At 49.5% G+C, this 72089-nt stretch overlaps 1 protein-coding gene across 1 annotated transcript; it reads left to right on the forward strand.

The window, feature by feature from the left end:
• Positions 1-4972: 4972 nt before the first annotated feature.
• Positions 4973-41409, forward strand: LOC139229035 (cyclic AMP-responsive element-binding protein 3-like protein 3). The gene is made up of 10 exons (XM_070860696.1): positions 4973-4993; positions 13457-13612; positions 15603-15882; positions 24606-24724; positions 27478-27591; positions 30873-30979; positions 34239-34307; positions 37398-37482; positions 38169-38265; positions 41048-41409. Exons 1-10 carry the CDS (start codon positions 4973-4975, stop codon positions 41407-41409), a joined length of 1410 nt encoding a protein of 469 aa, XP_070716797.1.
• The last annotated feature ends 30680 nt before the right edge of the window (positions 41410-72089 follow it).

The raw sequence follows: 72089 nt of genomic DNA on the forward strand, positions 1-72089 counted from the left end.
CCCTTCCTGCTTTCACGCCATACCCCTTGATCCCCCGAGTAGTAAGGACTTCATCTAACTCCCTTTTGAATATATTTAGTGAATTGGCCTCAACTACTTTCTGTGGTAGAGAATTCCACAGGTTCACCACTCTCTGGGTGAAGAAGTTTCTCCTTATCTCGGTCCTAAATGGCTTACCCCTTATCCTTAGACTGTGACCTCTGGTTCTGGACTTCCCCAACATTGGGAACATTCTTCCTGCATCCAACCTGTCCAAACCCGTCAGAATTTTAAACGTTTCTATGAGGTCCCCTCTCACTCTTCTGAACTCCAGTGAATACAAGCCCAGTTGATCCAGTCTTTCTTGATAGGTCAGTCCCACCATCCCGGGAATCAGTCTGGTGAATCTTCGCTGCACTCCCTCAATAGCAAGAATGTCCTTCCTCAAGTTAGGAGACCAAAACTGTACACAATATTCCAGGTGTGGCCTCACCAAGGCCCTGTACAACTGTAGCAACACCTCCCTGCCCCTGTACTCAAATCCCCTCGCTATGAAGGCCAACATGCCATTTGCTTTCTTAACCGCCTGCTGTACCTGCATGCCAACCTTCAATGACTGATGTACCATGACACCCAGGTCTCGTTGCACCTTCCCTTTTCCTAATCTGTCACCATTCAGATAATAGTCTGTCTCTCTGTTTTTACCACCAAAGTGGATAACCTCACATTTATCCACATTATACTTCATCTGCCACGCATTTGCCCACTCACCTAACCTATCCAGTCACTCTGCAGCCTCATAGCATCCTCCTCGCAGCTCACACTGCCACCCAACTTAGTGTCATCCGCAAATTTGGAGATACTACATTTAATCCCCTCGTCTAAATCATTAATGTACAATGTAAACAACTGGGGATAACCGGGTTTTGAGCGTCCTTTTCATTAGCAGCTCTGCGGGTGGAACCCCTGAGAGCGAGTGTGGTCGGGATCTGTAGGTCAACAGGAAGCATGATAAGCATCTTTGTAGGGAACCCCCTTGGATTCTCTGAGCATGATCCTCGCTCCACAGAGGAAATTGCATTGCCATCGCCCCATTTCCAGTTCATGACAGCAAGCCAACTCCTCCCCAGTAGTGCGGGACCATCCCCCAGGACAATACCCAGAGTGGCAACCTGTTCTCCGAATCTTTGTGGGTCATGACTACCGTGGCGCTGCCTAGCACCGGAATGATCTCCTTTGTGTATGCCGTAGCTGTGCGTCAATCAGCGATAATTTTGGCCTCCTGGCCTTGGACGCCCACAACTTTTCGAACTGTTTGATATCCATCAGGGACTGGCTGGCCCCCGTGTCTAGCTCCATTGATACTGGGATGCCATTGAGGAGCACTTTCATCATTATCGGTGGCGTCCTGATGTATGAACTGTATACGTGCTCCACATGAACTCGCTGAACTTCAGCTTCCAGTGATTTCCCCCAGCGTTCATTTCTGCAATTTCTGCAGGTATTTTGCTCATCTCTGCAAACTCCGGCTGAGTGTGTGCCTCCACGCCTCCAGCCGGAGCTGCTGTTTGAAACAAAAGGTCCCTTGCCAGTCGATCGTCCCTGACTGCCTCAGTTATTGTCCTTGAGTGCGCCATTAACAGGTGTTGATGGCCCCATTACTGGCCGCATTGTCCCTTGCAATGACGTGAATCGCCGTTCAGCTAGCCATTGTCTCTGTCGAACTCCCCCTCTGGGTTCGACTACATGTTGGGGCATGCCCGATTGCCCTTGTCTGCCTGAAGAACTGTGTGCTGCTTTAACAATGTTGAATCTCTGTCCCAACCATTCCTTAACACAGTGCCTCTCGTCTGTTCTGCTAGTAGCCATGCTCGAGTGGTTTAAATCCCATTTCTCATTGTCATTGATACGTCCTTACTATACAGTATAAATGCACACGAGGCCCATGCTTGAGAGAAGGTCAGTCTGTGACCTGTCCTTTATTCCTTAGCACTCAAGTGCAGGAAGTGGGTGGAGCGTCCCCTTTTATATCTGAAGGTCCAGGTTAGGAGTGTCTCACCACCTAGTGGTCATTGTTCTCACAGTGTACAACTTAGGTCAGTTTATACATGGGTTACATTGCTGGTTGAATACATGACACTCTCAGCGACAAGACTTGAGATGCTCAGCGCCCTCCAGGATGCTCTTCCTCCACTTTGGGCGGTGAACATCACGTGACTGGCTAAGCCACTCACAACTCAACAACTCTACAACTATTTTGTAGAAAAACAGTTAAATCAAATACCCCTGATTGAAGTGGGGGGGGGGCGGGGTTGGGGGAGGGGGGGGGGGGTCACACCAAACAAGTGCCTCCTTGTTTTTTTTTAGGGCACTAAAAACACAAATTATACAAGTGCCCCCTGGCTAAAAGGGGGGGGGGGGTAATATTTCCGCCCAGTTTCGAACCAAGGACTTTTCGCATGTGAGGCGAACGTGATACCCACTACACTACGGGAACGCTGTTAGAATTCAGCTTGGTGCACACATTTCAATTTCTAACTCCCTAATACAGCCGTTACAATTTTCAGTTTTGTTGCTTTGGTGGAGGACGTTAGTAAATTTTTGTTCTGATGAAGTGTACACGCCTGAAACACCGTAACCTGTCTGTCCTTTTTACAGCTACTGACTGACCCATTGTACATTCCCAGCAATATTTTAGATTTTACAACACTCGCAGTTTTTTTTTCCTTTTTATTTTTCACATAAATACTATGGCTACAAGAGCAAGTCAGAGGCTAGGTATTCTGCAGCTAGTGACCCACCTCCTGACTCCAATATTTTTGGATATTAAGGGAACCAATGGAAATGGGGATAGTGCAGGGAAGTGGAGTTGAGGTAGAAGATCAGCCATGATCTTATTGAATGGTGGAGCAGGCTCGAGGGGCCGAATGGCCTATTCTTGCTCCTATGTCTTATGTTCTTATGTCCCACCACCTATAAGGCACAAGACAGGAGTGCCATGGAATACCGATATAAAAACTGAAAATGACGGAAATACTCAGCAGGTCAGGCTGCATCTGTGGCGAGAGAAACAGAGTTAATGTTTCAGGTCGATAACAACAGAACTGGAGACGTAACACAGGTTTAAAGCAAGTACAGTGGCATGGAAAGTGGTGAGTGGAGGAAAGAATGAAGGGAAGGCCTGTGATACTCTCCACTTGCCTGGATGAGTTGCAGCTCCAACAACACTCAAGAAACTCGACACCATCCAGGACAAAGCAGCCAGCTTGATTGGCACCCCTCCACCACCTTCAACACTCACTCCCTCCACCAATGACGCACCGTGGCTGCAGTGTGTACCATCTACAAGATGCACGACAGCAACTCGCCAAAGTTTCTTCGACAGCACCTCCCAACCCCACGACCTCTTTACCATCTCGAAGGACAAGGACAGCAAGTGCATGGGAACACTGCAACCCCCAAGATCCACCCCAAGTTACGCACGATCCTGACTTGGAAATATATCACCGTTCCTTCATCATCACTCTGTCAGAATCCTGGCACCCCCCCCCCCCCCTAACAGCACTGTGGGAGCACCTTCACCACACGGACTGCAGCGGTTCAAGAAGGCGGCTCACCACCACCTTCTCAAGGGATGGGCAATAAATGCTGGCCTTGCCAGCGGCGGCCACATCCCAGGAATAAATAAAAAAAGGGCAAATGTTGACTGGGTTACACTGGCTGACTGGAGCCTCTTTCAGAGCCAAGCCTGCTAAAAAAAAAAAATCAGGCTTTGAAAATGCATGATCTGGGTTTTTCTCTGGTTTTTCGTCTCTCAGAGGAGATTACATGGATGAGGTGGGGGCGGAGGCAGTATTTCGTCGTGATGCTCCAAGAATGTGGGACAAACTTGATGGACCAAATGGTCTTTTCCTGTCTTCATTTTTGTACGTTGATGTGATCTTGGTGGTGGTATTGGATTTGCTTCAGGCATTAGAGAGGAAGTGATTGTCAGCTCAACCAGGAGCTGCAGGACCTCAGATTGCACAGTTCCTTTTGGTCGCAAGGGTAGGCCGACAAAGTCTAAACTTACACATGGCGTCAGGTGGAGACCAGTGGGTGAAAACTGGGCCTTACTTGTTTCGCGTAGCCCCGGTTGGCCTGTGGGTCAATGTGTGAGGGCTGCGTGATATCGAGCATGTTATTGATCCTCAGCCTGCGTTGAATTAACCAATGTCACCATTGGCTTCCGGTGACCCCTGAAAGAAATAGCCCATTTGTGTGGGCACTGGGTGAGGCTCGGATCAGGCTCGGGTGCAATAATCCCCATGGTCAAATAGCCCACCAACATTGGCTCATAATGGCCACCTGGGTGGGATAACGGCGGCACCAATTGCCTCCTGTAAAATTGTACCTCGGAGGGAGCTGCTTTGAGAGGAAAATGGCGCCTGAGTGAAGGCTAAAGAAGAGCGAGTACATTATAATCATAACTCCATCAGTAAATGAGAGCAGTCAGTAAACAAGCTAATAAAATATGTCTGTGTGCTGCAATAGTGATACAATATTGGAGTGGTTAATAAAGCATGCTTGTTCTTTGGTGAGTTGGGATCATGGTTTAAAGTTCAGCCCATATTAAGGGAGTTGTACTTTGGTTTAAGGGGCAGTAAAAGCTCAGCTGAAGAACCCCCTTTTCTCCTCCCCCAGTTATTGGCTGACCAGCAGTTCTGGCATGCCACCCTAGCTCTCGGTGCCTGCTACGTGCGATTCTAATGTCAATCACTGCCTTTCCCTGCTTGTTGGCCCAGCTCATAGCCAGTCCGCAGCCAATCACAGGAACAGCTGCTGTCGCAACACCCGAGCCGATTTTTTTTGCCGAGTTGGACTTCAACTTAGTCACAGGTCAAATCAAAGAGCGAGAGAGGGCGCGCCGGTGAGTGGCTGGGAGCGAGAAGCTTCCGAAATACGGGAAAACAGAAGCGCGCTCTTTTCTAGCTCGATACCGGAGGTTCAGACAATGGCGCTGGTCGCGGGGAAGGTACGTTCATTTTAATTTCAATCATTTTTCAAATAAATAAACACATCTTCGCATTTACTTATCAGCTCTGTTCAAACACAGAGCTCTAAAACGGGACAAAGTTCAGACAGAGATTGAAGCAAAGAACTCACGGTGACTGAGACCTTTGTGGATGTTCCGATAACGGGCCCTTTTTCATTTTCAAAAATACAGACTTGCATTTATATAACGCCTTTCACAACCTCAGGACGTCCCAAAGCGTTTAACAGCCAATTAGGTACTTCTGAGGTTTAGTCACTGTTGTAACGTAGGAAAGCTGGCAGCCAATTTGCGTACAACAAATCTCACAAACAGCAATGCGATAATGACCAGGTTTTAGCTATGTTGGTTGAGGGATAAATATTGGCCAGGGTACCGGGGAGAACACGCTTGCTCTTCTTCGAAATAATGCCGTGGATTCTTTGATGTCCACCTGAGAGGGCAGATAGTGCCTCGGTTTAACGTCTCATCCGAAAGGCAGCACCTCTGACAGAGCAGCACTCCCTCAGTCGGCCTGGATTTGTGTGCTCAAGTCTCTGGACTGGGGCTTGAACCCACAACCTCTGACTGGGAGATGAGACTGCTACAACTGAGCCATGGCTGACCCTTTAACTTACTGCGGTTCTGCAATGTGAATACGGCAAAAAGGATCCTGGTTTCTTTCCTGAAAAATATAAATGTGGAAGTGAGAGTCCTGATGTAACCATGCCCCCTCCGGCTGGAACGGCATAGGTGGATGGTTAAAATGGCAGGCGGGCGCTATATAAGGCTTTCCTGGCACATTCGCGCCAGCTGCCATTTGAACTGCAATGTTTCTGGTTGCAGGGATGGTGCCCACCATAGTCCGATGGGGGGCCCCAGAAACATTTAATTTTCAGGTTTAATTGTGGGCCAAGTGGAGCAGGAGCGCTCCTCCACAACGAATCCTTGAGCCTCCCTCCCGCTCCCCCACCCCCGAGCCCAGGCTTCCCTCCCACCTCAGTTTAACGTCTCATCCGAAAGATAGCACCTCTGATAGTGCAGCGCTCCCTCAGTACTCCCTCAGTGTTCCCCATGACTGCGATGCCCTCCAGACCATTCCCGTGGGTGTCCAGTGATAGCGCCCTGCTGGGAGAAATCCCACTCCTGCCACACGCTGGTTGTGAATCCCGCCTGGGTGGGGGGGGGGGGGAGCGTGAGGCTCAGGCAGAAGTCAGCCCTCTGACCTGACACTGAGGCCCAGGAATTAAAATAGCCCTGGTGTCAGGCCGGCACTGTTCTGAGCTCGCCCTGACTCCTGAACGCTGCTCCCCACCCTCCCCACTCCCCCCTCGCCACACAACTCAAATAAGGGCTTGAGAGCAGCAAGAGCTGGGAAAAATAATATAACCAGTGTTCTGAAAGTCTGTGATTCTGAGAGTTGTTAAAAATAGATAATATGCAGTTCTTGAACAAACATCTTAACAACACTTAATGGAGCACGTAATAGACTTTTGGACTTGGCGTTCTTCCAGATCGATGCTGTGATTACATTAGCTTTTGATGCCCCAGATCCAAGGGGATTCTGGCTCTGCCTTGGCACTGCCAGAAACAGAACTCATATTCCTACTCACATATGTAAAATTATTAGAAGGCAAGGCAGATTAAAATGCATTATTATGATGTCACGTTTCCAGGCAAATTGGGACAAGACCAATGCTTGCTTTCCTCATGCTGGGTTTAGTGAAGCTGTCAGAAAAAAGCTTGAGTCTTTCTTCAAGCCAATCACTTCTTCTCTCTCTAACGCCCATATTCCACCCAACACCCGACTAGAGGAAAGAGCTGTGTTTATGTAGTACCTTATCACACCTCTCTCAAACATCTCAAAGTGCTTCACATGTCATCCATTTCTTTCAAGCTCATGGACTATTGTTATGTAGGCTGAAGAAGCAACCATTTTGCACACAGCAAGATCCCACATGTGGCAATTAAACGAATGAGCAGTTAGCCTGCTTTTGGTGGTGTTGATTGAGGGAGGAATGTTGTAGGACACCAGGACAACTCCTAATCCTCTTCGAAAAGTGTCAATGCCGCCCCCGTATCTGGAGAAGCTCTCTTCGAACCTGTCTGACACTCCTCAAGATATCTGAAAAAACTAGTTTTCTGATTAGGTGATCCTGGCTCTTCTCCAACACCTCTCTGTCCCATTTCTTGTTCTTCTCTAACTCATTGCTCCTCTGAACTGACCCCACCAACCTCCCTTAACCTTTGGTATTTGGGATATAGTATCTGAGTAATTTGAGACATGAGGTGTGGTGAGTGTAGTGAGCTTGGGAGGAACAGGTGAGTTTGGACCTGTGGTTACCAAAGCTCTCCCAAAGTCTGTTGTAGACTCGTTGATAGAGATTGATCATTGTGATTGGTCAACAACTCCATTATCGTTGTACCTTGCAACTACCAGGATGAGTGAAGGTGAACTAGATGGTCCTTGGTCTTTTCTGTCTAGCAATTCTGATGTTCCTATCTAACCTGGAAGTGGTAAGCCTTGCTTTCCTCCCCACATTATGTTCCATTGCAAGACCATCAGCAGGCCGGGGCCATTAGAGGGAGCAGCGTGTGCTGCTGCAGGAGGGCAATGGCTGCGAAGCCAGGTCGCTGATTGCAGTGCGGGCAGGCACAGCAGGAGGGGCGAAGGAGCAGCGAGTGATCGTGGAGCGATGTGATCGGGGCCCAGAAGAGGCGAGGGCCCAGGGGCAGCACGGGCCAGCCCACACTGCGATATGTGCGTGCACTGGGTCCATGCAGCAGAGCAGGTCTCCAGTCGCCTTGGGTAATCCTTGCCACTGGACCAAGACCTAGCTCTGTCAAGCCCGTGTGGTGGCTGGTGTGCAACGGCCATCACACGTTAAAAAAATCCACGCACAGGCATCTTCCACCCTTGAGGATGTAGTTTGGGATCTGGAATATTAGGTACTTCATTGAAACACCCGTGAACTCATCCCTTTTTGGCGCGGAAGCAAGTCATCCTCGATTCGAGGGACCGCCTATGATGTTCCATTGCCAAGGCTGCCTTTTACAACCACTAGGATACGAGGATACCACTTGCCTGCCTCACCCCCTACCTCCTCTCCAGCACCTTGAGGCTTCACTTTTCAAATGCTCTCTGTTCATTGGCCTCTCCCCTCCATGAATCGCAGCTGGTTGAGAATACTGCTGCCTCTCCCGCACACAGTCTCCCACCCTTCAAACACGTGGTGTTGTCCAGATCTGTCTGTTCCCTGTACCTCAAAGGATGGACTATGCGTTTCCCGTCCTTGTGTGCAACTCCCTCCAGGGCCCTGCCCCACCCTAACCCTGTGACCCCCCCCCTGTCACTGTGTGTCAGTGGTCAGGGATAGGAGGGTGTGACTGCCAGTCAGGAAGATATGCAGACCCAGGATGTAGTGATGGAGGAGCATCGGCCCTCAGTTGTTGAGTATATTCAAGACAGAGATCGGTAGATTCTTAAATATTAAGGGAATCAAGGGATATGGGGATATGTGGAGTTGAGGTAGAAGATCAGCCATGATCTTACTGAATGGCGGAGCAGGCTCGAGGGGCCGAATGGCCTACTCCTGCTCCTAATTTTTGTGTTATGTTCTCTGCCTGCACCCCTCTCTCCTCAGACATCAATTCACTCCTTGTTCCCTCTGTTTCAGCATCAGATGTTGTTCCTTCTGCCGCTGGAACTCCATCTCAAACTCTCTCCATCTTGCCGCCTCCCTTGCTTAAGCTCTTTGATCATTCTTCAGCCCTCCCCAGCTCCATTCACTTCTCTTCTTTTTCTTATCTGGTCCCTGTCCACCTTTCTGTTGTGAGGAGCGCAGTGGAAACATAATTTCTTGGTAACTTTCTTCTTGGTAACTTGCTTACCTGTGGCTCAGTGGAGAGCAGCCTAGCCTCTGAGTCAGAAGGTCGCGGGCTCAAGTCCAGAGACGTGAGCACATAAATCCAGGCACACAGCCCAGTGCAGTGCTGAGGGAACGCTGCACTGTTGGAGGTGCTGTCCATGAGACGTTAAACCCAGGCCCCATCTGCGTTCTCAGGTGGACGTAAAAGATCTCATGGCCATATTTCGAAGAAGAGCAGGGAGTCCTCCCGTGGTGTCCCGGTCAATATTTATCCTTCAACCAACACCTAAAAACCGATGATCTGGTCATTATCACTTTGCTGTTTGTAAGACTTTGCAGTGGTACCACGTTTCCTACATCAGCGGCTGCACTTCAAGCGTACTTCGTTGGCTGTGGAGCGCTTTGTGACATCCTGAGGTGGTGAAAGGCACTAGAGAAATGCAGGTTTTTTGTTTTAGCTCCAAATAACCCGTTCTATCCGTTGTTCCTCCTCCCTGATTCCTCACGGTGCAGGAATCGAGACTCGCCACACTGATTCCGACTCTAACCATCGCTTTCCCAAGACCTTAAAACCGGTAACCTCTCTCTGTCTTCCTTTTCAAATCCCAAGATTGTCATCAGAATGCTACGAGTAGCTTGGAGCAGTGTGTGATATCAGTGTTCTGCACTGGCACGTGCAGCAAAGCTGGTCTCCAGTCATCTTGGTTAATTCTTGCCACTGGACCAAGACCTAGCTCTGTCAAGCCCGTGTGGTGGCTGGTGTGCAACGGCCACCACACGTTAAAAAAATCCACGCAAGCGTGTAGTTCGGGATCCGGAATATTAGGTCCTTCATTGAAACACCTGTGAACTCATCCTTTTTATGTGGAAGCAAGTCATCCTCGATACAAGGGGCCGCCTATGATAATGATGCATTGGCACGGTATGCAGGCATTTTCTGTAATTCTACAATGAAATGGCAGTCCAGCAGTTGTAAAATGAAAGATAACCTGACTTTCAGGAACCAGTTGAATACGAATTTGGCATTGAAGACTTTTTAACTCCATAGATGTTTTTCATCTATACAATCTTTATTTAATGTTCTATTCAGATTTGTTTCTCAGTATCCGTAACTTTTCTCTAATTTACATATGGCCAAAATGAACCATTTTATGACTGGAATGATAATGATGAAATATATATTTTACAAGTATTGTACAATCTATATTATAAAATTTGCATATAACGTGCCAACAACATTTAGTGCAACGCACTTTCTGCCATGTTTCTCTGCAATGTTCAGTTCTCTTAATCATATTTATTCTAATGATCCACAAATTTATTCAAATCTATGCAAGTTGTTTCTACATACCTCTGATTGGCTAATTTTAACATGTGATTGATTTGCAGCTCTGATTCTCCCATCCCTGACGCTCTCAACATTTTAATTTTCCATCAAATTTATTTATAATACTTAATATAATCACAGTGCGATAACATTTCTATCATAAAAATAGCCACAATAAGAAAATCCGTCTAAATTATATTAAAAACGGTATTCACATTAAATCAAAATATATATTCTCTACAAAATGTTATCAATATAATACTATACATATTATGTATATATATTGTTAAATATCTTGTGTATGGGAGAACTTCTTGTACAACTTTTTATCAGTGATTATTGTCATGCATTTATGTCACACTTATCATTGAAACCTCCTATGTAAACATTTAGAATGGAAATTTTGTATGTAAACAGTGGCCTGTAACGATGCAGTTGCAGTCCTTGGCCAATCGACGGTACTTTGGAGTTAGTTTCTCAGATCTGTCTCCCGACTCTGTCACCATCCTGTATTTGGAAAAAAACGTATTTAAACTCATGGGCAATTTACTGGTCAAATATTATGGCATAGAAATTCGGGTCATTTGCGCTTGCCATTAGCGCATCCGGGGGCCGCTAATGGGGCGCAAACGACTTTGTGACTGGGCACGGTGCCACTAACGACTCCCACTAAATTTGGCAGGAGTTTATCGGCGGCAGTAACCTGTAGCGCCCCACTCCGCTGCGCCAGCAATGCTGACGCCATCACTGTGTGCAGCGCCCCGGACCCTAATTTGGGCATCGCCCCCTGAAGCTGCACCGGGCGATGACAGCGACAGCTTCAGGGGACATGTATCGGGCGGCCGGCCGCTACCGGTGTGAAAGTTAAAGGGGAGGTGAGCTGCTGTTAAAAAATAAATTCACCGATTTATTTGTGCACCCCATTGGTGCTTTGAACGCGGGGTCCGTGCTTCGATCGGTCAGCCCTGCACGCTGCTTGAGTGCCGGGCTGTTGGCACAGCACTCCCGCTCCCTGGTGATGCAGGAAGGACCTTTTTTGGGCCCTTCCCTTTAATTCAGGGAACAGCCCCTCCTACGCGGCACGCTGCACGGCCCAGTGAGTGTTGCTGCGCCCTGCTCCCGAAGCGTCCACCCCGCTACTGCCCCAGAAAGGAAGTGGAGTGCTTTATTTTGCGCTCCACTTCATTTCGGGTGTGGTAACCCCAATTTCCCGCGAGACTTCTGCGCCTGGGGCAAAGTCTCGCCACTCGCAAGTGTTACCCGCCTGCCGAATTTTTCCCCATAAAAGTCCAGCTGCACTTCCTGTCAGCATCACACTCACATATCTCTGTAACCTCCTCCAGCCTTGCAACCCTCTGAGAACTCTGCTTTCGTCCAATGGAGGGTGAGATATTTCAATTTGCAGCATTTGTGGACTGGGAGGTAATGTAAGCCAGCTTGCCTGAGCAATGTGCCCCCTGAGGGCACGCACCATTTGGGAAGTCCCGCGCAGGTCGCTGAACAGCCGCTGGTCTATAGTTTCCTGCTTTTTGTCTGCCTCCTTTTTTAAATAGGGGTGTTACATTTGCAGTTTTCCAATCTGCTGGGACCTCCCCAGAATCCAGGGAATTTTGGTAAATTACAACCAATGCATCCACAATCCCTGCCGCTACTTCTCTTAACCTAGGATGCAAGCCATCAGGTCCAGGGGATTTATCTGCCTTTAGTCCCATTATCTTACTGAGTACCACCTCCTTAGTGATTGTGATTGTGTTAAGTTCCTCCCCCCCTTAGCCCTTTGACTATCCACTGTTGGGATATTTTTAGTGTCCTCTACTGTAAAGACTGATACAAAATATTTGTTCAGAGTTTCTGTCATCTCCATGTTCCCCATCACTAATTCCCCGGTCTCGTCCTCTAAGGGACCAACATTTACTTTAGCCACTTTTTCCTTTTTATATACCTATAGAAACTTTTGCTATCTGTTTTATATTTTGTGCTAGTTTACTTTCATAGTCTATCTTCCCTTTCTTAATCGGTTGCTAAGCATGGAGTTGGGGGAATCTAGACCTAGGGGGCATAGTTTCAGAATAAGGTGTCGCCCATTTAAAACGGAGATGAGGAGGAATTTCTTCACTCAGAGGGTTATGAATCTCTGGAATTCTCTACCCCAGAGAGCTGTGGAGGCTGGGTCATTGAATATATTTAAGGTGGAGCTAGACAGATTTTTGAACGATAAGGGACCCTCTGCAAATATTGGCACTTCCTGGGACACCCAGCAAATATTGGCACACTCCCAGGGAACCCCTGCAAATATTGACACACTCCCAGGGAACCCCTGCAAATATTGACACTCTGCCAAGGGTGCCTGAAAATATTGACTTAAGCCCCAGTCGCTCTCTGTCTTAACTTCTACGATCACCGCACAGACTCGATGGGTGGTACAAATATAGGAAGAAATATAGATAAAACACATTTGAAACGGAAGGGAACGCCTTCATTTGTGTAAGCTAATAATATACTAACAGATCTCCCATGGCATTGCTTATGGTGAGCTGAAGGGTATTATTCTGCTGCTAAGCAGCAGCAGTATGTAAGCTGGATTTGAATCTCACTGCTGGATTTGAATACTTAGCTCCCAGCTCCTGGCCGATAATGTTGGATTTAGTCGTTCACTTTCCCTTAACTTGGTGATCCACCGTTTTGGGTCTTCACTCATGCCTGGGGCTGCTTCATGACGTCGGATATAAATACATCCTGAAGATATTGGAGGCCCTCTGTACTGATTCACAGACAGCTGGGCTGCACAAGAGAAGCACATTGCAGCACCCAATCAGCACCAGTTTATTTACAGAAAGAAAGATCTGCATTTATATAGCGCTTTTCGCAACCCAAAGCGCTTTACAGCCAATGAACTAGAGTGTAGTCACTGTTGTAATGTGGGAAATGCAGCTGCCACTTTGCGCACAGCAAGCTCCCACAAACAGCAATGTGATAATGACCAGATAATCTGTTTTAGTGATGTTGTTTTAGTGATGTTGGCTGATGGATAAATATTTGCCAAAACTCCCTCTGCCCTTCTACAGAATAGTTTGATGGGATCTTTTGCATCCCCTCATGGGGCAGACTCAGAGGTCAGTGTGTGAGCACTGACAAACATTCTACCTGTGGGAGTTCCCACTTTCAACCTTTTTACTGACTCTCTGTGTAAAGCAGTCCACCGGGCTGATATTTGGTCCAGTTCCCTCAGCGAGTATGTGAGGTTAAAGTTGGGGTATTTTCCTTCCCCAGACGCCGGCAGATGGCCTGCCCCGGGACCTGGACAGTGTGGAACTCCTGGACCTACTGTTTGACCAACAGGATGGCATTCTGCGTCATGAAGGCTTCCCGGCACAGAGCAGGGGCAGTGCAGAGAGCTGGGGGCTAGCCCAGCCGAGCATAAGGAGCATGGTAAACCCGCCCACCCAACACACACACACTCACACAGTAACCCCGCCCCCCCCACTGTAACCCCGCCTCCCCACACAGTAACCCCGTCACCCCACACACACAGTAACCCTGCCCCCCACACAGTAACCCTGCCCCCCCCACTACAACCCCTCCTCCCCACACAGTAACCCCGTCCCCCCACACACACAGTAACCCTGCCCCCCACACAGTAACCCCGCCCCCCACACGGTAACCCCGCCCCCACACACAGTAACCCCGCCCCCCACACAGTAAGCCCACCCCCCACACACAGTAACGCCCCCACACAGTAACTACGCCCCCCCACAGTAACCCCACCCCCACCACACACAGTAACCCCGCCCCCCACACAGTAACCCCGCCCCCTACACGGTAACCCCAGCCCCCACACACAGTAACCCCGTCCCCCCACACAGTAACCCCGCGCCCCACACGGTAACCCCGCCCCCCACACACAGTAATGCCCCCCCACAGTAACCACGCCTCACACAGTAACCCCGCCCTCACCACACACAGTAACCCCGCCCCCCACACAGTAACCCCGCGCCCCACACACACAGTAACCCTGTCCCCCACACAGTAACCCCGCCCCCACACGGTAACCCCGCCCCCCACACACAGTAACGCCCCCCCCACAGTAACCACGCCCCCCACAGCAACCCCGCCCTCACCACACACAGTAACCCCGCCCCCCCACTCACAGTAACCCCGCCCCCCACACACACACACTCACACACAGTAACCCCGCCCCCCCCACACACAGTAACCCCGCCCCCCCACACGGTAACCCCACCCCCCCCCACACACAGTAACCCCGCCCTCCCACACACAGTAACCCCGCCTCCTCCCCACACACACAGTATCCCCAGCCCCCCACACAGTAACCCCGCCCCCACACACAGTAACCCCGCCCCCCCCACACACAGTAACCCCGCCCTCCCACACACATAACCCCGCCTCCTCCCCACACACACAGTATCCCCAGCCCCCCACACAGTAACCCCGCCCCCCACACACAGTAACCCCGCCCTCCCACACACAGTAACCCCGCCTCCTCCCCACACACACAGTAACCCCGCCCCCCCACACAGTAACCCCGCCCCCCACACACAGTAACCCTGCCCCCCACAGTAACCCCGCCCTCACACACAGTAACCCCACCCCTCCCCTACACACAGAGTAACCACCCCCACATACACAGTAACCCCGCCCCCCCACACACAGTAACCCTGCCCTCCCACACACAGTAACCCCGCCTCCTCCCCACACACACAGTAACCCCGCCCCCCACACACAGTAACCCTGCCTCCTCCACACACACACAGTAACCCCGCCCCCCACACAGAGTAACCCTGCCTCCTCCACACACACACAGTAACCCCGCCCCCCCACACACAGTAACCCTGCCCTCCCACACACAGTAACCCCGCCTCCTCCCCACACACACAGTAACCCCGCCCCCCACACAGAGTAACCCTGCCTCCTCCCCACACACACAGTAACCCCGCCCCCCACACAGAGTAACCCTGCCTCCTCCACACACACACAGTAACCCCGCCCCCCCCACACAGTAACCCCGCCCCCACACACACACACTAATCCCGCCCCCCACAGTAACCCCGCCTTCACACACAGTAACCCCGCCCCTCCCCCACACACAGAGTAACCACCCTCACATACACAGTAACCCCGCCCCCCACACACAATAACCCCGCCCCCTCCACACACACAGTAACCCCGCGCCCCCTCCCCCACACACAGTATCCCCGCCTCCTCCCCCACCCACAGTAACCCCACACCCCCTCCCCCAGACACAGTATCCCCGCCCCCTCCCCCCCACACACACACAGTACCCTCCCTCCCCAGTTCGGCGGTCAATGTATTGATGTATCGGTGGGTTATCCCGAGCTGCTTTGCCCAGTCACTAACACAACATTCCTCCCTCCTCCCCTCCCCCCAGATCCTCCACGGGAGCAGCGGTGAGGAGTTGCTGTCCTCGATCTTGGCCGACGCTGTCCCTGCCTCCCCGCTCTGGTCATCGGCCGGCAGCGACAGCGGTATCTCCGAGGACCACCTATCAGACCAGCTGGACAGCCCCCAGCACTGCGTGCCCTCCAACAGTCCCCAGGGCATGGAGGCTCTCTGCACCGAGCCAACCTTTCACCCTGGGCCCAAGTCCTGCTGCCGGGCCATGCTTCCCAGGGCTCCCGAGGCTGACTGCCCAGAGGCCGACATCTCCATCGACTTTGGTAAGTGGCCGTGCTTCCCTCTGACCACAGGCTCCAATAGGCCGGTGTGAATAGGGCAGGGGGGGAGGGGTGGTGGGGGGTGGGGGCTGGTCGGAGAGTGTAATATATTTGCTTCACGGGTTCTTTGCTTAAGAATTCATTGCAACACATTGCTATTAAGAACTAGTTGGTTTATTAGCAAAAGGTTTAACAATCACACGACACATTACCAGTTCATCCACCAGGCTCACAACCACCTGCCCCATTGTGGATCCCCCGAACCCAACTGGCTGGGGTTTTATTGAGCCTTGTGAACATCACATGACTGGCTAAGCCACTCCCAACTCAACAGCTCTACAACTACTATTTTGTTGTAATCTGTAAAACATAAATCGTTAACTCAAATGCCCCCTGATTAAAGGGGGAGGGGCACTAAAACAGAAACTTTCAAACAAGCCCCCTTGTTTTTTGTTTTCTTTTTTTTTGCAGGCACCAACACACAAATTATACAAGTGCCCCCTGGCTAAAAGGGGGGTGGGGGGCACTAAAACCGACACAATAAACAAAGTAAATTTTGGACATCAACTCAATTCAAATCAAAATTTGGTTGTCAGGGGTAATGATGCACTCCAGTCCCTCTTCAACAGCTTTACAACTATTTTGTTGTCAGACGATAAACAAGTGCCCCCTGATTAAAGGGGAGGGCACACGCCTAAAACTTTTCAGATGCCCCCATTGAGGGCATCAACACACAAATTATACAAGTGCCCCCTGGCTAAAAGGGGGAGGGGGGCACTAAAACCGGCACAATAAACCAATTAAACTTTAGACAAAAAATATCAAATTAAAATTTGGTTGCCGGGGGTGATGATGCACTCCAGTCCCTCCGCCGCCCATGTCTTCAACAGCTCTACAAACCTGTGAGCATACTCAGCGTACTCACAGGTGCACACGTCACAGAGAGGAATTTCCCCGATTTTTTCCCCCATAATTAGGCTGGGTTTTTATTTCCTTTCTGGGATGGGAGGATTGTCCTACGGGGAGAGATTGTGTAGATTCGGCCTATCTACCTTAGCGTTCAGAAGAATGAGAAGTGATCTCATTGAAATGTATAAACTTCTTACAGGGCTTGATGGGATAGATGCAGGGAGGAGGTTTCCCCCGGGTTGAGGAGTCTAGAATAAGGTGTCGGCCATTTAGGACTGAGATAAGGAGAAACGTCTTCACACAGAGGGTGGTGAAACTTTGGAATGTTCTACCTCAGAGGGCTGTGGAGGCTCAGTCGTTGAGTATATTCAAGGCTGAAATCGATAGATTTTTGGGAACTAAGGGAATCAAGGGATATGGGGATAGTGTGGGCAGGTGAGGTTGAGGTTGAAGATCAGCCATGATCTCATTGAATGGTGGAGCAGGCTCGAGGGGCCGAATGGCCTACTCCTGCTCCTAATTCTTATGTTCTCTCCCAGGATCAGTCTGTGAGAATGCAGCCCACTCAGAGTTTTATTTGTACAGGTTGAACCTCCCTTATCCAGAACTCCCTTACCACCCCTCGTCCAGAACCATTCCCGGCCACCGGGTGCCACATGCATAGAACTCCGACATGAACAAATTGAAGTCTTTCCTTGCTGCCGACCCCCGCAATCGCTGGCCTGACCCCGCGATCCACCGCCCCCACCCCATGATTTTTCTGCTGCTCTCCCAGCCCCAAGCCAGCCAGCCCCGATATCCCCTTGCCCAGTACCTGTACCATCCAATTTAACGTGACTGCCCCTCGTCTGGCAAAATCCCTTATCCAGAACAGGCCAGGTCCCGAGGATTCCAGATAAGGGAGTTTCAACCTGTATTTGTTTAACACAGAGGGGTAATTACAAACTAGCAAACAGTCAAACAGGGAACTCTCGCTGTGCAACTCTGCAACTCTGGAACTCTTCAAAAGTCATTTTCCCCTGCCGAATAATTTCCCCCTCTCCTGAAGGTCCTGACAATTCTCCAGCTGCTCACCCAAAGGGCTGTTCCTTGTGCTTGAATTCGGGCAGCAGTCTACAGGCTATTCGACTGTTACGGGCATCACCTGCTCCCCACATCCCAGCGGATGCCGCTGGATAACAATCGGGAGTGGGAACCATCTGCCTGATCTCCCCTCCCAAGACCAGAGGGAGCAGGCCCAATTGTCATGTCTGCCTGCGGCTGTCGGGAGCTGCAGGGGGAAGTACTGACCAAGGCTCAAAGCTGGGACCTCAATGCTCACCTGTTGTACTGTGCTAGGAGTTTGAAACCCCCCCTGCAAAGTGCTTTACACAATGGGTCACAGTATAGCAGCCGTCTTGCTCCAGCAGAAAGCACCTTCCGTGACTCAGTGGCAGCTCTCTCGCGGGCTCGAGCACCACTCCGGAGACTGGAGCACAAAATCTAGGCAGACACTCCCAATGCAGTGCTGGGGGAGCGCTGCACTGTCGGAGGTGCCGTCTTTCGGAAAAGATGTTAAACCGAGGCAAAAGCAAAATACTGCAGATGCTGGAAATCTGAATTAAAAATGCTGGAACGCTCAGCATGTGTGGAGAGAGAAAATGGAAATCTCATCGACTTGAAACATTAACTCTGTTTTTCTTTGACCCGCTGAATATTTCCAGCAGTATCTGTTTTTATTTATGTTAAACCGAGGCCCCGTCTGCCCTCTTGGGTGGATGTAAAAGATCCCAGGGCGCTGTTTGAAGAAGAGCAGGTGTCCTGGCCAATATTTGTCCCTCTACTGACATCACTGAAACAGATTGTTATCTCATTGCTGTTTGTGGGAGCTTGCTGTGCGCAATTTGACTATTGTTCTATAGTACTCCATTGGCTGTAAAGCGCTTTGGGACGTCCTGGGGCCATGAAAGGCATTGAAGGGGAGCTGCTGAGGATTTTGCTCTTGCACACGGTCTGGGGAAAACAGCCAATTTGGAACATCGCAGCAAAAGGCGACATGCCCAATATCCTGTGATTCTAACTTACCTCAAAGTGACCACAAGGTGGCAGCAGATATACATTTCACTGAATATTTCCACTCGCAAAATGAACGAGGACTGTTCCACGATGGGGAAAAACAGCAGGATTAATGAGGGATATCCATTCCAGCATTTGCCAGTGTTGGTGATTATTTTGATCTAGAAATTGGAGCACGAGGCCATTCAGCCCATCAGGCCTGTGCCAGTGCTAGCTCTTCAATGAAGCTGCTTACCCTCCTGTATGGCTCAGAGACATGGACCATGTACAGTAGACACCTCAAGTCGCTGGAGAAATACCACCAACGCTGTCTCCGCAAAATCCTACAAATCCCCTGGGAGGACAGACACATCAACATTAGCGTCCTCAATCAGACCAACATCCCCAGCATCGAAGCACTGACCACACTTGATCAGCTCCACTGGGCAGGCCACATTGTTCGCATGCCCGACACGAGGCTCCCAAAGCAAGTGCTCTACTCGGAACTCCTTCACGACAAACAAGCCCAAGGTGGGCAGCGGAAATGTTACAAGGACACTCTCAAAGCCTCCTTGATAAAATGCAACATTCCCACCGACACCTGGGAGTCCCTGGCCAAAGACCGCCCTAAGTGGTGGAAATGCATCCGGGAGGACGCTGAGCACCTCGAGTCTCATCGCTGAGAGCATGCAGAAATCAAGCGCAGGCAGCGGAAAGAGCGTGCGGCAAACCAGTCCCACCCTCCCTTTCCCTCATCATCTGTCCCACCTGTGACAGGGACTGTGGTTCTCGTATTGGACTGTTCAGCCACCTAAGGACTCATTTTAAGAGAGGAAGCAAGTCTTCCTCGATTCCGACAGACTGCCTACGATGGTGATGATCACTCGAATCCCAATTCCCTGTGCTTCCCTCATCAGACTCCCACAACTAAATTCCTGTCCGTAAGCTCAGCAGAGGTGGGGCCGACAGTTCTGAATTATCCTGGCCCCTGCTGGCATCTGCTTCCCTTTCTGTGACAAGCCACGTTATCTATCCAACGTTTCCTGGGTCTCCCTGGGCATCGCGCTCCATGTACCTCAGTGGGCCGGGCCGTAAAACGTAGTCCAACTGTTTGCATTTCTATTGCGAGGCCCCGCCTGCCCTCGCGGGTGGATGAAAAACATCCCGCGGCCACTATTTCAAAGAAGAGCAGGGGAGTTTCCCCCCGGTATCCCAGCCAATATTTATCCCTCAGCCAGCCCCTAATAAAACCCAGATAATCTGGTCATTATCACATTGCTGTGATAATGGGAGCTTGCTGTGCACAAATTTGGTGCTGTGCTACATTACAACAGTGACTGCACTTCGAAAGTACTTCGTTGGCTGTAAAGCACTTTGGGATGTCCTGTGGTCTTGAAAGGCGCTATATAAATGCAAGTCTTTCTTTCCATTTCTATTACATAGGATATACGGCACAGAAACAGGCCATTCAACCCAACCAGTCCATGCCAGCCTTTATGCTCCACTCGAGTCTCCCCCCATCCTTCCTCAGCTTACTCTATCGATATAACCCACAACTCCCTGCTCCCTCATATGCTTATCCAGCTTCCCCTTAAATGCATTTATACTATTCATCTCAACTACTTCCTTGGTAGCGAGTTCCATTTTCCCACCACTCTCTGGGTAAAGAACATAAGAATTAGGAGCAGGAGTAGGCCCTATGTCCTCTCGAGCCTGCTCCGCCATTCAGTAAGATCGTGTCTGATATTCAACCTCAACTCCACTTTCCCGCCCGATCCCCATATCCCTTGAAATATCTTCCAAATTCTCGATTCGATTTCCTGGTGACTATCTTCTATTGTCTGTCTTTAGTTTTTCTCTTCCCCACAAGTGGAGACAATGCCTGTGGGCTCGATTTTCCAGGAGGTCAGCGGGCGGGATCGGGAGCGGGTCAGGTGGGAATGTGTTTTTTCCCCCAGTGGGTGGGACCCTGCTGTGAACACACCGCCACACACCTTTCCCCAATATCGGGTCTGTGAGTGCTGAGCATACCCGGGACACAGCGGCGGGTTCACAGCGGGGTAATTACTGGCTTGTTTACAGCCACTTATGAATGAATTTGAGCTCACCTTCTGCATTTGACAATTCACCCCGGAGTCCAGGCTGGTCGTGAACCACAACAGTCAAGCTGAGGCGCGAGTTCAGTGGCCATTCAACCAGCTGTTGACAGCTTCAAATGTACAATAAAAGCTCCCACCTTAGAGATATCTTCCCTCAGCCACAAACTCTTCCTCACTGCATTTCCACAACACATTCACCATGCTGCAAGTCTTTACACAAGTGTCCATTCAGTTTGGCCTCATTCCCTCTCTCACCCTTGACAGATCTCTTTTCCACCTGCCATCTCTTTCATCAGCATGGGTGCCCTTTATACTCTCTCACCTTGGTCCTCAGAATCCCAGCACGATCAGCCCCAACACCAGCAGCATCAGGCACACCAGCAGCACCAACAACAACATCACCAACCTTCTCCGCAATCACCTGATGCTGCACAGGACAGAGGGCATCAGCACTCGACCACGTTGCTGTCCGGGAGGCCAGTGATGGCCTCACCATGGCCAGATTTACTTCACTTGACGCTGTTCCCCCTGGATGTCACATGATGCACCAGGTTGGCACAACCCCACGCCAACATCATAAAGCGTCCCTACAATGACCAAGCCGCTCCTTTCACATCCATGACCATTGCGGGAACGGGGCGGGTGTGGTGGGTGGGGTACCATTATGTCTCAACTAAGCCACTTCCAAAGGTGCATACAAATCTGTCCAAGAACGCAAAGTGTTGAAAATAAAGGTTTCAATGTTTGACAACACATTGGCAATAACACCCAAGTGCCTACCTACCCTTGTGTGTTGTTAGTTGGTATGATTGCACTTGGATACGGGTGAATATGATGGGTGGCTAGTGAGAGGGGGAAGTGATAATGTAGATAGAGAGAGAGGGATGGATGGAGGTGCAAGGTAAGTTGGTGTAAGTAAGGATGTGCAGGAGTAGGGTAGGGAAGGCAGAGTGATGGGAGGCACAGTCGGATGAAGTTGAGTGCGGCTTTGCAGTAACGTTTCATGATCTACTGTGTTGATCTCCTGAGGAGGTCTTTTCATAATAAGTTTCATAAGAATTAGGAACAGGAGTAGGCCATCTAGCCCCTCTGCCATTTAACAAGATCATGGCTGATCTGGCCGTGGACTCAGCTCCACTTACCCACCCGCTCCCTATAACCCTTAATTCCCTTATTGGTTAAAAATCTATCTATCTGTGACTTGAATACATTCAATGAGCTAGCCTCAACTGCTTCCTTGGGCAGAGAATTCCACAAATTCACAACCCTCTGGGAGAAGAAATTCCTTCTCAACTCGGTTTTAACTTGGCTCCTCCGTATTTTGAGGCTGTGCCCCCTAGTTCTAGTCTCCCGGACCAATGGAAACAACCTCTCTGCCTCTATCTTGTCTATCCCTTTCATTATTTTAAATGTTTCTATAAGATCACCCCTCATCCTTCTGAACTCCAACGAGTAAAGACCCAGTCTACGCAATTTATCATCATAAGGTAACCCTCTCATCTCCGGAATCAGCCTCGTGAATTGTCTCCATACCCCCTCCAAAGCTAGTATATCCTTCTTTAAGTAAGGTGACCAAAACTGCACGCAATACTCCAGGTGCGGCCTCACCAATACCCTATACAGTTGCAGCAGGACCTCCCTGCTTTTGTACTCCATCCCTCTCGCAATGAAGGCCAACATTCCATTCGCCTTCCTGATTACTTGCTGCACCTGCAAACTAACTTTTTGGGATTCATGCTCAAGAACCCCCAGGTCCCTCTGCACTGCAGCATGTTGTAATTTCTCCCCATTCAAATAATATTCCCTTTTACTGTTTTTTTCCCCAAGCTGGATGACCTCACACTTTCCGACATTGTATTCCATCTGCCAAACCTTAGCCCATTCGCTTAACCTATCTAAGTCTCTTTGCAGCCTTTCTGTGTCCTCTACACAACCCGCTTTCCCACTAATCTTTGTGTCATTTGCAAATTTTGTTACACTGCACTCTGTCCCCTCTTCCAGGTCATTTGTGTATATTGTAAACAGTTGTGGTCCCAGCACCGATCCCTGTGGCACACCACTAACCACCGATTTCCAACCCGAAAAGGACCCATTTATCCCGACTCTCTGTTTTCTGTTCGCCAGCAAATTCTCTATCCATGCTAATACATTTCCTCTGACTCCGTGTACCTTTATCTTCTGCAGTAACCTTTTGTGTGGCACCTTATCGAATGCCTTTTGAAAATCTAAATACACCACATCCATCGGTACACCTCTATTCACCATGCTCGTTATATCCTCAAAAAATTCCAGTAAATTAGTTAAACATGATTTCCCCTTCATGAATCCATGCTGCGTCTGCTTGATTGCACTATTCCTATCTAGATGTCCCGCTATTTCTTCTTTAATGATAGCTTCAAGCATTTTCCCCACTACAGATGTTAAACTAACCGGCCTATAGTTACCTGCCTTTTGTCTGCCCCCTTTTTTAAACAGAGGCGTTACATTAGCTGCTTTCCAATCCGCTGGTACCCCCCCAGAGTCCAGAGAATTTTGGTAGATTATAACGAATGCATCTGCTATAATTTCCGCCATCTCTTTTAATACCCTGGGATGCACTTCATCAGGACCAGGGGACTTGTCTACCTTGAGTCCCATTAGCCTGTCCAGCACTACCCCCCTAGTGATAGTGATTGTCTCGAGGTCCTCCCTTCCCACATTCCCGTGACCAGCAATTTTTTGCATGGATTTTGTGTCTTCCACTGTGAAGACCGAAGCAAAATAATTGTTTAAGGTCTCAGCCATTTCCACATTTCCCATTATTAAATCCCCCTTCTCATCTTCTAAGGGACCAACATTTACTTTAGTCACTCTTCCGTTTTAAATATCGGTAAAAGCTTTTACTATCCGTTTTTATGTTTTGCGCAAGTTTACTTTCGTAATCTATCTTTCCTTTCTTTATTGCTTTCTTAGTCATTCTTTGCTGTCGTTTAAAATTTTCCCACTCTTCTATTTTCCCACTAACCTTGGCCACCTTATACGCATTGGTTTTTAATTTGATACTCTCCTTTATTTCCTTGGTTATCCACAGCTGGTTATCCCTTCTCTTACTGCCCTTCTTTTTCACTGGAATATATTTCCGCCCATGGGAAGGGAAGAGGACCTCTCTGTGTGCTGTGTCTCCCTCCCTAAGCATATGGCAGGAATGATGGGAGTGCCTTGGTGCAGTCATTGTCAGTCTGTGCAGTGCCTCAGTGCTGTAGAATACTGACTGTACAACTGTCAAAATAAATATGGACACGGTCCCTTTAAGGACATGTCATCAAATTATGTCACCAGACCAACTTCTAATTGGCCGACAAATGCGCTGGGCGGGCTTAACAATCCCAATCAGGGGAAACTCAATGCAGAGGCCGGGACGGAGACAGCAGCAGGGTTGGACCCACCACCAACATCGCCCGACACGGTCCCACCAAAGTTAGCAAAATCCCCGCCTGAGTGTCTACTTTATGAGGCTCGGTGTCCAATGTTGTCTGATAATGCTCCTGTGAGGCGTCTCGGGATGTTTCGCTACATGAAAAGGCGCTATATGAATGCAAGTTGTTATATAACGGGCAGTTTACAATCTCTGAGCTTGACGGATAGCCGACACTCTGTGGTAAATGTTAACGGGTCTTGGTGCTTTGTCCGTGTTTATTCTCCCAGATGACTGGAACTCGGAGTATTTTGAGGAAGGGCGACGGAACATTCCAGCAGTGTCCGCTCCGGACCGTTTCCTCACACTCACCGTCAAGGACCTCCTGCTGTCGAACACGAGTGAAATGGTGAGGCTGTATGTGTCCTACATTGTTACCTTGCTCGGAATTAATTCCACTAACCTGCCGATCCTGCCCCTTCTTATATCTGACTTGTTTTAGGTTTTGTTTTCAAGCAGGGTTGAGTGAGAAATTAATCACAACTAAATTCTAACAGGTTAAAACCACTTCGCAGACAGAGGTACTCAGTGGAGAAAGGCTGAGGGGAGAGCGTGGGATTGGTGATTGGTTTTACATTGCTCTAGAACAGACAGGATGGGCTGAATGGCCTCCTCCTGGTCTGGAACCTATGGTTATAATAGCCCGTGATACTTTGCAAACTTCAATTGCAGACTTGTCCGGTTTGGATCGAGCTGGTTACTAATTATTGTAATATTGACTTTGTAAAATACTTGTTACCTAGGGACTGTTAGTAAATGCTTGTATTTAAACTGATGTGAAACATTGATCACACAATCTTACAGCACAGAACGTTATTCAATAAGTCCCACTCGCCTGCTCTTTCCCCATAGACCTGCAATGTTTGCCTCTTCAAACATTTATCCAATTCCTTTTTGATGGTTACCATTGAATCTGCTCCCACCGCCCTTTCAGGCAGCGCGTTCCAGATCACAGCAACTCGCTGCGCGAAAATATTTCTCCTCATCTCGCCTCTGGCTCTTTTGCCAATCACCTTTAAATCTGGGTCCTCTGGCTACTGACCCTCCTGCCACTGGAAACCGTTTCTCCCTGTCTACTCGATCAAAATGCTTCATGATTTTGATCGCAGGAGAGACAGGGGCTGAAATTGCCCCGTTTTTTAAGAGCAGTTCCGGGGCAGAAATGAGCTTCCACCCAGTCAGGACGGACTGCCCGACGATCGGGACGTTGCCACCCCCTGATTTTGTGAGACAGCGAAGGTTTCCGCGCCGCTCCTGCCCGAATGGCGGTAGTGACATCATTGGGAGCGCGCACCGCCTGGTCCCCGCCCCGGAAGCGACATTGCCCTCAAATAATCGACCGCCCGCTTGCCCGCGCCCCCCGACAGCTTCGCGTGGCAGGACGCTGCCCGCAGCTGGGGGAGTGCGCTCCGCCGTGGCCGCCATGCTATTTTAATTGTCGGCCGACTCTGCAATCGGCCCGACAATGGCGGCCGCGGGTTCGGCCGGGCCGCCAACAGGCAGCCCGGCATCCCCTCTTGGATGGCCCAGTGGTTCGGCCGAAGGCCTCCCTGGTGACCCGGTGGTGCCAAGTAGGCCTTGTACCATCCTTCCCCTTTCAGTGAAGAGCTGGTATGTTGCTAAGCGCAAGCGTGGCACTGATGACACTGCCCGCCTTCCGTTCCGCTCCCGACTCGCTTCTGCCCCTCTGCCGCCCAACGATGGGCAATTTCCCTCTAGTCCCCGTCCCATCGATTGGGACGGTAATTCAACTAATTATTCTAATTATCTGCCCCAAACAGGGCGGAGGGCAATTTCAGCCCCACAGTGTTTAAATGGCTGAATTGATGCTTAATGAAGGGAGGGGATATTTATAAATTTATAAATGCTCACACTATATCACGACAATGCATCGGTATGAATTTGTTACCTCTGCTCTGGTTAAAGCCTTATCTTCAGCAGGTGCTAGCGGAGTGGTAGCACTCTCACCTCGGGGTCAGAAGGTTGTGGGTTCAAGTCCCACTCCAGGGACTTGAGCACAAAATCTAGGCCGACACTCCCAGTGCAGTACCAAGGAAGTGCTGCACTGTCGGAGGTGCCGTCTTTCGGATGAGACGTTAAACCGAGGCCCCGTCTGCTCTCTCAGGTGGATGTAAAAGATCCCATGACACTGTTTGGAAGAAGAGCAGGGGAGTTATCCCCGCTGTCCTGGTCAATATTTATCCTTCAATCAACATCACAAAATGACAGATTATCTGGACATTATCACAGTGCTGTTTGTGGGAGCTTGCTGTGCGCAAATTGGCTGCCGTGTTTCCCACAATCCAACAGTGACTACACTTCAAGAGTATCTGCATTGGTTGTAAAGCACTTGGGATATCCTGAGGTTGTGAAAGGCGCTATAGAAATGAAATCTTTTCTTTGCCCATTGCGGCAGCAGGTCTGCCGTGCGGTGCCCAGTGTCCATGGCGACAGGCTGTCAGTGCTGGCGACAGGCCATCAGTGCGGTGCCCAGTGTCCAGGGCGACAGGCCGTCAGTGCGGTGCCCAGTGTCCATGGCGACAGGCCGTCAGTGCGGTGCCCAGTGTCCATGGCGACAGGCCGTCAGTGCGGTGCCCAGTGTCCATGGCGACAGGCCGTCAGTGCGGTGCCCAGTGTCCAGGGCGACAGGCCGTCAGTGCGGTGCCCAATGTCCATGGCGACAGGCCGTCAGTGCGGTGCCCAATGTCCATGGCGACAGGCCGTCAGTGCGGTGCCCAGTGTCCAGGGCGACAGGCCGTCAGTGCGGTGCCCAATGTCCATGGCGACAGGCCGTCAGTGCGGTGCCCAGTGTCCATGGCGACAGGCCGTCAGTGCGGTGCCCAGTGTCCATGGCGACAGGCCGTCAGTGCGGTGCCCAGTGTCCATGGCGACAGGCCGTCAGTGCGGTGCCCAGTGTCCATGGCGACAGGCCGTCAGTGCGGTGCCCAGTGTCCATGGCGACAGGCCGTCAGTGCGGTGCCCAGTGTCCATGGCGACAGGCCGTCAGTGCGGTGCCCAGTGTCCATGGCGACAGGCCGTCAGTGCGGTGCCCAGTGTGCACGTCTCTCACCGACTCCCATGTCCCACGGTTGTGTTTTGCAGCATCAGTACCCGCCACAGCCGCACCAATCCCGGGAGCTGGTGCTCAACGAGGACGAGAAGAAGTTGTTGGTGAAAGAAGGGGTCACGCTTCCGTCACAGCTGCCGCTGACTAAAGTACATCGTCATCGCACCGTCGCTCACAAACTGACCGGGGGGGGGGGGGGGAGGTACTGACCGAGGGTGTGGGGGAGGTACTGACTGGGAGGTGTGTACTGACAGTGGGGGGGGGGGGGGAGGTACTGACCGAGGGTGTGGGGGAGGTACTGACTGGGAGGTGTGTACTGACGGTGGGGGGGGGGGGGGGAGGTACTGACCGAGGGTGTGGGGGAGGTACTGACTGGGGGGTGTGTACTGACTGTGGGGGGGGGGGGGGGGGGGAGGTACTGACCGAGGGTGTGGGGGAGGTACTGACTGGGGGGTGTGTACTGACGGTGGGGGGGGGAGGTACTGACCGAGGGTGTGGGGGAGGTACTGACTGGGGGGTGTGTACTGACGGTGGGGGGGGGAGGTACTGACCGAGGGTGTGGGGGAGGTACTGACTGGGAGGTGTGTACTGACGGTGGGGGGGGGGGGAAGGTACTGACTGCGGGTTGGGGTTACTGATCCGGGGGGGGTGCGCGGGGAGTACTGACCGGAGAAGCTGGTGATGCTGGAAACCTTGGGGGAGAAATTCATTATGGCCCCGTTTGGGGGCAGTAACTCTTTGGAGCCGAGAAAGTTATGGCCTGGCGCTAATGCATCCTATTTCTCCCCCAATATCCTTTATCCCAGGGAAGTTGGAATGTTATGTTACAGTTACATAAAGCTGTGCTCAGACCCCCGCTGGGGTAACAGCGTTCAGTTCTGGGCCCTGCACCTCGGGAAGGACACATTGACCTTGGGGACGGGGGGCAGGGGTAGGGGTGTGCCGCGCAGATTCACCAGAATGGTACCAGGGCGTCAAGGGTTAAATTATGAGGACATAGTGCATACATTCGCTTGGGTGCAGAAGATTAAGGGGTGATCTAATTGAGGTATTTAAGATTAAACGGGAAACTGTTTGAGGCTGAACCAGACTGAAGGGGCCGTGACAGGGATACACATTCCCTCATCCAATCTTGCTGAAGTCTGTTCTGCTAAGTGTGTATCAGTAAGTTGGAGTAGGCCGGACCCCAGCTGTGGCGTTCTGATCCTATCCATGTTGTTCTCCAGTACAGCCTGGTATAAATCCAGGGCCTCGATCACTCCTACTGTACCTCAGCCCAACGCCCGCCGTCTCTTGTAGCTGGGGCCGGGAGCCATTACTTTTACAATAATGCAGGGGATTTTTTATTGAAGGGCTTTTTGCTTGCTGTCTGTAGACACGATGTAGACAAAACAGAGCCACTATCTCACCCAATACTCACCTGCTCGTCCTTTGTCCAAATAGGCACAAAGTTACAGGCACACATTGTGTCTCAGTCTCTGGGTCGGAGTCCCTACCCGGATACTGAGCCGGGCTGGGGAGAGAAAGGATTGTTCCACAAAATACTTCCCCCCCCCCCCCCACCCCCTTTTCATCCCCGGTTTCATTGTCACGTTGGATTGCTCCCTCGGAAGGTGTCAGTTGCCTGACCTTTAACCCTCCAGCGCCGTTGTAAACTGGGAGACATTTCCAGCTCATCCTCAGGATTGCTTCCTGTTTTGTGTGTCCGCTCAGGAAATTCACCCCCCCGTCTTTCTCTCCCTCTATTTCTCTCACTCTTTTGCAATTACATACACCCCCCCTCTCTCTCCTATTTCTCTCTCTCTATCACACATACTCGCCCTCCCTCTCTCCTATTTCTCTCTCTCTCTCTCTCTCTCTATCTCTCACACACATACTCACCCTTCCTCTCTCAATTTCTCCCTCTTGCACACACTCTATTCTCTCTCAGACTCACTTTCTCCCTGTATTTCTCTCTTTTTCTTTCTTTATTTTCTCTCTCTCTTTCTCAGACACATACTCGCCCTTTCTCTCTCTTTCTCCCTCTCTCTCTCTCACACAATGGGCTCAATTTTCGCCGGTGATTTGCGCATTTTTTTGGAGCAGGCTGCTCTTTTTGGCCTAAGTTGAAAACCACAGTTTCCCCAATCAGTTTGCACCGGTGTAACTCAGTTACGATTTTTTTAGGTACGCTTTTTTCAGCCAAAAGGTTGTAACCAGCCACCCGCGCCAATTCTGGCCAGTTAGGGAAGTTTGGCCAGCTGAGAGTTACTCCAGTTCTCTTTAGGTCGGCGTATGTGGCCGCCGCAGAAAAACCTTCCGGAGAGTTAAAGAAATGGGCGCAGGTAAGTGCAGCAGATGACCGGACAGCAGCAGTAGGAGAGGTAAGAGAGAGGTAAGAGAGAGGGTGGGGAGGGAGAGAGGGTGTGGGGAGAGAGAGAGGGTGGGGGGAGGGAGAGAGAGGTGTGGGGATGGAGAGAGGGTGTGGGGAGGGAGAGAGGGTGGGGGGAGAGAGGGTGGGGGGAGGGAGAGAGGGTGGGGGGAGGGAGAGAGGGTGTGGGGAGGGAGAGAGGGTGTGGGGAGGGAGAGAGGTTGTGGGGAGGGAGAGAGGGTGTGGGGAGGGAGAGAGGGTGTGGGGAGGGAGAGAGGGTGTGGGGAGGGAGAGAGGGTGGGGGGAGGGAGAGAGGGTGGGGGGAGGGAGAGAGAGGGTGGGGAGGGAGAGAGGGTGAGGGGAAGCCTTTCGGGTGTAGTTAGGTGCTGGGACCGGGGAGGAGGAGACCACTTGGCCAGAGCCAGGGGCAGGAGAGCGCACTGGCAAACCCTTGGGCCTGAGCTAGGGGCGGGGGAACAGACCGGGAGACCACTCGGCCTGGGCCAGGGGTGGGAGAGCGCACCAGCAAGCCCTTTGGCCAGATACAGAGAGAGAGAGATCGGAGAATTGAACCGGTGGGGACCGAGAATTGGACCGGACCGGCAAGCCCTTCGGCCGGGGTTGGAGGTAAGTTGCTGCTATGTGTTTTTCGATTCTTTTAACGTGTTGGGAGCTGGCTGTAAGCTTCACTTTGCAGCCTCAGCTCGCATTGTGTCCCTGGTTACCATGGCAGCCTGATCTTTTTGGCACAGATCAAGGCTCCACCACCAAAACTAAAGGTCGGGTTACGCCAGGCCAAAATGAAGAAATCCAACTTAGAATTTTTTTTGGCGTACTTGGGCCCCAAAAATTGGGCGTAACTTTTCAAGTACTCAAAAAAATGCTGTGGGGAAAATTGAGTCCATACTCCCTCCCTTTCTCCCTCTCTCTCACACACACTCTTTCTCGCTCTCTTTCTCCTTCTCTTTCGTTCTCTTCCCCTCTCTCACATACACATTCCATCTCTTTCTCTCTCTCCCTCTCCCTCTCTTTCTCTTTCTCTCCCTCTCTCTGATGAGTTAAGTTCTTTCCCCCTCTTAGCAAGAAGAACGGATTTTAAAGAAGATCAGGAGAAAGATCCGGAATAAACAGTCTGCGCAAGAGAGCCGGAAGAAGAAAAAGGAATATATCGACGGCTTGGAAAACAGGTGAGGGAGGCGGTTACAGCAGAAAATCATTGCCAGGCCAATAATGGAGCCTGTAACGTACCCACCTGTCAGTATGTAGGTTTGTTGAGCTGTTGAGTTGAGAGTGGCTTAGCCAGTCACGTGATGTTCACAAGACTCAATAAAACCCCGGCCAGTCGGGTTCAGGGGATCCATGATGAGGTATGCAGTTGTGAGCCTAGTGGATGAACTGATAATGTGTAGTGTGAATGTTAAACCTTTTGCTAATAAACCAACTAGTTCTTAAGAGCAATGTGTTGCTATGAATTCTTAAGCAAAGAACCCGTGAAGCAAATACGTTAGAGTCAGCAGCGAACCGTATGTTAGCCACACCCCCTCGACCCCACCCAGGGTCAAAGGAGATGGTTTGGCACGCTGGGAGGTGGTGCGTTTGTGGGGGGGGGGGGGGTGGAGGACTTCCTGGGCCAGTAGCAAGTAATTGATCGCTTGCCGTGCCAGATCACAGGGGCTTTGTTTTAGGAGGGAGGGTGGACGCTGACCAAGTGAAATGGCTCTTTGAGGCCCAGCAATGTGTCTGACCATAAGCTGGGAGGCATCAGGGGAAGGCCAGGCCCAACAACACCAACAACTTGCATTTATATAGCATCTTTAACGTAGTAAAACCTCCCAAGGAGCTTCACAGGCGTGTTATCAGAAAGAAATTGACACCGAGTCACATAAGGAGATATTAGGACAGGTGACCAGAAGCTTGGTCAAAGATGTGGATTTAAGGAGGAGGGAGAGGCAGAGAGGCTTAGGGCCCAGGCAGCTGAAGGCACGGCCACCATTGGTGGGGCGAAGGAACTCGGGGATGCCCAAGACGCCAGAATTGAAGGAACGCAGAGATCGCAGAGGGTTGTGGGGCTGAAGGAAGTTGCAGAGATAGGGAGGGGTGAGGTTATGGAGGGATTTGAACACAAGGATGAGAATTTTAAATTCAGGGCGTTACCAGACCGGAATCAGTGTCGGTCAGCGAGTGCAGGGGTGATGGGTGAGCGGGACGTGGTATGGGAGAGGGAACAGAGGCAACAAGTTTTGGATCAGCTCAAGTTTACAGAGGGTGGAAGAATTGAGGCTGGCCAGGAGAGCATTGGAATAGTCAAAACCATGGATGAGGGTTTTAGCAGCAGATTGAAAAACAAACATTTATCAATCACCCCCTGGCACTCCCTGGCAGTGCCCAGTGGCCCCAGGCCCTGGGTAATTGGGATATTTCCCGAGTGCACCCAGCACATTTCTGGGAGAAGACATTGTAAAGGGGACTTTGATGAGCCATGTACACAGTTGGTGTGCAGCCTTCTGGCAGTGGAAACCATTCCCATTTGCTTCACCCTATGTTCAGCACATGAGAGGCCTCAGGCCTCAGAACACAGGCCCCTGCGCTCGAAGCACTCCATCATTGGCCTCTGATCAACCTAAGCTGACCAACCAACTATTGAAAGGGACTGCACCGCAGAACTTCCAATAAATTGCCAATCTCGCCCAGGAAACAGGGTGGCCAGAGTGGGCGAGGCTGTTATATTTTGGTTACCCACTGCTCTCTCAGCCCAGGCGGAACTTAACATAATCACAATCATTAAGGAGGTGGTACTCAGTAAGATAATGGGACTAAAGGCGCTAAATCCCCTGGACTTGATGGCTTGCATCCTAGGGTCTTAAGAGAAGTAGCAGCAGGGATTGTGGATGCATTGGTTGTAATTTACCAAAATTCTCTGGATTCTGGGGAGGTCCCAGCAGATTGGAAAACTGCAAATGTAACGCCTTTATTTAAAAAAGGAGACAGACAAAAAGCAGGAAACTATAGACCAGTTGGCCTAACGTCTGTGGTTGGGAAAATGTTGAAGGCCATTATTAAAGAAGCAGTAGCAGGACATTTGGAAAAGCATAATGCAGGGGGGAAGTCATGTTTGACAAATTTGCTGGAATTCTTTGAGGATGTAACGAAGAGGTTGGATAAAGGGGAACCAGTGGATGTGGTGTATTTGGACTTCCAGAAGGCATTTGACAAGGTGGCACATAAAAGGTTACTGCACAAGATAAAAGTTCACGGGGTTGGGGGTAATATATTAGCATGGATAGAAGATTGGCTAACAAACAGAAAACAGAGAGTCAGGATAAATGGTTCGTTCTCGGGTTGGCAATCAGTAACTAGTGGGGTGCCGCAGGGATCAGTGCTGGGACCTCAACTATTTACAATCTATAGTAACGACTTGGAGGAAGGGACTGAGTGTAATGTAGCCAAGCTTGCTGATGTTACAAAGATGGGAGGAAAAGCAATGTATAATGAGGACACAAAAAATTTACAAAAGGACATAGATAGGCTAAATGAGTGGGCAAAAATTTAGCAGATGGAGTATAATGTTGGAAAGTGTGAGGTCATTCACTTTGGCAGAAAAAAAATCAAAGAGCAAGTTATTATTTAAATGGAGAAAGATTGCAAAGTGCTGCAGTACAGCGGGACTTGGAGATCCTGGTGCAAGAAACACAAAAGGACAGTATGCAGGTACAGCAAGTGATCAGGAAGGCCAATGGAATCTTAGCCTTTATTGCAAAGGGGATGGAGTATAAAAGCAGGGAAGTCTTGCTACAGTTTTACAGGGTATTGGTGAGGCCACACCTGGAATACTGCGTGCAGTTTTGCTTTCCATGTTTACGAAAGGATATACTTGTTTTGGAGGCAGTTCAGAAAAGGTTCACTCGGTTGATTCCGGAGATGAGGGGGTTGACTTATGAGGAAAGGTTGAGTAGGTTGGGCCTCTACTCATTGGAATTCAGAAGATTGAGAGGTGATCTTATCGAAACGTATAAGATTATGAGGGGGCTTGACAAGGTGGATGCAGAGAGGATGTTTCCACTGATGGGGGAGACTAGAACTAGGGGGCATAATCTTAGAATAAAGGGCCGCCCATTTAAAACTGAGATGAGGAGAAATTTATTTTCTCAGAGGGTTGTAAATCTGTTGAATTCGCTGCCTCAGAGAGCTGTGGAAGCTGGGACATTGATTACATTTAAGACAGAGATAGATAGTTTCTTAACCGATAAGGGAATAACGGGTTATGGGGAGCGGGCAGGGAAGTGGACCCGAGTCCATGATCAGATCAGCCATGATCGTATTAAATGGTGGAGCAGGCTCGAGGGGCTACATGGCCTACTCCTGCTCCTATTTCTTATGTTCTTTATGTTCTTATATTGAGGTTACCCAGTGCTCTCTCAGACCGCTTTCTTTCTCTTTCACCTTTAGAATGGCTGCCTGCACGGCCCAGAACCATGAACTGCAGAGAAAAGTCATCCGCCTGGAGAAGCAGAATACGTAAGTAGTCTCCTCTGCACTGGGCCGACTGTACGTTGGGGACAGTGCGACAGATGCAGCCCACCCATCGGTATTCCATCCAGTCCCAAACTGACCTTCTGTAGCCAAGGGGTCTTCTAACCGCAACTCAATGTTGCATGTGGGTGGGACTGTATCACAGTTAAGATCATCTTCTCTTCTACTGATATTGCTGGTAAGGTTCGCGCTTGCTAGGTTAGCGGTTCTTGTTAAAACCCATTTTCACCCGGTGTTAGTGACTGGTACCAGATAAAGCAACAACAACTTGCATTCATATAGCACCTTCAGCATAGAAAAAATGTCCAAAAGTTCCTCAGAGGGGTTTCAACGGACAGCAATGGATGCTGAGCCAAAGGAGATATTAGGAGGGTTGACCAAAAGGGTATGGAGTTTGTGATGGGGACCAAGGACAGTGGCTTCAGGCTGACAGTGGAAAGGGCGACAGATGTGGTGGACCTGGGTGTTCGTCAGCGTTCGTGTGGAAGCTCACCCCATGTCTGCAGATGATGTCGTCAAGGAGCAGCATGTAGATGAGAAAGGGGAGGGAGGCAAGAACAGATACTTGGGGAAGTACAGAGGGAATGATGTGGGGGCCAGAGAGAAGCCATTGCTGGCTGCGACTGGATTGGTAAGAGTAGAACAAAGGAGGATGGTGAATGGTAAAGGCTGCAGAGAGATCGGGGAGGTTGAAGTGTGATAATGCCCCATGGCCATCCGAGAATTTAAAGCTTGCAGTTAATGTCAAAGGCACAGAGTTATTGGGGTGAGGTGATGAAGTAATGTATATTTAAATTGAATTGGGACTGGGCAATTTGCAACAATGACCATTCCCTCATTATAGCCATGGTCCTGTCTCACTCTCCCTAGACCGTTCCCTGGTTATAGTCATGGAATCATAGAATCATAGAAGTTTACAGCACGGAAGGAGGTCATTTCGGCCCATCGTGTCCGTGCCGGCCAACAAGAGGCTATCCAGCCTAATCTCACTTTCCAGCTCTAGGTCCGTAGCTCTGTAGGTTACGGCACTTCAAGTGCACATCCAAGTACTTTTTAAATGTGGTGAGGGTTTCTGCCTCTACCACCCTTTTCAGCAGTGAGTTCCAGACCCCCCGACCACCCTTTGGGTGAAGAAATTTCCCCTCAAATCCCCTCTAAAGCTTCTACCAATTACTTTAAATTTATGCCCCGTGGTTGTTGACCCCTCTGCTAAGGGAAATAAGCCCTTTCTATCCACTATATCTAGGCCCCTCATAATTTTCTGCACCTCAATGAGGTCTCCCCTCAGCCTCCTCTGTTCTAAGGAAAACAAACCCAGCCTATCCAATCTGTCCTCATAGCTAAAATTCTCCACTCCCGGAAACATCCTCGTAAATCTCCTCTGTACCCTCTCCACTGCAATCACATCCTTCCTGTAATGTGGTGACCAGAACTGTATGCAGTACTCCAGCTGTGGCCTAACCAGTGTTTTATACAGTTCAAGCATAACCCCCCTGCTCTTATATTCTATGCCTCGGCTAATAAAGGCAAGCATTCCGTGTGCCTTCTTAACCACCTTATCGACCTGGCCTGCTACCTTCAGGAATCTGTGGACCTGTACTCCAAGGTCCCTTTGTTCCTCTACACTTCTCAATGTCCTACCATTTAATGTGTATTCCCTTTCCTTGTTAGCCCTCCCCAAATGCATTACCTCACACTTCTCTGGATTAAATTCCATTTGCCACTGTTCTGCCCATCTGACCAATTGATCGATATCCTCCTGCAGTCCGCAGCTTTCTTCTTCATTATCAACCACACAGCTGATTTTTGTATCATCTGCAAACTTCTTAATTATACCCCCTATATTCAAGTCTCGATCATTGATATATATCACAAAAAGCAAGGGACCTAGTACTGAGTCCTGCAGAACCCCACTGGAAACATCCTTCTAGTCACAAAAACACCCATCAACCATTACCCTTTTCTTCCTGCCTCTGAGTCAATTTTGGATCCAACTTGCCACTTTGCCCTGGATCCCATGGGCTTTTACTTTCGTGATCAGTCTGCCATGTGGGTCCATATTGAAAGCTTTGCTAAAATCCATATACACTACATCATACGCACTGCCCTCATCGACCTCCCTGGTTACCTCCTCGAAAAATTCTATCAAGTTAGTCAGACACGACTTTCCCTTAACAAATCCATGCGAACTGTCCTTGATTAATCTGTGTCTTTCTAAATGTAGATTTATCCTGTCCTTCAGGACTTTTTCCAATAATTTTCCCACAACTGAGGTTAGGCTGATTGGCCTAACTCAGTCTATCCCTTTCTCCCTTCTTAAACAAAGGTACCACATTAGCAGTCCTCCAGTCCTCTGACACCACACTTGAAGCCAGAGAGGATTGGAAAATGATGGTCAGAGCCTCTGCTATTTCCTCTTTTGCTTCGTTTAACAGCCTGGGATACATTTCAGCCGAGCCTGGGGACTTAGCTACTTTCAAAGCTGCTAAACTCCTTAATACCTCCTCTCTCAGTATGTTTATTTCATCTAATGTTCCTGTCTCACTCTCCCTAGACCATTCCCTGGTTATAACCATGTACAGTCTCACTCTCCCTGGACCTTTTGCTGGTTATAGCCATGTACCAGTCTCACTGCCTCAGCAGACATTCCCAGCTTCCGTGATGGGTTGGTTTGTGGCGTCAGCACCGACAGGATATGATCTTCAGCTGATGAAAAGTATAACAGGTGCTGTGGGGTACTGGGGTGGAGGAGATGTTTAGATAAATACTGCTGCAGGAAAAAAAATTAAAAGCCTGATCTTCGCAATGTTGACAAGAGATGGAGGCATCTGTGTTGTGTGGGGCTGGGAATATGCCTTCTGTCCGCTGGTGGTCCAGTAGACTGGAGAAGCGTTGCATTCCTGATCCCTGGTCTGGACGAGAGTGAACCTTTGTCCCCGGGTGGTCCAGTGGGTTGATGGGGCTGCTCCGTGTCTCTCTGGGTGGTATGGCATGTTCCCAGATAGTCTATTGTCTGACAAGTTATTGTCTGGAACAAATGAACCAAGTATTCTAACCAGTGCTTCCTCCCTACAGAACATTACTGCAGCAACTGAGAAAACTCCAAGTCCTCGTCATGCGGTCGACGGGCAAGACTGCACAGACCAGCACCTGCATCATGGTGTGTGGTTGGGCAAGTTATCTTAGTGCTCGTATTCGCGCAGCCTGTGCATGTGAACTTTAACCTTTCGGTGCGTTTGTTAGTAAAATGGAGAGCGGGTGAAATTGGCCATGGGCGGTGGCACAGGCAGAATCGCATTGGGTGCCCATTATACCCCCAGTCCCATATTCACTTCCATTGCCTTCGATAGACTGAAAATCAGGCCTGTCGTATAATCTGACCCCACCGGTTGAGTGGCCCCAGCCCATGACCAATTTCGCCCACAGAGAGTGTGCCGGCTTGACTGATCGCAGTGGCTGGGTTACTGAACTATGGCAGGTCTATGTTAAGTAACTCGACACACTTGTGAAGTACATTTACCTGTATTGTGGCTGAGGTGTTTTCTGCTAAGATTAGCGCACGCGACTAAAATGGTGTCGCTGTAGCCACACCTCTAGTTACTCAGCAATTTCCATTGGACAACATCGCAGTACCAGTGAGCTGACAGCATCATGACACTGAGCTGCCCTGCCCCCACCCCGTGCCAAGCATCTTTAGGAAGCACTAGGAGAAAAGAAAATGGCACCTAGTAATTCTGGCTCTTCTGTCTGCCCTTTAAGGCAGTGTCTCTTTAAGGCAGTGTCCCTTTAAGATGCAGTTAGTTTTGATGTGAGCTGTGTAACTTTCGGTCTTTTCTTTCTCTCCAGGTGCTGATGTTGTCCTTCGGCCTGATTATTTTCCCCAGCTTCAGTTCGTTCAGTGGCAGTACAGGTGCAAACGAAGATGACTTCAGCCCTGTACGAGGTTAGTGCCGGTGTCAAGACTAACGTAACGCTGGGCGATTGGGATAACGCTTCAACACCAGACTCCGGTGACAAGCAACAGGCAGAACTCTCACCGTGATTCATCCCCTTGGCTTTTTATCCCGATCGCTTGATGTGTCGTGCTTTAAAGCATGGAAGGTCAGAGGGCATATCACTATAAAGTTGCCCTGCTATTGTGGCAGGTACTGCCAAGCATGTGACATCTCCAGTCACAACACAATGGACAATAAAAGCCCAGTTGGGAGCGGGAGCTTTGGGGGAGGGGATGCAGCCCTCAAGGTGATCGAATGGCACTCATGTTGCCGACTGAGCGTGCCCAGGCTCCACAGTGCGGCTGAAAAAGCGGGGGCCGTTTTAGCCTAACCCGTCCCTCGGCAGAATGAAGCCAGCGCAGAGTAATATTGTGTGGAGTGTAAACCCGGCCTTTCACCCCATCCTGAGCGTCTCCCACTCAACGAATTAGGTTAGAATTACCCCAGGAGTATTGGTAAAAAGAAAGAAGAAAGAACTTGCATTTATATAGCACCTTTCACGGCCTCAGGATGTCCCAAAGCGCTTTACCGCCAATGAAATACTTTTTGAAGTGTAGTCACTGTTGTAATGTAGGAAACGCAGCAACCAATTTGCGCACAGCAAGCTCTCACAAACAGCAATGTGATAATGACCAGATAATCTGTTTTAGTGATGTTGATTGAGGGATAAATAATATCTGGGACACCGGGGATAACTCCCCTGCTCTTCTTCCAAATAGTGCCGTGGGATCGTTTACATCCATCTGAGAGGTAGAGGTGTTGTCTTTCGGATGAGCCGTTAAGCCGAGACCCCACCTGCTCTCTCAGGTGGACATAAAAGATTCCACGGCACTATTTGGAAGAAGAGCAGAGGAGTTATCCCTGGGGTCCCGGCCAATATTTATCCCTCAATCAACATAACATAAAAACAGATGATCTGATCGTTATCACATTGCTATTTGTGGGAGCTTGCTGTGCGCAAATTGGCTGCCGCGATTCCCACATTACAAAAGTGACTACACTCCAAAAATACTTCATTGGCTGTAAAGTGCTTTGAGACGTCCGGTGGTCATGGCAACATGTCCCAAGGTGCTTCACAGGACCGTTATCAGACCAAATTTGACACTGAGCCACATAAAGCGTCATTAGGACTGACGATGAAAAGCTTGGTCAGAGAGGTAGGTTTTCGGGTAGGAGCAGTGTCTCCCACTCCCCGAGTCCTTGTCCTTGTCTCTGTTGGTGTTGAGGCCGGGAACTTGGCGAAGTGGGTTAGTTGAACCTGTGTCCCACCATTGCATGGCATAGTATGTTGGGGCTCCCATGGAATCAGTCACTCTACCGACCCTCACTAAGGGCTCAATTTTCCCCAAAGCATTTTTTGGGCGTAATTGAAGAGTTACGCCCGATTGTGTGAGGCTCAAGTACGCCAAAAAAAAAATTATAAGTTTCCCCGTTGGATTTCTTCATTTTGGCATGGCGTACGTAACCTGACCTATAGTTTTGGGGGTGGAGCCTTGATCTGCACCAAAAAGGTCGGGCTGCCATAGTAACCAGGGACACAATGCGAGCTGAGATTGCAAAGTAAAACATACAGCCAGCTCGCAACACATTAAAAGAATTTAAAAACACACAGCAGCAACTTACCTCCAACCCCGCCCAAAGGGCTTTCCAGTCCGGTCCCATTCCCCGGACACACACTCTCTCTCTCTCTCTCTCTCTTTCTCCTCTCTCTCTCTCCTCTCTCTCTCTCTCTCTGTGTCTCTCTCCCCCCCCCCCCTCTCTCTCTCTCTCTCTCTCTCTCGTTCTCCTCTCTCTCTCTTTCTCCTCTCTCTCTCTCCCCTCTCTCTCCCCTCTCTCCCCCCTCTCTCTCTCTCTGCCCCAGTCTCTCTCTCTCTCCTCTCTCTCCCCTCTCTCTCTCTCTCCCCCCTCTCTCTCTCTCTCCACTCTCTCTCTTCCCCCCCTCTCTCTCTCCTCTCTCTCTCTCCCCTCTCTCTCTCTCTCTCTCCCTGCCCCCTCTCTCTCTCTCTCTCTCCTCTCTCTCCCCCCTCTCTCTCTCTCTCTCTGCCCCAGTCTCTCTCTCTCTCTCTCCTCTCTCTCCCTCTCCTCTCTGTCTCTCTCTCTCTCTCTCCCCCTTCTCTCTCTCTCTCTCTCTCCCCTCTCTCTCTTTCTCTCTCTCCCTTCTCTCCTCTCTCCTCTCTCTCTCTCTCCCTTCTCTCCTCTCTCTCTCTCTCTCTCTCTCTCTCTCCTCTCTGTCTCTCCCTCTCTCTACACAACCGGGGACTGAGAATGGGACCGGCAAGCACTTTAGGCGGGGTTGGAGTTAAGTTGCCGCTATGTATTTTTCAATTCTTTCAGTGTGTCCGGGCATCTGCTGCGCCGATTTCCCTAACTCTCCGGAAGGTTTTTCTGCGGCGGCCACATACGCCGGTCTAAGCAGAAGTGGAGTAATTCTCAGCAGGCCAAATTTGCCTAAATGGCCAGAATTGGCGCGGGTGGCAGGTTACACCCCCTTTGGCTGAAAACAAACTGCCCTAAAAAAATTGTAACTAACTGAGTTACACTGGTGCGAATTGATCGGAGAAACTGTGGTTTTTCAACTTAAGCTGAAAAGCGCAGCCTGCTCCAAAAAAACGGCGCAAATCACCGGGGAAAATTGAGCCCTAAATAGAACTAGATTTTTATCTGGAATTAAGGGTGTCCGCATCTCTATCTGAAGAGTCCGAGAAGCTATAACGTGGATCACCTTTGCAGTATTTTCCAGGTCTCTGCATGATGTGGAGTCGTCCCGGGTGCTTCACGTGTTGGCCAGCCCTCACAGCCATGCCCCGGCAGAGAAGGATCCGGAATGGAGTGATCAGCTGACCTTGGAGAGCAGCGGTACGGTTAACAAACGAGACCAGTTCGAGAACAGCAAAGGACCCACGGGGGACGCTGGGGGTCCCCCGACCAACCGGTCAAACTCTTCGCTGAGGAACAGCGCCCTTGCCAAGGATGTCACAGTCCTCGAAGACTTCGACCCTGAAGACCATACTGTAGAACACGCACTGGGACATTCAGCATGGACTGAACTCAGCTCTTCCCAACTGATCCCTGACCACGGAGACGGAAAGTAGGGGCTTTTCAAAATCTGGGACATGTCTTATTGGTTGACATGTAAAGGGGAAGGAGCCAGGACTGATTGAGCACGGAAGACTGGAATAAGATTGACATCTTTCCATTAGAATACACTCTACCAGTTCTCCTTGTACATCAGAAATAGTCCAAATTAGCCATTTTGCACATCCAGATATTGTCTGATATGTCGCATCACGGTTTTAATTGGGTACTATGTATATATTTTAAATTCTTTTTTTTAATACAGTAAATAGCAGTCTAAATGACATTAATATGGACAATCCCAGCTTCCTAGCATTAATACCTCCAGCCCAAACTCGCCATACACTCCCCTCACTATCTCCCAACTCTCCACCCCACTCACTCTCCAACCCCTCGACCCTCCTCTCCTCCCCCTCTAACCCCTCGCCTTTCATCCCCTCCCCCTCCAACCCCTCGCCTTTCACCCCCTCGCCCTCCATCCCCTTGCCTGCCACACCTCACCCTCCACTCTCCACACCCTCCCTCCATTCCCTCATCCTCCACACTCTCTAACCCCTTGCCCTCCATCCCCTCGCCCTCCATCCCCTCTGCCCACTCCCCCTCCAACCCTTCCCCATCCACCCCCTCACCCTCCACTCTCGCCCTCCACCCCACTCACTCTCCACCTCCTCCCTTCCCCATCCACCCCTCACCCTCCACACTCTCCCCCTCCACACCCTCTGCTCCATTCCCTCCCCCTCCACACCCTCCCCTCCCCCACCCCCTCCATCCCCTCCCCCTCCACTCCTCCCCAACCACCCCTCCACCTCTCCCCCTCCATCCCCCCTTCCCACTTTTACATATGTTTTTCTCATACACTGCTTTATATGCCGACTGTTCCAAAAGAAATGATGTAACATTTGGTTGATGTTCACTGAACTTCATTTTTTCAAAAGATTTCACTGCAACAATCAGAATGAATGCAAATCATTAAAATTCCACCGATCTGTAAAAATACATTTGTGGATTTTTTAACACACTTGGAGCCCCCATTAACCACTTCCTCCCCAGTGGATAATGGAAACTGGAAGATTATTGTGAGTCTGCAGATATTGGCCTCAAAATCCCAGTAATGACCACTAGTGATATTCACAGGCAGCTCCGTATGACATTGGCCAATGGTGATGGAGGATTATTGTAATTGGGCTAACCTCTGCACTAGAATACTGGGACTTCATTCAAACAGGGCTAGAAATTGCATAGCGTCCCATTTTGGGTGGTGACTTTTGCGGGAGAGCAAACGTAATGGCTGGCGCTGCCCGATTCTAGCGGACGCGATCTTCCGGTTAAGCGCTCCAGGAGGGAAGAGGAGCACTAAATCAACCACTGCCACTTCCTTGGGAGCGCCAAACCAGGCAAGAGGGGCGTTAGTGGCTGAACAATGTCCCGTGCAGCTCTGCTGGGATCACAGGCTCCTCCCCTTCCTGAAAGGGAAGGGCCATTGCTGCGGGCTCCGCAAGATCTCGAATCCCCTGCTCACTGGCACCACCTGCGCGGTTGGGGGTAAGATATTAGCATGGATAGAGGATTGGTTAACTAACAGAAAACAGAGAGTCGGGATAAATGGGTTATTTTACGGTTGGCAAACAGTGACTAGTAGGATGCCGCAGGGATCGGTGCTGGGGCCTCAACTATTTACAATCTATCTTGGATGAAGGGACCGAGTGTAATGTAGCCAAGTTTGCTGATGCTGCAAAGATGGGTGAGAAAGCAAATTGTGAGGACACAAAAAATCTGCAAAGGGATATAGACAGACTAAGTGAGTGAGCAAAAATTTGGCAGATGGAATATAATGTGGAAAAATGTGAGGTTATCCACTTTGGCAGAAAAAATAGAAAAGTAAATTATAATTTAAATGGAGATAAATTGCAAAGTGCTGCAGTACAGAAGGACCTGGGGGTTCTTGTGCATGAAACACAAAAAGTTAGTATGCAGGTACAGCAAGTAATCAGGAAGGCAAATGGAATGTTGGCCTTTATTGCAAGGGGGATAGAGTATAAAAGCAGAGAAGTCCTGCTACAACTGTACAGGGTATTGGTGATGCCACACTTGGAGTACTGCATACAGTTTTGGTCTCCGTATTTAAGGAAGGATATATTTGCATTGGAGGCTGTTCAGGGAAAGTTCACTAGGTTGATTCTAGAGATGAGGGGGTTGACTTATGAAGATAGGTTGAGTAGGTTGGGCCGATACACATTGGAGTTCAGAAGAATGAGGGGCGATCTTATCGAAGTATATAAGATAATGATGGGGCTGGACAAGGTGGATGCAGAGAGGATATTTCCACTCATAGGGGAAACTAAAACTAGGGGACATAGTCTTAGAATAAGGGGCCGCCCATTTAAAACTGAGATGAGGAGGAATTTCTTCTCTCAGAGGCTTGTAAATCTGTGGAATTCTCTGCCCAAGAAAACTGTGGGGGCTGGGTCATTGAAAATATTTAAGGCGGAGATAGACAGATTTTTGAGAGATAAGGGAATAAAGGGTTATGGGGAACGGGCAAGGCAGTGGAGCTGAGTCCATGATCAGATCAGCCATGATCTTATTAAATGGTGGAACAGGCTCGAGAGGCCAGGGGGCCTACTCCTGCTCCTATTTCATATGTTCTTATCACCGAACATCAAGCCAAGCACTTTGACAGAGTGCTGGGCTGATCAATCGTGGCATTGAACATTTGAAAAACATGACCTGAGGGCTGTATAAAAATGTTCCTCTTCCTAAAAGAATATTTGCCTTTATTAGCCGAAGCATAGAATACAAGAGCAGGCAGGTTATGCTTGAACTGTTTCAAACACTAATTAGGCTACAGCTGGAGTACTGCGTGCAGTTCTGGTCACCACATTACAGGAAAGATGTAATTGCACGAGAGAGGTTACAGAGGAGATTTACGAGGTTGTTGCCTGGACTGGAGAATTTTAGCTATGAGGAAAGATTGGATAGGCTGGGTTTGTTTTCTTTGGAACAGAGGAGGCTGAGGGGAGACCTTATTGAGGTGTATAAAATTATAAGATATAGTGGATAGGAAGGACCTATTTCCCTCAGCAGAGGGGTCAACAATCAGGGGGCATAGATTTAAAGTAATTGGTAGAAGGTTTAGAGGGGATTTGAGGGGAAATTTCTTCACCCAGTAGGTGGTGGGGGTCTGGAACTCACTGCCTGAAAGGGTGGTAGAGGCAGAAACCCTCACCACATTTAAAAAGTACTTGGATGTGCACTTGAAGTGCCGTAACCTGCAGGGCTACGGACCAAGAGCTGGAAAGTGGGATTCGGCTAGATAGCTCTTTGTCGGCCAGCGCGGACACGATGGGCCGAAATGGCCTCCTTCGGTGCTGTAAATTTCTTGGATTCTGTGATTCTATTCTCATCGGCAATCCCTTTAATTACCGCTCCCAAGCAGCCGGCACACCTCACCACGCCTCGTGCAGTTGCTGGTGTCGACGTCCGGTGATGCTGGAGTTTGCACCGGGGCGCTGCACACCCGATGATGTCACGATCACCGGGGCACAGGAGATCGCGGCGTTAGGGGTTAGGCAAGCTCGCGGGCGTCGATACTCCAGCTGTGCCCGGCAGGAGAGCCAGTAACGCCCTGCTATCGCCCCCGGAGGCGCTAATGGGAAGCGCAAAGGAGGCCAATTTCTCCCCCAAAGTGTTTGCCTACTAATACCGCTAATATCTCCAATATTAACTTCCAGACTGCAGCTGAGTGATACTCAAGACATGGGAATACCGAGAACCAGAGAAGGGAGAACGTGTCCTCTATGTTTTAGCTGCAGCAAAATCCTAATCCTGTTCCGAACTATGAAGGATAGGAAAAGACCGACTGCTCCAGCCCACCTGTCCCACACAGATGTGATATATAACAATACAGACACTCCCCACCCAACCCAGAGCCATGTGATCTCCTGGGAGAGGCAAAAACACCAATGAAGGCCAATTCAGGGACAAAACCTGGGAGATTCCTCTCCGATTCACTTAGGCAATCGGAACTCGTCCAGGAGATTACTCTAGCCCTGATAATTCTGTACAGTATCTCCCTCTGTGAGGTGATCTGCACCCCAGCTGAAATAGGTCCTGCTCTCTCTTGAAGGAACTCAGCGAATCAGCATTCACCGCACGAGCTGGCAAGTTTCACAGTTCTGTGATTGGAAAAAATAACCACCTCCTAACATAAAGAAATAAAGAACTTGCATTTATATAGCGCCTTTCAAGATCTGAGGACGTCACAAATCACTTTCCAGCCAATGAAGTACAGGTTGAACCTCCCTTATCTAGAACTCCCTTATCCGGAACCACCCCTCGTCCAGAACCATTCCCGGCCACCGGGTGGTGCATGCGCAGAACTCCGACATGAACAAATTGAAGTCCTTCCTCACTACCGACCCCTGCAATCGTTGGCCTGACCCCGTGATCCACCCGCCCCCCCCACCCCACCCCACCCCATGATCTCTCTGCCGCTCTCCCAGCCCCAAACCAGACAGCCCCGATATCCTTTTGCTCAGTACCTGTACCATCCAATTTAACGTGATCACCCCTTGTCCAGAAAAATTCCCTTATGCAGAACAGGCCAGGTCCCGAGGATTCCGGATAAGGGAGCTTCAAGCTGTACTTTTGGAGTGTAGTACACTGTTATAATGTGGGAAACGCAGCAGCCAATTTTCACACTGCAAATAACAATGAGATAATGATCAGATAATTTGCTTTAGTGATGTTGGTTGATTGGCCAGGATATCAGGGATCACGCTCCTGCTCTCCCTCAATCCTGCACTGAAAAGTCAGCCTCGATTATGTGCTTAAATGGGACTTAACTCCACAACCTCTGACTCATGGTTGAGAGTGTTACCACTGAGCCAAGACTGACACCTGATGAAAGGGGAAGGGGGAAGGGAAGTGGGAATGGAAGCCAGATTGGAGGGGGTAATATCAGCAGAAGCAGAGACGCATAGCCAAGTAGAGATAAGCATCATGGGAAGCCATTGGGAGATAGATTAGTCGGGGTGAGCGTCATGGGTAGCCAAAGACAGTCACATTGAGAGGGGTAATGGCAAAAGGATTTGTACAATAAGCCGGATTGTAGGGGTAAGCATTGTGGGAAGATAGCAGGAAAGAGGCCATAGAGCTAGTGGGAGTTGGGATGGAAATGGTGATAGAGGTGGGCCAGAATGGGTGGGGAACCAGCAAGGAACAGCAACACAAAAGGCATCAGAGCTGTAGGCACCGAGCTGGGAGTATCTGCAAAACAGAGTGGCGATGGGAAGGGGGTGAGAGTGGGAAGTGGGTGAGAGGGGGAAGGGGTGAGAGTGGGAAGGGGGTGCAGAGTGGGAAGGGGTGAGAGTGAGAAGGGGTGAGAGGGGGAAGGGGGTGAGAGGGGGAAGGGGGTGAGAGGGGGAAGGGGCTGAGAGGGGGAAGGGGCTGAGAGTGGGAAGGGGGTGAGAGGGGGAAGGGGTGAGAGTGGGAAGGGGGTGCAGAGTGGGAAGGGGTGAGAGTGAGAAGGGGTGAGAGGGGGAAGGGGGTGAGAGGGGGAAGGGGCTGAGAGGGGGAAGGGAGTGAGAGTGGGGGAGGGTGGTGCTAAGTCATTTAAGCCCAGGGGAAACAGCAAATATATAAATAATCAGAGTAATTAATTGCATTTAAAGCTGTATGATGGGATAGCTGAGATCCGTTGCCCACAATTCCTGTGCCATGTGGGAACATCGGGAGGCTTCACGTGTCCTGGATAACCCTGTGTGCTGGAAGTGCCTCCAGTTGCTCAAGCTCAGGGTTCCTGAGTGTGAGGAGTGGCTGGAGTCACTGCAGGGCAGGCGGGAGGCAGGTAATCCCCTGGAGCTGGTCATCCCGCAGCTACGCAGAGTTCAGTAATTGGGTGGCCACCGACGGAGCAGGAGTCCTCCGGGACTGTGGCACTCTCAAACCGGTTTTCAGTGCTGACACCGGTGAGGGTGATGGCCCCTTGGGGGAATGATGTCAAGAGCGCACCCACCCCACTGAGGGGCAAATGACTCGGGGGGGGGGGGCGCATGGTGCCAGCGACGTGTAGAAGTGCTGTGGCCATAGGGAATTCGATAGTTAGGGGGATTATCAGGCGTTTCTGCAACCACTGATCTGAGTCTCACATGATGTGTTGCCTCCCTGGTGCCAGGGTAAAGGACATCATTGAGAAGGTGCAGAACATAGTGAGGGGGGAGGGGGAACAGCCAGAAGTCATGGTCCACATGTGATTCAATGACACAGGAAGGAAAAGAGTTGTGGCCCAGCAGGAAGAGGTTTCAGGAGCTCAGGATGAAATTAAAGAGTAGGATCTCAAAGGTAGGAATGTCTGGCTTGCTCCCAGTGCCACGTGCTGGTGAGTATAGGGGCAGTAGGGTAAGACAGGTTAATGCGTGGCTGGAGAAATGGCGCAGGAGGGAGGGCTTCGGATTCCTGGGGCGTTGGGACCAATTCTGGGGCAGGAGGGACCTCTTCAAGGTGGATGGGTTTCACCTCAACAGGACTGGGAACAACATCCTCGCAGGAAGGTTAGCTGGTGCTGTGGCGGAGCGCTCAAACATATTTGGCAGTGGATGGGCAGCAGCATGAAACATTAGATAGGAGAAACACAAGATGCATAGCTAACTGGGAGAGACAATTAGCACTAGAGTAAAGAATAGTTCAGAAATAGGAGGGATCAGACAGGGGGGTCATTGTGAGGCACTCTAAGATGGGTTTAGAGTACATGTGCGTAAATGTGCAAAAATATGTTCGGTATGGTAAGTAAAGTTGGCGAGATGCAGGCGAATGCTGCCACATGGGACTATGATATAATGGCAATAACAGAGACCTGGCTCAAAGAAAGGGAGGATTGGGAATTTAATATTCCTGGCTACAAGGTATTCAAGAAATAATAGGGAAGGATAAAAAGGAGAGCAGTGGTAGTATTGATCAAAGAAACGATGATAACAGTGGAGAGGGATGATGTAGTTGTGGGGTGAAAGAGAGAATTGTCATGTATGTAACCATCATGCAACGGTAATCTTCATGTAACTGTAACCTTCATGCAACTCCTGTACACTGTACTTATACCCTAGATATACACACCCTGACCACAGGGGGTGAACTTGTGGGAGACACTCCTCACCTGGGTTTCCAGATATAAAAGGGGAGGTCCCACCCAGGGTCAGCACTCCTTGGTCCTGGGAATAAAGGTTAAGGTCACAGAGTGACTGTGTCTGCAGTACATGCCTCGTGTGAATTTGTAGTAAGGTGCAGGGTCACCACAAGAATCTATTTGGTTAGAATTGCGGAACAATAGAGGAGCTGTTACACTACTGGGTATGCTAGAGGCCACAAAATAGCAGGAAGGAGATAGAGGAGCAAATTTGCAGGCAAATTACAGAAAGATGTAAGAGCTACAGATAACGGGATCTTCAATTATCCTAATATAGACTGGGATAGTAACAGTGTAAAGCACAAAGAGGGAGAGGTTCCTGAAATGTGTAGAAGAGACCATCCTTGATCAGTGTGTTTCCAGCCCAATGAGGAAGGAAGCAGTGTGGAATCCCGCTCTGGGGAATGAAGTGGGGCAAGTGGAGCATGTTTCAGTGGGGGAGCATTTGGGGAACAGTGATCATAATATCATCAGGTTTAGAATGGTTAATTTTTATGCTTGCTTGTTCCTTGTCCTTTTTCAAGGAGAGGAGTGGCAGAAAGAAATGATGATAACAGTGGAGAGGGACGATGTAGTCGGTTCAGATGGGATGCATCCGAGATTACTGAGGGAAGCAACAGGGGAAATTGCAGAGGCTCTGGCAGAAAGAAATGATGATAACAGTGGAGAGGGACGATGTAGTCGGTTCAGATGGGATGCATCCGAGATTACTGAGGGAAGCAACAGGGGAAATTGCAGAGGCTCTGGCCACAATCTTCCAATCCTCCTTCGATATGGGGTTGATGCCAGACGACTGGAGGTTTGCAAATGTTACACCCCCATTTAAAAAGGGGAAGAGGGATAAACCCTGCAACTACAGGCCAGTCAACCTATCGTCGGTGGTGGGGCAAGTGTTAGAGACAGGAATTTATTGGCAATTAGAAAAAAATGGGTTAATAAATGAAAGTTTAAAGACAAATCGTGTTTGACTAACTTGAACGAGTTCTTAGATGAAGTAACGGAAAGGGTTGATGAGGTTAGTGTGGTGGATGTTGTGTATATGGACTTTCAAAAGGCGGTTGACAAAGTACTGCATAATAGATGGGTTAGCAAAATTAAAGCCCAAGGGATTAGAGGGACAGAGGCAGCAAGAATACAAAATTGGCTAAGGGAGAGAAAGCAGAGAGTAGTGATGAACGGCTGTTTTTCAGACTGGAGGGAGGTATACAGGGGAAGCCAAAGGGAAACAGATTGAGAAGGGAGCAATGGAAAGGAGGACAGTTTGTGAGGATAAATAACTGGAGGAGTCAGAGTGGGAGGTGTAAGAGAAGGCAAGTCAGACGGGACGGGCAATGGGGGCGGGGGGCGGGGGGCAGCAAATTGAAATGGTCAAGGGCTATCGAGAAAGAGGGCTAGAAATTCATCCCCTCAGCACCAGCCACTCCTTGGCGGCATGAAATGGCCTGCCACTCTGTTGCCAGCTCTTATGGTAGGTTCTGTAGCGGTTGCCATTTTCGTCCTACCTTTGCGCTGACAGTAGCGCTCGGCAGAAAAATATGGCGGCGTGGTGACGTCAATCAGCTGCTGACTTTCAGTGGGGGACACGACAAATGGCCTTGTGGGTAGGCCTTGAGGAGCTGGTGGCTGGGTGTGCCAAATCAATCCTCTTCTTCTTCACTTTCCTCTCTCTCTTCTTAGTCACCCACAGGCTAGGCAGGCTGCATTTCTTGGTTGTGTGAAATGAGGAAGGCTCAAGGGCGGAGTTATGGTGATGGGAGGATGGGAAAGCACGAGGTGCATGCCAGAAGGAGAATAGTGTATGAGGATACCAGCATCTTTTATCCTTTCAGCCCCGCCTCTGGCCAAGGGCTCAGCAAAGCCCCTGCCAAGAATGGCCTGCACCGTCTCCTCCGAGGGAAGAGGTGAGACTAGGAATGGGAGATGTGCCACATGTTTGGTGCATATTATTGGTTGGTGAGTGATTGGGGGTGGAGGTTGTGCATTGAGCAGTGTGTGAGGCTTGTGGTGCAGTGGGTAGGAGACAGCTTTTGAAGATGCATTCACTGACCTTGACCAGTGGTCTGAGGTCATGAAGCTTCTTTGGGCACTGGAGCCAGGTGATGGGGGCGACACTGCTGGCAGTGACGGCCTCAGTGATGTACTCCCACATTATTCTTTCTGGAGGGCCTCCTGGCCCCAGTGGGTAGAGGGCCTGTCTTGCAATGCTGACCCCTGCACAAAGCTAGAGTGCTGCGTGCGAGGCCCTGGGCACCCCTTCTCTACCTTGCTGAACCATTTGTGTTGGTGCTGAGGCTTTTTCCAATATTTTGAGGCTAGGAAGGGAATTCACCTTTAAGAGCTGTATATTCACATTTGGGACTTCTCTTTTTAATGTTATTTTTTTCTTGAAAGGCAGCAAGCGCTGCAAACTGCATTGTCTCACTGCATGTTAATTTGTATTAGTTCTGCGTGCATTGCCCCTTTAATTCACAGCCCTTTTAATTAGCCACAATTACTTGTGAGGGCCATAGCCTCATTTACCAGAGGTCGTGTGCAGTTCCAATGCCACATCTGGACAGGAACCTCTCCTCCGAGGTCACCAATACCACCAGGATGGCATTGCACAGAAGGTAAGTGCACCACCACCAATTTCCAGCCCCCAGGTGTGTTAGCTTTGTGGCCATTTTCAGCAGCTGTTAGCTTCAGTTGCTGGTGATACTGGCAGCATTTGTGGCGAACACGAATTTCCAGGCCAGAACATGAGGAAGGGGCAGACCAGGAATCAGAGCTCGATTGTGTAAGGTAAGGGTACAATATGTTTGCTTCATGGGTTCTTTGCTTATGAATTCATCGCACCACATTGTTATTAAGAACTAGTTGGTTTATTAGCAAAGGTTTAACAATCACACTACATATTACCGGTTCATCCACAGGCTCACAACCACCTGCCTCATCGTGAATCCCCCGAACCCAACTGGCTGGGGTTTTATTGAGTCTTGTGAACATCACGTGACTGGCTGAGCCGCTCACAACTCAACAGCTCTACAACTATTTTGACCTGTGAGCATACTCACAGGTGCACACATTACAAAGGGAAAGGAGAGCAAGGTTTGAAAAGGAAAATGGGAAGGGTAGCCAGACTGGGAGGCTAGTAGCAAGGACAAACCAACTCAAGGCAGGGCAGGGAGGGGGGGGTGTGGGGGGCGGGGGAGTGTGTCGGTGAAACGTGGAAGAGTAGAAAACCTAAAAATGTAGTAAACAGTGAGGAGGATAGTAACAGACTTCAGGAGGACATAGACAGACTGGTGACATGGGCAGACACATGGCAGATGGAATTTAATGTGGAGAAGTGTGAAGTGAGGAGCGGCAATGTGAACCAAATGGTCGAGTTTTAAAGGGGGTGGAGGAACAGAGAGACCTGGGGGTGTGTGTACACAGATTGTTGAAGGTGGTGGGACAAGTTGAGAAGGCTGCTTAAAAGCCTATGGGAGCCTTGGCTTTATTAATAGAGGAACAGGGTACAAAAGCCCGGAAGTTATGCTGAACCTTTATACAAGGCAGGTGAGGTCCCAGCTGGAGTACTGTGTCCAGTTCTGGGCACGGCACATCAGGAAGGATGTCAAGGCCTTGGAGAGGGTTCAGAGGAGATTTACTAGAATGGTTCCGGGGATGAGGGACCTCAGTTATGGGGAGACTGGAGAAGTTGGGGTTGTTCTTAGACTGCAGCGGTTCCAGAAAAAGGCCCACCACCTTCTTGAGGGCAAATAGGGACGGGTAACAAATGCTGGCCCTGCCAGCGACGCCCACATCCTGAGAATTATTTTTTTAATGCCTGGAGTTTCAGTGGGCTGGATTTTCGGCTGATTTGCGCCCCATTTAGCACCTAGACGGGACGCAAAAATGATTTTTGTGGGACGTAAAATGAGGCGCGCAAGATTTTGCGCCTGGGCAGAATTTTCGGCAATGGTTTTGCAGCGACGCTAAAACTTACCGCCCGCCGCTGTTTTCACCGTTGGGATGACGTAAATCGGCGTGCATCGCTGCACTAGCGCCCTGGACGGAACCTTCGAGCATTTCGCCCGATTTACCATCTGCCCGGGAAACCGACCAGAAAAACCAGGCGGACCCAGTGCGTACCAGGCGCTAACGGTGCCATGTTGAAATCGGCGGAGAAAGTCACAGTTCTGAGTGATTAAAAGCATTGGGAGAAGAACGCTGCCTTACAGAATACTTTTGATTGTGAAGTTTATGTGAGTTTCTAGTTTGTTTTATAAAGGACATTTAAGGACATTTTAAAAGATGGGAACCATGCTAGGTCGGGAGCCAGTAATCCTGGCTGCTATTGCCATACAGCTTCGAGCTGGAAGAAGGCGTATTGTTGATCATTTGCAACGTAATTGAAGAGGTCGCAGACGTATGGGGAGGAGGCCTTAGCCCCCATGAGTTTACAGGGAACATCACTCATACCGCCAGCTCTCTGAGGCACAGTGAGTTAGAAGGCTGCGCTTCCGAAAAGAGGTGGTCACAGAGATATGCCAGCTCATATAGGCAGACCTACAGCCGACCAGCAGCATCAGGACTGCACTGCCCATTGAGGTGAAGGTGACTGTGGCACTTCCCTTCTATGCCTCTGACTCCTTTCAGGCATCAGCGGGGGACATATGCTCCATCTCGCAGCACGCCACACATCGCTGCATTCACCAGGTTTCTAATGCACTGTATGCACGCAGAATGGACTTTATAAAGTTCCCAATGACCAGGGAGGCACAGAATGAGAGGGCTGTAGATTTTGGATGATTTGCTGGCTTCCCCAAGGTTCAGAGTGCCCTTGACTGTATGCACATTGCCCTGTGAGCACCTTTACAGAATGCAGAGGTTTTCTGAAACCGAAAGGGATTCCACTCCATGAACATACAGATCGTCTGCGACCATATTCAACGCATCATGGCAGTCAATGCCCAATATCCAGGGAGCATCCATGATGCTTTCATCTTGCGTGAGCAGTGTCTCACTCATGTTCCAGCTTCAACCACAAGGCCAGTGCTGGATGTTGGGGGACAAAGGTTACGGCCTCGCCACCTGGCTCATGGCCCATCTCCGGAACTCTCAGACACAAGCCGAGCATCGCTATAATGAGAGCCATGCAGCCACACGCAACATCGTCGAACAGACAATTGGCATGCTCAAGCAGTGCTTCCGATACCTGGACCACTTTGGAGGCTGCCTGCAATACTCCCCTCGATAGGTCTCATTGTGGTGTGCTGCGTGCTACACAACTTAGCCATCATGAGGGGACAGGAATTAGCAATGGGGACTGCAGAACCACCTCAGGAGGCGGGGGGGGGGGGTGGGCGGGGAGAGGAAGAGGAAGGGGAACTTGGCGAGGAACCCATGTCACTACCATTCCCACCACAGGGGAGGCATCGTGGAAATATCGCTGCTGCAAAAGCCTTACGTCGGCAGCTCAGAATTGAACGCTTTGCTTGAAGAGTGAACGGCAGGTTTGAGCGTTGCCTGGCCTATCCCACCATGTTGACTATTCCCCCTCTTATTCTGAAATTGAGACACTGCACAGGAATGGTTAAGGTGAACAAAAAAATGTATTAAATATTGTAACGTTGTAAACTTTGTAACCTTTATTGTGAGACTTATATAAGATAAGTTGCATCCAGCAGTGTGTAATTCAACATTAGCAACAACATAATCCAGTGTGATACTTTAACATAATAATACTGTATCATAAAACATACGATGCATCAACAACAGAATGCAACAATCCTGCCCCACTATTTCTTCCCACTATCTTTTGCGCCCCCCCCCTTCCCCTTGCCACCCTCCCTTGCTTGCTGCTCCTAGCCAAAGTGGCATCAAGATGGCATGCAGCAAGGCTGCCAGAGCGCTGCCGTGTTGGGGGGAGAGACAATGGAGACAGCGTCTGGCATCGCACTGGAACAGCTTGTGGTGTGGAAGGCCCGGCTTCTGACTGGCTAGCCTCTTCATCGGTGTCGCCAGTCACAAGTGGTTTGGGTGTGACAGTGGAGAACGCAGAGAGTATGGCGGCAGGCATGGATTGCATCATCCGCCCAAGCTAAAGTAGAGCTCATGCCTGTGATGCGCCATATTCCGCAAGGGTTCGTGCCACACATCACTGCTGGAGGCCACCAGCCTCGTGTGGGCATTGTTGGTCTCACTGGTATCACGGCTCGCAGTGACAATCTGCGATCCTATCTCCGTAATGGTCGCTTTCAGAATGTGAATGCTCGCGGGAATCCTCCCCAAGACATCAAGGATCTGATGGGTGAGCTGGATGCTCTCCCTGGATATTCCCACCATGTCCAGTTCCATGTCTGCCCGTCTGTCAGCAGACCGACTTTGCCGACTCACCCTCCGGAGAGATGGCCTGCGGGAGTCTACTCCAGCACTGCGTTGCTGCACGCCACTGGTCCCAGGAGCCTCTATTTCGTCGAACCCCGAGAACGTCACGTCGTCCTCAGGAGGAGCTGAGTGCCAGCGGTGGAACAGGGGTCAATTGAAGCTGCGCCGGAGTTGGCTCATCCGTATTGTTGTGGAATATTTTACAATAGTCGACACAAGTCTGATAGAGAGTTCAAACAGTCTTTATTCGCATACGTGGGGAGACCATCTGCATCTCTGTCTGTAGCCAGGCTTCTCCAAATTGGTGTAACAGTTTACAGATATTTATTCACATATATTCCACGTTGTATAATGTCTCCTCCCACCCTCTAGAACATTCAATTTAGTCTTATAATATTGTTTGTCATTTCTGCTACAATCAGGTGTCTAACTTATTTTAGATAACAGACAGTATGCAGATGTGGTTAGCATCAGATAGCAGTTAATCAGTCACATTTCAGACAGCTGTGGTCAGCACGGTTGACCTAACCGTCGGCCCCCATGGGTTGCCTCAAGCTATTATACAAAATTGGCAGTTGAGATCAGTATGTCTGACAATAACACATTTTGCTTTACTTGTTGTAACCTCGTTCCCTGTCTCACCCACAAGCTGTTACTGAATCCTGTTCGCACAAGCTATTTTAAAAAATTTTTTTTATTGCCAAACTAAACTGGTCGATGGTTTGTTGTAGCTTATTTCTCCGTCTTTCTTATCCTCCCCTTTCAGTATCCTGCTCTTCCTCCTCCTCCAGACGATGGCCTGACACGGAGGGGTCCCTTGAGGGATGCGGAGCCTGTGGCTGGTCATCTGGGAGTAGAAAGCAACAGACGAGGGGTTAGCAGCAGGGGAGGGGGCAGGGTGACACGAGGAAGGTGGCATAGCACAGGAACATTTGAAGGACCGTTGCTACTCCATTATATCTAGCCCAGGGAGTGTGCAGGGCATTGCCCCAACCCTAGTCCAGGGAGTGACAAGGACATTGTCCCAACCCAGCCCAGTGAGTGTGCAGGACTTACTCTCAGTATCCGAGCAGGGGTCGGTGCCCCCAGTAGCAGCTGCCCGACCTGTGACGCCGATGATGCCTGCCACTCTGTCCTCGATGTCTGTGAGTGGCAGGGTCTGAGACGGACCGCTGCCTGTCCGCACCTGCTCGTGGTGATTATGCGACTTCTTTGCCTGCAAAGTTGAAAATGGGGATGGTGACAAAAGGGTCCATTTGCTCTTGTGGCACCAAAGCACTCATACCTTACCGTGTGAATGTAATACAGTCCTCTGTATAATGGCCTTGGAAGTTGCACATGGTACATCAGGAGGACATCGAAGTGGGGAGCAATCGTATGAGATCTCAGAAAGCAATCCTAATAATGTGTAAAGATCATTCATGGCAAATAGGGTGCTGATCTAAGCCTACCTATGTGTTATGCATTTTAGGAGGCAACTGACAGAGTGCTGAGAGGCACCAACAGCATGAGAACAAATGATGCGTCAGATTTATAATTGAAGTAATGAAGGAGTGCATGAATTAAAATGGTACTCACTCTGACCATCCTTGTCAGATCACTAAATTTCTTTCGGCACTGTGTGTCTGTCCTCACCACTGTCTGAGGCAGAGACTTCCTCTGTTTCTGCCTCCAGATCCTTTAAGATATGGATGGCAGTGGTCTAGATTCACCCAAAAGATGTAACTCTGCTGCCTTCTTTCCACAGCCCCCACTAGAGCCTCATTGGCCTCGTGGCTGAATCGCCCGGCACTCTGTCTAGAATCATTGCCTCCATGATCAAAATCAAAATCTGAAATGGTTGATTAGCCCCGGGAGTACTGCGCATGCATGCGGCCGCACCCTGCATTAGCGTTTGCGTCAGGAGAGCAGACCAGAAGCACGGGAAGGAATAAATAATAATTTGCGCGTGCGCAGAACGGCCGAGTGGAGCGGGAGCAGAGCGGGAGTAGAGTGGAAGCGGGAGCAGAGCGGGAGTGGGAGCAGAGCGGGAGCAACTGATCAGCGGCAGAATTCGAAGGACTGATGTCAGAGTAGAAAGAGTGACGGTGGCACAAGGGAAGGAGCTGATTGGTGAGTGGCTGTTGAGTGTTTTTTGTTCAGTTTATTTTTGCTAAGTTAATTCTTAGTCTATTAAATGGCAGGGCAGCTCAGTCCCATGGAGTGCACATCCTGTGCCAAGTGGGAAGTCTTGGATGCTTCTCGTGGCCTGGACGACCAGGTGTGCAGGAAGTGTCGCCGGCTGTGGCAGCTCGAGATCCGTAATTCAGAGCTTCAGCCGAGGCTGGAGTCACTGCGATACATCCTGAGACTGAGAGCTACGTGGATAGCACGTTTCTGGAGGACCAGGCAGGTAGTGCAGGAGTCCCCCAAGTCCATCTCGCTCTCCAACCAGTATTCTGTTCTGATTACTGGTGGGGGCGATGGTGGCTCTGGGGAGTGCAACCAAAGCAAGGTCCACAGGACCACGGGTGGCTCAGCTGCACAGGGGGGAGGGGAGGAAGAAGAAGAATGGAAGTGCTATAGTGACAGGGGATTCGATAATTAGGGGAGCAGATAGGCATTTCTGCGGCCGCAGACGTGACTCCAGGATAGTATGTTGCCTCCCTGGTGCCAGGGTCAAGGATGTCACCGAGCGACTGCTGATCATTCTGGGGGGAGAGGGTAACAGCCAGAGGTCGTGGTCTATATCGGCACCAATGACATGGGAAGAAAGAGGGATGAGCTTCTGCAGGCAGAGTTTAGGGAGCTAGAAGAGAGATTAAAAAGCAGGACCCAAAAGGTAGGAATCTCCAGATTACTCCCGGTGACACGTGCTCGTGAGTACAGGAATAGAAGGATAGAAGGGATGAATGCGTGGCTAGAGAGATGGTGCAGGAGGGAGGGCTTTAGATTCCTGAGGCATTGGGATCGTTTCTGGGGGAGGTGGGACCTGTACAAGCTGGATGGGTTGCAATTCAACAGAGCCAGGACCAATATCCTCACGGGGAGTGTGCTAGTGCTATTGGGGAGGATTTAAACTAGCTTGGCAGGGCGGGGCGGGGGAGATGGGAACCTGAGGGCATTGTCAGAGAGGAGAGAGCTAATCTGGAGATGGAAGGCAGAAAATGAGTAAACAAGTTTGGAAGGCAGATGAAACAAAGGCTAGAAAATGGACAACAAGGCAGTTTGGTGATGCTGAATGCTATATACTTTAATGCAAGGAGTCTAGGAGATAAGGCAGATGAGCTGAGGGCGCGGATAGACACATGGGAATATGATATTATAGCTGAGACATGGCTGAAAGAAGGGCAGGAATGGCAGCTCAACATTCCTGGTTACAAGGTTTTCAGACGGGATAGAGAGGGGTTAAGAAAGGAGGGGGGTGGCAGTATTGGTTAAAGAGACAATTACAGCTGTGAGAAGGGATGATATGTTCGAAGGATCATCAAATGAGGCCATATGGGTTGAACTAAAGAACAATAAAGGGACGAGCACAATGCTGGGAGTTTACTATAGACCCCCAAACAGTCCGAGGGAGATAAAAGAGCAAATTTGTATGCAAATTTCTGCCAAGTGCAAAAACAATAGGGCAGTAATACTGGGAAATTCCAATTACCCGAATATTAACTGGGAAACTATCAGTGTGAAAGGTACAGAGGGCACAGAATTCCTGAATTGCATTCCGGAGAACTTTTTTAGCCAATACGTAGCAATTCCAACAAGAGGGAAGGCAGTTCTGGATTTAGTGTTCGGAAATGAAGCTGGGCAGGTGGAAGGAGTGTCAGTGGGAGAGCATTTTTGTGGTAGTGATCATAATTCAGTTTGTTTTAACATAATTATGGATAAAGACAAAGAAAAAACAGGAGTAAGGGTTCTAAATTTGGGGGGAGGACAATTTTACTAGGCTGAGAAGTGATTTAGCAAAAGTGGACTGGAAAGAGTTACTTGAAGGTAAATCAGTGCCAGGGCAGTGGGAGGCATTCAAGAGGGAGGTACATGGAGTTCAGGGTCAACATGTTCCCACAAAGAAAAAGGGTAGAACTGCCAAATTTAGAACCCCTTGGATGACAAGGTGCATACAGGGTAAGATAAGGCAACAAAGGGAAGCCTATATCAGATATTGTGAGCTCAATACTGCAGAAAGCCTCGAAGAGTATAGAAAGCGCAGGGGTGAAATTAAGAAAGAAATTAGGAAAGCAAAAAGAGGGCATGAAAAAATACTGGCAATTAGAAGCAAAGAAAACCCAAAGATGTTTTACAATTACATAAAGAGCAAGAGGATAACTCAGGAAAGAGTAGGGCCTATTATGGACCAAAATGGTGATCTATGTGTGGAGGCAGAGGATGTGGGTAAGGTACTTAATGAATACTTTGCGGCTGTCTTCACAAAAGAGGGCGACGATGCCGACGTTGAAGTTCAGGAGGAAGATAGTGAGATATTGGACGGGATAAACATAGTAAGAGAGGAAGCATTAAGGGGTTTAGCATCTTTGAAAGTAGATAAATCGGCAGGACCAGATGAAATATATCCGAGGCTACTAAAAGAAGCAAGGGAGGAAATTGTGAAGGCTCTGACCATTATTTTCCAATCCTGCCTGGCTACAGGAGTGGTGCCCAAGGATTGGAGAACTGCTAACGTGGTACCGTTGTTTAAAAAGGGAGGAGGGATAAACCGAGCAATTATAGGCCAATTAGTTTAACCTCAATGGTGGGCAAATTACTGGAATCAATTCTGAGGGACAGTATAAACCTTCATTTAGAAAACACAGATTAATCAAGGATAGTCAGCATGGATTTGTTAAGGGAAGGTCATGTCTGGCTAAATTGATTTGAGTCCTTTGAGGAGGTAACAAGGAGGATCGATGAGGGCAGAGCCTTTGATGTAGTTTACATGGATTTTAGCAAGGCTTTTGACAAAGGTCCCACATGGCAGGCTGATCAAAGAGTAAAATCCCATGGGATCCAATGGAGAGTGGCAAATTGGATCCAAAATTGGCTCCGTGGCAGGAAGCAAAGGGTAATGGTTGAGGGGAGTTTTTGTGACTGGAAGGCTGTTTGCAATGGGGTTCTACAGGGCTCAGTACTATGCCCCTTACTTGTTGTCGTATATATTAATGATTTAGACTTAAATGTAGGGGGCATGATAAAGAAATTTGCAGATGATACAAAAATTGGCCATGTGATTGACAGTGAGGAGGAAAGTTCTAGACTGCAGGAAGAGATCGATCAACTGGTCAGTTGGGCGGAAAAGTGGCAAATGGAATTCAATCCGGAAAAGTGCGAGGTAATGCATTTCAGGAGGGTCAACAAGGCAAGGGAATACACAATAAATGGGGGGATACTGAGAAGCGTGGAGGAACAGAGGGATCTTGGAGTATGGGGCTGAAATACATCACCTCACCGCCCACTGCTGCCGATGTAGCTCTTCTTGATCCGCCCAGTGCCACTTTGGGGGAGGCCTGGAGCGGGCGGGAGGGGCGGGCCGTCAGGAACCTCCCGCTGATGCCAGCGGACGGCCAAGTGGCACAACTGAGCTCCTGCCTGGCGAGCTCCCAGATTCCTGTGGCGGGAGTCGGCAGGACTCGGCGGCAGAACGGGGGTGGACCGCTAGCTGGAGGCTGGTACAGGCCGGTCTGTCCCCGACGGTCAGTCTGAAGAACTTGAAAAAAAGGTTAGTGAACATTTAAAAAAAATGTCCACAGCGACTTATGGGGTCCCCTGAAGGTCTTCTGATAGTTTTAAAAATTCTTTTATTGCTGTATTTCTTTTCCAGGTCTTCGACCCTCCGTGGGCCCGACTACATCCTCGGCAATACTTGGGCGACAAGCGCCTCTGCCGCCGAGAATGAAACCTCCCGCCCACTGCCACCCAGATTGATGGCGTATGTCGTCCATTTGCCGCCCGCTGACCTTCGAGCGACCTCGGCCATGAATATCCCGCCCAAAGTACCGCCCGGTACCTCGGCGGCCATCGGCGGCACTTTGGGCGGCCCTTGGGCGGGCGGAGGCCTTGCTGAAAATCGGCCCCTAAATGTCCATAGATCCTTAAAGGCAGCAGGACAGGTCGATAAGGTAGTTAAAAAGGCATACGGAATTTATTAGCCGAGGCATAGAAAGCAAGAGCAGGGAAGTTATGCTAGAACTTTATAAAACACTAGTTAGGCCACAGCGTGAGTACTGCGTGCAGTTCTGGTCACCGCATTACAGGAAGGATGTGATTGCACTAGAGAGGGTGCAGAGGAGATTTGCAAGCATATTACCAGGACTGGAAAACTTTAGCTATGAGGAACTTTGGATAGATTGGGGTTTGTTTCCTTGGAACAGAGAAGACAGAGGGGAGATTTAATTGAGGTGTATAAAATTATGGGTATAAAATAAAATCACTGGAGAAATACCACCAACGATGTCTCCGCTAGATCCTACAAATCCCCAGGGAGGTCAGATGCACCAACGTTAGTGTCCTCGAACAGGCCAACATCCCCAGCATCGAAGCACTGACCATACTTGACCAGCTCAGTTGGGCGGGCCACATTGTCTGCAGGCCCGACACAAGACTCCCAAAGCAAGCGCTCTACTCGGAACTCCTACACGGCAAGCGAGCCCAAGGTAGGCAGAGGAAATGTTTCAAGAACACCCTCAAAGCCTCCTTGATTGTGGTATATGTAGGCACCTTTAGTAATGACTCCACAAGGCAGGGTATGACACTTAAACTGTGCAGACCTGTAGTCCTTTATTTGAAGCTCCTGAGTGACCACAACAAGCTGTGAGTTCCCTTTTATACTGGGTTACCTGCCGTGTGCAGGCAACCCCTAGGTCTCCAGCAGAAGCACCTCTGGTGTACCAGTGACGTGTGTACAGTATAAGGGTACATTCAATGTGGCATAACAGTGTTACAGACATCACACAGTAAACAGGCATGCATACACAACAATACTCCCCCCTGAGCATTTTTCATATCCTTATTGTCATGCCCAGGGGAGGTGATCAGTGGTGGGCTATGGGGGGTTGTGGTGAGGGTTGTGTGTTTGCCAGGTGTGACCCCTGTGCTTGAGGCTGGCTTCGTACGTTACCCCTCCCTCACACACAAACCAAGTAGGTGTCATTGTTGTGGGATCCCTCGGGGAGGTAGCCACGGCAGCAGTGGGTGGTGTGTATACACTGTGATGTAGGTAGTTGTGGGGTGGTGGGCAGGGCCACAAGACTGGGTGGGCTCCTTGTCCATCAATTGGGATGAGGGTCAGGTCATCCTAGGGTTTGCCAGGGAAGCTGGAGGGTATTGGCCTCATGCTCCTGGTGTTGGCCCTGGTGGCCAGGTCTGGGCTGGTCTGGTGCAGGTTGCCATTGGTGGTGCCTGGGCTGCCCATTGACCACTGTCCCTGTAGTGGGTCTGCTCCCACTGACTGTGTGTGTACCCTGCAAGGGGCATCACATTCGTTCCAAAGGTCCAGGCTACATGGTCAGGTAGCCTGCTGGACCTGGGTGTCTCCCACAGGGGGATTCCATGGGCATCAGCATGGTCCCTGTAGGACCCAATGTCCTTTGGCAGTGTCCTACCGGTATACATGACACATTGGCTCTGATCACACATAGTCGAGCTTGCATTATACATTCTAGCATTTGCATCACTTTTGGGTGTCCTGGTTTCAACAGACATGGTTACATTAGGCATTTCACATTATTATTGTTAAGCATAATAAACTTGTTCTTAACCTTACTGACACCTGTATTCATCTCATTAGTCACATTAGTTAAACCAGCATGACAATTCATGGTTACATTGCATACATTTTCATACTTGCACCCTTTAATTGCATCTTTAGCTTTAAAGTCCGTGTACTCAAATAGTTGAAACTGCCCCTTTAAATTTTTTTGGTTACCGGTCTCCTTTAAGGGAGCCTTCAAATCCAATTGGCCGCTCGATGTCACATGATGATCCTCAATGTTCACTCGTGGCATGGCGGAGGCCATTTTGATTACAGGTTCTGCTGCTTGTGGTGCTGCAGCCATTTTCTGGTCTTGCTACAGGTAGGCTGTGGTGCTCTTTTCTTCCACAAGTTCAATCCCGGATGTTGGGAATCCATTTCTTTCGTCGATGTTCACCTCTTGGAGTGCTGCCCCGGCCTGGAAAGTGGAGTTTGGATCCTCGGTCTCGGAGATTTTGCCGTGGTGCTGTGGGCAGTCGAGCTCTCCGGGTGCAGCGATGGATCCATGTTCGAGGTCGATTGCCGGAGCCCGGAGGTCTGGGAGCAGCTTCGCTTGGACAGGATACTGTTGTGGTCGATTGGCGGGTTTCATCCAAAGTTCTTCAAAGGTCGCTTGGCTCATCACAGACTGGCTTGCCCCTGTGTCGCTCTCCATAGAAACTGGGACTCCGTCGACGTCTACTTTCATCGCCCACGGAGAACTTTCGGTGGAGCAGGTATGAGTTCCGTACTCTTCTTCCAGGGGTTGAGCAACTTCACCTTCCTCTGTGTCGGAGCCCCGGTGATCAGCCAACTCATCAGAGACACGGTGAGTAAAGCTTTTTCTGCACATCCTTTGAAGATGCCTTTTCTCTTTGCATGCATAGTCTTTGTAGCGGCACTGGTGGGCCCTGTGGTTTCCTCCACAGCGCCAGCAGGGAGCTAGCCGGTTTGCCCCATGTGGCGGACTCAGGGTTGCGGGACTCGGGGCAGCGTTCCTGCCCTTCGAAGTATCAATGCGGTGCACTGCTCTCGTCAGTTTAGAGTCCCTTAGTGCTTCATTTAGGTGGTCGCCAAAGTCGCACGGTGCAGCCAGTCTCCTAAAGTGTTCCAATCTTTCTACAAAAGCGTCCCAATCTTCCCTATCGGTAAATTGCTGAAAGATGCTGAGATTCAACATGCTGAGCGTGTGGTTCGTGACCTCGTATTCCCGTCGCCAGTTGTGGTATATGTAGGCACCTTTAGTAATGACTCCACGAGGCAGGGTATGATACTTAAACTGTGCAGACCTGTAGTCCTTTATTTGCAGCTCCTGAGTGACCACAACAAGCTGTGAGTTCCCTTTTATACTGGGTTACCTGCCGTGTGCAGGCAACTCCTAGGTCTCCAGCAGCAGCACCCTCTGGTGTACCGGTGAGGTGTGTACAGTATGAGGGTACATTCAATGTGGCATAACAGTGTTACAGACATCACACAGTAAACAGGCATGCATACACTTAGGATGGAGAATGAAATAGTTAATTCAGAGACCATGGTCCAGAACTTAAAGAAGGGTAACTTTGAAGGTATGAGGCGTGAATTGGCTAGGATAGATTGGCGAATGATACTGAAGGGGTTGACTGTGGATGGGCAATGGCAGACATTTAGAGACCGCATGGATGAACTACAACAATTGTACATTCCTGTCTGTCGTAAAAATAAAAAAGGGAAGGTGGCTCAACCGTGGCTATCAAGGGAAATCAGGGATAGCATTAAAGCCAAGGAAGTGGCATATAAATTGGCCAGAAATAGCAGCGAACCCGGAGACTGGGAGAAATTTAGAACTCAGCAGAGGAGGACAAAGGGTTTGATTAGGGCAGGGAAAATGGAGTACGAGAAGAAACTTGCAGGGAACATTAAGACGGATTGCAAAAGTTTCTATAGATATGTAAAGAGAAAAAGGTTAGTAAAGACAAACGTAGGTCCCCTGCAGTCAGAATCAGGGGAAGTCATAACGGGGAACAAAGAAATGGCGGACCAATTGAACAAGTACTTTGGTTCGGTATTCACTGAGGAGGACACAAACAACCTTCCGGATATAAAAGGGGTCGGAGGGTCTAGTAAGGAGGAGGAACTGAGGGAAATCCTTATTAGTCGGGAAATTGTGTTGGGGAAATTGATGGGATTGAAGGCCAATAAATCCCCAGGGCCTGATGGACTGCATCCCAGAGTACTTAAGGAGGTGGCCTTGGAAATAGCGGATGCATTGACAGTCATTTTCCAACATTCCATTGACTCTGGATCAGTTCCTATGGAGTGGAGGGTAGCCAATGTAACCCCATTTTTTAAAAAAGGAGGGAGAGAGAAAACAGGGAATTACAGACCGGTCAGCCTGACATCGGTAGTGGGTAAAATGATGGAATCAATTATTAAGGATGTCATAGCAGTGCATTTGGAAAGAGGTAATATGATAGGTCCAAGTCAGCATGGATTTGTGAAAGGGAAATCATGCTTGACAAATCTTCTGGAATTTTTTGAGGATGTTTCCAGTAGAGTGGACAAGGGAGAACCAGTTGATGTGGTATATTTGGACTTTCAGAAGGCTTTCGACAAGGTCCCACACAAGAGATTAATGTGCAAAGTTAAAGCACATGGGATTGGGGGTAGTGTGCTGACATGGATTGAGAACTGGTTGTCAGACAGGAAGCAAAGAGTAGGAGTAAATGGGGACTTTTCAGAATGGCAGGCAGTGACTAGTGGGGTACCGCAAGGTTCTGTGCTGGGGCCCCAGCTGTTTACACTGTACATTAATGATTTAGATGAGGGGATTAAATGTAGTATCTCCAAATTTGCGGATGACACTAAGTTGGGTGGCAGTGTGAGCTGCAAGGAGGATTCTATGAGGCTGCAGAGCGACTTGGATAGGTTAGGTGAGTGGGCAAATGCATGGCAGATGAAGTATAATGTGGATAAATGTGAGGTTATCCACTTTGGTGGTAAAAACAGAGAGACGGACTATTATCTGAATGGTGACAGATTAGGAAAAGGGGAGGTGCAAAGAGACCTGGGTGTCATGGTACATCAGTCATTGAAGGTTGGCATGCAGGTACAGCAGGCGGTTAAGAAAGCAAATGGCATGTTGGCCTTCATAGCGAGGGGATTTGAGTATAAGGGCAGGGAGGTGTTGCTACAATTGTACAGGGCCTTGGTGAGGCCACACCTGGAGTATTGTGTACAGTTTTGGTCTCCTAACCTGAGGAAGGACATTCTTGCTATTGAGGGAGTGCAGCGAAGGTTCACCAGACTGATTCCCGGGATGGCGGGACTGACCTATCAAGAAAGACTGGATCAACTGGGCTTGTATTCACTGGAGTTCAGAAGAATGAGAGGGGACCTCATAGAAACGTTTAAAATTCTGACGGGGTTAGACAAGTTAGATGCAGGAAGAATGTTCCCAATGTTGGGGAAGTCCAGAACCAGGGGACACAGTCTAAGGATAAGGGAGAAGCCATTTAGGACCGAGATGAGGAGGAATTTCTTCACCCAGAGATTGGTGAACCTGTGGAATTCTCTACCACAGAAAGTTGTTGAGGCCAATTCACTAAATATATTCAAAAAGGAGTTAGATGAAGTCCTTACTACTAGGGGAATCAAGGGGTATGATGAGAAAGCAGGAATGGGGTACTGAAGTTGCATGTTCAGCCATGAACTCATTGAATGGCGGTGCAGGCTAGAAGGGCCGAATGGCCTACTCCTGCACCTATTTTCTATGTTTCTATGTTTCTATACACGACATTGATAAAATGCAACATCCCCACTGACACCTGGGGGTCCCTGGCCAAAGACCGCCCAAAGTGGAGGAAGAGCATCCGGGAGGGCGCTGAGCACCTCGAGTCTCCTCACCGAGAGCACGCAGAAATCAAGCAGAGACAGCGGAAGGAGCGTGCGGCAAACCAGTCCCACCCTCCCTTTCCCTCAACCACTGTCTGTCCCACCTGTGACAGAGACTTTAATTCCCGTATGAGAGGAGCTGAAAATATTACTGAGGCCGTTAAGTTGGGCAGGATCTCTGCCCGGACAGCATCACGGCCCAACATGGGTCCCTTAACCAGCAGCGCCCAAACACAGCCATCGCAATTGCAGTTTGTTGGCTCTCGCTGTGCACAAAACAGCGGTCTTGTTTGCCCGTGTACGCCACGGCACTTTGAAGTAATTCTTTGAGTCAAGTGGCTCAAGAGATGTTTAAAATGACGCTATGGCGCGGTTTAACTGCAAACCTTTCTCTCCTTTGTCAGGGCTGAAGTTAGAAAAGAATGACTGCATTGTGAGTTCCTCCAGAATTTATAGCTCGCTGCCTCGGGATCAGTCAACCCTGGCCCCCCGAATCCCATCTTCCTTTGTCAGAAAGCGGCGCTTGTGAATTGTGTTCTGTCGAAGTTGCAAAGTAATTCGTGCCCCAGTGCCACTCTTGCATCCTTCGTGTATTGCCGTTTAACGTTCACTATGACACAGTAATTGGAGCCATCAAAAATAAATTGTCAAACCTTCAGATTAAATCCCGGACCGCCAGCTGGTAGTCAGTGGAAGCCAATCCTATGAAGCAGAATAATTGAAATGTGAGTTCTCTAAATGGTTTGTTTGTGGAGGTCACAGAATGAAAGAACCAGGCTTATTAAATCTAAGTGGACGGAGGAGACAATTACTGTTCAGGGAGCTATTTCCAGTGTAAGATACACAGCTTCGTGTTTCACATCAGAGAAAATGTACTGAGGGCAATGTCAACCCAGCACTTTAAAATGATGATGGATAATACTGGGTTTTATCACACAACCGGAGAGAAGAGCGAGAGAAGTCAAAAGCCTCAGCAAGACTGGACATAAGAAACACCAGTGGATACTGTGAAACAAACTCCCAGCAAAAGAAGCTAACATCAGTCACCTGCACCAGAAGGGAGCTGGGTCAACATCGAGATAGAATTTACAGCACAGAAGTAAACCATTCAGCCCAACTGGTCTCATCACCATCATCATTTGGAATAAGGTGGATGAATTGACTGTGCAGATAGCTAATAACAAATATGATGTAATTGGGATTACGGAGACATGGCTCCAGAGTAACCAAGGCTGGGAACTCAACATCCAGGGGTATTTAATATTCAGGAAGGATAGACAGGAAGGAAAAGGAGGTGAGGAGGTTAACGCAATAGTAAGGGAGGACATTAGCTTGGATGATGTGGAATTTATATGGGTAGAACTGCGAAACACCAAAGGACAGAAAACGTTAGTGGCAGTTGTGTACAGACCACCAAACAGTAGTAGGGAGGTTGGGGATGGCATCAAACAGGAAATTAGGGACGTGTGCAATAAAGGTACAGCAGTTGTCATGGGTGACTTTAACCTATATATTGATTGGACTAACCAAACTGGTAGCAATACTGTGGAGGAGGATTTCCTGGAATGTATAAGGGATGATTTTCTAGACCAATATGTCAAGGAACCAACTAGAGAGCAGGCCATCCTAGACTGGGTTTTATGTAACGAGAGAGGATTAATTAGCAACCTGGTCATGCGTGGCCCTTTGGGGAAGAGTGACCATAATATGGTACAATTCTTCATTAAGATTGAGAGCGGTACAGTTAATTCAGAGACTAGGGTTCTGAACTTAAAGGAAGGAAACTTTGATGGTATGAGACGTGATTTAGCTAGGATAGACTGGCACATGATACTTAAAGGGTTGACGGTGGATAGGCAATGGCAGATATTTAAAGATCACATGGATGAATTACAACTATTGTACATCCCTGTTTGGTGTAAAAATAAAACAGGAAAGGTGGCTCAACCGTGGCTAACAAGGGAAATTAGGGATGGTGTTAAATCCAAGGAAGAGGCACATAAATTGGCCAGAAAAAGCAGCAAACCTGAGGATTGGGAGAAGTTTAGAATTCAGCAGAAGAGGACTAAGGGTTTAATTAAGAGGGGGAAAATAGAGGATGAGAGTAAGCTTACAGGGAACATAAAAACTGACTGCAAAAGCTTCTATAGATATGTGAAGAGAAAAAGATTAGTGAAGACAAACGTAGGTCCCTTGCAGTCAGAATCAGGTGAATTTATAATGGTGAACAAAGAAATGGCAGACCAATTGAACAAATACTTTGGTTCTGTCTTCACTAAGAAAGACATGAATAACTGCCTGAAAATACTAGGGGACCGAGGGCCCAGCGGGAAGGAGGAACTGAGGGAAATCCTTATTAGTCAGGAAATGGTGTTGGGGAAATTGAAGGGACTGAAGGCCGATAAATCCCCAGGGCCTGATAGTCTGCATCCCAGAGTACTTAAGGAAGTGGCCCTAGAAATAGTAGATGCATTGATGATCATTTTCCAAAATTCCATGGACTCTGGATCAGTACCTATGGATTGGAGGGTAGCTAATGTAACCCCACTTTTTAAAAAAGGAGGGAGAGAGAAACCAGGGAATTATAGACCAGTTAGCCTGACATCGGTGGTGGGGAAAATGTTGGAATCAATTATTAAAGACATAATAGCAGCGCATTTGGAAAGCAGTGACAGGATTGGTCCAAGTCAGCAAGGATTTATGAAAGGGAAATCATGCTTGACAAATCTTCTAGAGTTTTTTGAGGATGTAACTAGTAGAATGGATAAGGGAGAACCAGTGTATGTGGTGTATTTGGACTTTCAAAAGGCTTTTGACAAGGCCCCACACAAGAGATTAGTGTACAAAATTAAGGCACATGGTATTGGGGGTAATGTATTGACGTGGATAGAGAACTAGTTGGCTGACAAGCAATGGCAGGCAGTGACTAGTGGGGTGCCACAAAGTTCAGTGCTGGGACCCCAGCTATTTACAATATATATTGATGATTTCGACGAAGGAATTAAATGTAATGTCTCCAAGTTTGCAGATGACACTAAGCTGGGTGGCGGTGTGAGCTATGAGGAGGATGCTAAGAGGCTGCAGGGTGACTTGGACAGGTTAGGTGAGTGGGCAAATGCATGGCAGATGCAGTATAATGTGGATAAATGTGAGGTTATCCACTTTGGTGGTAAAAACAGGAAGGCAGAATATTATCTGATTGGTGACAGATTAGGAAAAGGGGAGGTGCAACGAGACCTGGGTGTCATGATATATCAGTCACTGAAGGTAGGCATGCAGGTACAGCAGGCAGTAAAGAAAGCAAATGGCATGCTGGCCTTCATAGCTAGAGGATTTGAGTATAGGAGCAGGGAGGTCTTACTGCAGTTGTACAGGGCCTTGGTGAGACCACAACTTGAATATTGTGTTTAGTTTTGGTCTCCTAATCTGAGAAAGGACGTGCTTGCTATTGAGGGAGTGCAGCGAAGGCTCACCAGACTAATTCCCGGGAAGGCAGGACTGACCTATGAGAAAGATTGAATCGGCTAGGCTTATACTCACTGGAATTTAGAAGAATGAGAGGGGATCTCATAGAAACATATAAAATTCTGATGGGATTGGACAGGTTAGATGCAGGAAGAATGTTCCCGATGTTGAAGTCCAGAACCAGGGGTCACAGTCTAAGGATAAGGGGTAAGCCATGTAGGACCGAGATGAGGAGAAACTTTTTCACCCAGAGAGTGGTGAACCTGTGGAATTCTCTGCCACAGAAAGTTGTTGAGGCCAGTTCGCTGGGTATATTCAAGAGGGAGTTAGATGTGACCCTTACGGCTAAAGGGACGGGGGCTATGGAGAGAAGGCAAGAGTGGGGTACTGAAGTTGCATGATCAACCATGATCATATTGAATGGCGGTGCAGGCTTGAAGGGCCGAATGGCCTGCTCCTGCACCTATTTTCTATGTTTCTATCAGAGGCAGTCCCTCAAAATCGAGGAAGACTTGCTTCCACTCTAAAAATAAGTCCTTAGGTGGCTGAACAGTCCAATACGAGAGCCACAGTCCCTGTCACAGGTGGGACAGATAGTTGTTGAGGGAAAGGGAGGGTGGGACAGGTTTGCCGCACGCTCCTTCCGCTGCCTACGCTTGATTTCTGCATGCTCTCAGTGATGAGACTCGAGGTGCTCAGCGCCCTCCCAGATGTGCTTCCTCCACTATGTCGGAATCAGTGCTCTGGACAAAATCTGGATCTCCCTCCCTAAATCTCTCCGCCTCGCTACCTCTCTTTCCTCCTTTAAGACGCTGCTTAAAGCTTCCCGCTTTGACCAAGTTTTTGGTCACATGCCGTAATTTCTTCTTATGTGGCTCGGTGTCAAATTTATTTGTTTTGTCTCATAACACTCTGTGAAGCGACTTGGGACGTTTTACTACATTAAAGGCGCTATATAAATACAAGTTGTTGTTGTATTGCTCCAAATGAGCCTCCTCACACCCTATTTACTTCATCCAACCCCGTCAGCATAACCGTCCATTCCTTTCTCCCTCATGTACTTATCCAGCTTCCTCAGATCCGTAGATGCTTTTGGTGTCAGCTACTCCCTGAGCTAGCAAGTTGGGATTGCAGGTTATAAGACTAAACACAACTGCTCAGGTTGGTTCCTGTCCCCATGCTACCGCGCTGAGGTCTGAGATAGTTCTGCCCTTGATACACGTGCGTGTGTTTATAGACTGATGTCTAATGTTAAAATTGTGGGACCTACCAGATGGACTCTGAAGGCATGTGTGGAGCAGTGTAGTGAATGGCGTTGACGGTGAGCCCAGGAGATTTTAGCTCACCCACCCCCCCCCACCTCTCCCCTCGGTAGCGTGAGGCCTGGGTGATTTGACCCCCCGGGCCTCCTCTGCGCGCCCTCGGTATGCTGGTGCCCACAATTCTGCTCCCGCCCCTTGGATTTTGGGGCGTCAAGAGCCTTTTACTGGGGCCCAAAGGTAATGATCCCCGGCACTGAGCTAAGTTGCAAGGAGAGGGGGTTTCAGGAGTGCCTCACAATCGAGAGAAGGGGAGCCTGGAAAAGGCGAAGTCTAAATTTCTGGAGAAGCATTTCTAATCCTCCTAGCCCGGCAAGGAGAGTGGAAACAAAACTCTAAAAACGTGTCTCTTTGGGTCTCTTCTGGCCTCGACTCTTCCACCCGCTAACTTCACCTAGTTGAAGAAGCCACAATGTCCTCCCCACTCAGGCAGCGGATAAACTAGTAGTCAGGCCCTGATGACATCATCAGAGCCCGATTTGTGTATTTAAGGAAGGACTCCATTGTTTTCCAGTGGGTAAGTCTCCCGGGTGAGTTTGATTGCCCGCCGAGTTTCTGCCGTCATCGGCAGTCCCTCGAAATCGAGGAAGACTTGCTTGAACTCTAAAAGTGAGTCCTTAGGTGACTGGACAGTCCAACACGGGAATTACAGTCTCTGTCACAGGTGGGACAGACAGTCATTGAGGGAAATGGTGGGTGGGACTGGTTTGCCGCACACTCTTTCTGCTGCCTGCACTTGATTTCTGCATGCTCTCGGTGATGAGACACGAGGTGCTCAGCGCCCTCCCGGATGCACTTCCTCTACCT

Source organism: Pristiophorus japonicus, chromosome 18 (genome assembly GCF_044704955.1).
Source record: "Pristiophorus japonicus isolate sPriJap1 chromosome 18, sPriJap1.hap1, whole genome shotgun sequence".
Taxonomy (NCBI): Eukaryota; Metazoa; Chordata; class Chondrichthyes; family Pristiophoridae; genus Pristiophorus; species Pristiophorus japonicus.

Excerpts from the sequence above, each read along its gene's own strand:
- LOC139229035 (XM_070860696.1), top strand. The coding sequence starts at position 4,973 with ATGGCGCTGGTCGCGGGGAAG. Across the intron at positions 15,883-24,605 it reads CGACATCTCCATCGACTTTG|ATGACTGGAACTCGGAGTAT; the intron begins GTAAGTGGCCGT and ends TTATTCTCCCAG. Across the intron at positions 27,592-30,872 it reads CACAGCTGCCGCTGACTAAA|CAAGAAGAACGGATTTTAAA; the intron begins GTACATCGTCAT and ends TCCCCCTCTTAG.